This window comes from Rhinoderma darwinii, chromosome 8 (assembly GCF_050947455.1).
Source record: "Rhinoderma darwinii isolate aRhiDar2 chromosome 8, aRhiDar2.hap1, whole genome shotgun sequence".
NCBI classification, from domain to species: Eukaryota; Metazoa; Chordata; class Amphibia; order Anura; family Rhinodermatidae; genus Rhinoderma; species Rhinoderma darwinii.
This window is the reverse complement of record NC_134694.1, coordinates 13,893,159-13,965,247: the sequence shown is the minus strand read 5'-3', so window position 1 is coordinate 13,965,247 and position 72,089 is coordinate 13,893,159. Positions and strand designations below refer to the sequence as shown.

The window sequence follows — 72,089 nt, the reverse complement described above, 5'->3', positions numbered from 1 at the left end:
AGGACTTTGGACCACTGAGCAGCAGACCCGTCCTTTTTCTCCTTAGCCCCGGTAAGACGCTTCTGACCTTGTCTCTGGGTCATGAGTGCCTTGACACAAGGAATGCGACAGTTGTAGCCCTTGTCCTGGATACATTTGTGTCTGGTGGCTCTTGAAGCACTGACTCCAGCCGCAGTCCACTCCTTGTGAATCTCCCCCAGATTCTTGAATGGCCTTTTCTTGACAATCCTTTCAAGGCTGCGGTTATGCCTGTTGCTTGTGCACCTTTTTCTACCACACTTTTTCCTTTCTCTCCACTCTTCATTAATCTGTTTGGATACAGCACTCTGTGAACAGTAGCTTCTTTAGCAATGTCCTTTTGTGGCTTCCCCTCCTTGTGGACGTGTCAATGACTCTTCTGGACAACTGAAAAGTCAGCAGTCTTCCCCATGATTGTGTAGCCTAATGAACCAGACTGCTGGACCATTTAAAGGCTTAGGAAACTTTTGGAGGTGTTTTGTGTTGATTCGCTGGTTAGAGTGTCACACCATGAGTCTACAATCTTCAAACTTTACCCAATGTTCACATTTTCTGAGAGACTACATTTTGGGTTTTCAGTAACTGTTCCCATCATCTTCAACATTAAAAGAAAAAAATGCTGGAAATAAATCACTCTGTGTGTAATGGATCTATAGAATGTGCGAGTTTCACTTTTTGAATTGAATTACTGAAATAAATTAACTTTTTGATGATATTCTAATTCATTGAGAAGGACTAGTGTATGTATGTATGTGTGTGTGTGTGTGTGTGTGTGTGTGTGTGTGTGTGTGTGTGTGTGTATGTGTGTGTATGTGTGTGTATATATATATATATATATATATATATATTATTTAGTTCATAATGTTCTAATATTTATAGGAATACCAGATATTATTTTATACCTATTCACGGTCCATTGTGTGGTGTCCAGATGAGTTGTCTCTTCCTTTTTCCCATGTGAAATGGCATTATAGTCTGGGGCCATCAAAAAAAGATGAATTTAAAGGGGTTTTATAACTAATTGGGACCCTACAAATCATGAGAATGTGTGTGTGTGTGGGGGGGGGGGGGGTCTGGTTCTTTCTTCCTAATGGAGAAGTGGTCTCACATGAGCATTCACTCACCATTGAAGTTTATAGGAAGACATAAAAACAACAAGGCATGCTGAATCGTGGCATATGCAACCACAAGAAATAGGGGAGTGGGCAGCCCTATTCTCAAGATCAGTGGGGATCCCAGTGATCGGACCCCACATCATACGTTTCTTTAGTGGGGGGAATAAAAAATATTGTAGATATTCCTGATAGGACGCATTTCATGGTGAAGGTTCTGGATAATGTGTGAAGAAATGAAGGTACTTCAGCCAAGCCGTGGTTTTGTTCTCGTGATAGAGGTGAAGCTTGATTTCCAGAGAGTGCGCTCATCTGCATTCTAATTCTAGACCGGCTCAGCAGACTATAGCAGTGATCATAGTGCATGGAAGAGATGTACAGGATCCATTCCCCATGAAGCCTTCTGAAAGCCTGCTGGCAGCTGTCCAGCCTTTAGATATGGAAATGCACTATTCCCGGAAAGTGGCTCTGCATTTTGTCTTACTCTCTATTATAACCGGCTCTGAATGCAGAGAACAGAGGAGCACTGGCTACATTACACTGAGAACAGAGGTGTAACTTAAAGCTCTGGGCCCCAATGCAAAATCTGTAACAGGGCCTCCACCTACCATGTGCCACACATAATACTGGTGTCTTCATATGTGGCAGGTAGGACTCTGGACCCCCTTAGGCACCTAGGTCCCAAGTGCGACTGCAGAACCCCCTATAGCTATGCCCCTGACTGAGAGAGACTATTCAGACCCCTATAGCCCATCCCATTGATTGTTGCTAGAGATGTGGCTCATATATTGACTGCAATGAGGTTCTGGCTCCAATTATGATTACCCGGCCCTAAGGGTGATATAATGTTCCTAACGTAAAACTGGATTATAACGTTTAACGTGGTAAGCATGGAATATTGGTGGTAAAATGTAGATTAGGTCTATCCATTGACGTATGCAGATTTATTTGTCTGCTTTGGACAATACACTTTTGTTAGAAGGGCTCTCCAACAAAAAGATGATCTCAGGGTGTCCTACTGCTGGGATCCCAGTGATCAGCTGTAATCTCTGGAGGAATCTAGCAGCAAATGTTCAATTTAGCAACAGCGCCACCACAGGGGAAATTAAGCATTACGTCATTTCCATTGAAATTAATAGACTCAAATGCATGGACTTATTGTGTCCTCCAAAGCGAGAGATGCTCTTTGTAGCTGCTCTTCGCTCTAGATAATGGGGAGTGTCCAGAATGAGGGACCCCCTATATTAAGTTAAAATTCCCTAGTAGAGTATTGGAAGATGGGTTTTCCAAACCAGACAACCCCTTGAAATCTGATTAATATCACAGGTTAAGATGGGTAAAGCTGATGTTATGCTTTGACTATTGTCAGCACAAAGCAGCTACGTATGAGCTAAAGTGGTGAGCCATTTTAGACAGTCTGGTTGCTAGGGACACACTGCCTAAGGCTCTGTTTTTACTAGTGTCATGTATTTCATTTCCAATGACCGCCATGCTGCTGTCACAAATTGGTAGTAGAAGAGATTCAAACGTGACCGAGGGACTCCATTGACTTATAATGGCTTCCGTTGACGTTTTGTCAAGGTGTCCATAATTTATGTAGTACAATACTTACCATCAAAAGTGACGGAAACCAAGACAACCCCCAACGGACGCCGTCAACGAGGAACAGAACATAATAGGTACAGAAGGGTTGTTAGGCAGCACTTTCATAGCAACCAGTCTGTCTTAGATTACTAAGGTCTAAAATTCAGACACGGCACTGAGGAAAGAGAAGGGAGAAAGGAGGATTGGCAATGCTAAAGCTGCAACAACAGCAAGATCTATGACTTAACTATTTGTAGCCACCTCCAAATTACTACTAATGGTTTAGATAATAAAGTGGCTACTTTTCTGGGGTTCTCAATTCTCAATTCTAACAAGAAGGCTACTTGTACTTATTTTCTCTATTATCTGCCACTAGACATTTTAGATTTTATTTCTTGCAGGCGATTTACAGCCGGTAGGGGGCAGGGTCTATGCATTTTTATGAAGCTTGGGGGACTCTGTGACTTAATGATTGTTCCATAGTTGATAAAAAATGTCTGTAACTAAACTTCTTTCTGAACCCGGAAAAGGCCTCAGCACAGTTGCTTTGATTTTTTTAGTGTAGATTTATGCACTGACCTGCCTCATACAGAACTGGTCCTACTGGTTTCTAGGGACTTGACTCGCTAAAATAAAAAATATATATTTTACCAATAAAATGTACACACATTGGATGTATATGAGACTGGCACATTGTTTAGTTATGAACTTCTTCACCTCCTGGTATATGCCAGCTATATGCCTACCAAAGCATTTGTCTGCTTTGGACAATCCTGTTTTGTTAGAAGGATCCCAAAATGATAGAATGATCACAGGATATCCTGCTTCTGGGAACACGGTGATCAGCTTTAATCCCTGGGGGAATCAGGTAGAAAGTATTCAATTTCGCTACAGCGCCACCACAGGGGAGAATAAGCATTACACTGTTCCCATTGAAATCAATGGGCTGTAATGCATGGATTTGTTAAGTTCTTTAGATCGAGAGTAAAATATATACATCCGATGTGTATAAGAGACTGGTACACATTGTTTGCTTTGCTGTATAAGTTTGGTTATTGACTTCATCACCTCCTGGAGTATGTCATCAATAGGGCAGCATGGTGGCTCAGTGGTTAGCACTATTGCCTTCCAGCGCTGGGGCCCTGGATTCAAATCCATCCAAGGACAACATCTGCATGGAGTTTGTATGTTCTCCCTGTGTTTGCATGGCTTTCCTCCCACACCATACTAATAGGGAATTTATATTGTGAGCCCCAATGGGGACAGTAAAAAAGAGGACCCCTGTACAGCACTGCGTAATATGTTGGCGCTATATAAGTAACTGAGATAATAATACTATATGCATTGAGGTTTGTAGCAATCATGTAGGGATCAGATGGTTATTTCTATCTTATTAAAGAACACCACAATCAGCCTCACCCTCACCTGAAATGGCTGATAACAGGGAGCGATAGATCAATGGAGATAAGATGGTATTTAGATTTAGTGCCCTTTTAAATGCACTATAAAAGGTTTGACAAAATAATGATGTAAGCTTTACTGTTTGCAGTATCCTCATATACCTTTGTGTCTTTCTGTATGGTGCAATCGCTAGTGATAAGTGTTCCCATGAGTTACTTCATGAGTCATAGAGAATGGCTCTCAGCTGATGTCACTAATCCTGCAGGGGAAGTTCAGACCTGACACCAGGAGACCAGAATGTGTTGTATGTCCAATATTGTTTTTTAGAAAGTCTCTGCCTTTTGACACCATTTCATTTTACGGCACAAAATTGTGTGCTAATTAATTTCATAATATATCTTCATAGTGGTCAGAGCTTAATTTTTCTAATACAGAGCTTCAAATCCTCTTTTTGGCTGCCGAAAGACACAGGAGGGAATTTAAGAACGGCTTTACTCCAGTATTATGGCGTTAAAAAGTCGCAAATTATGGCGCATGCCATTTTCGCACAATAATTTGCAACTTTTTCCCATTTTCTGCCACTCTTGGCACTTTTTAAAGAAAGCAGGAGGGATGGGCCACTCGTTGCTTGAAGGACTTACTATAATTTACGCCAGTAACATTGTCTGAAATGTACTCCAGCTCATAGCTGGGGTAGATTTCACATTGTCACTTTGTGGCGCACGGCCAACCCAAGATGTAACAAATTTATTATAAGGAGTGCGTCTCCTAATAAATTATTCGCATCATACTCCTGCAGGCCTCAGACTAAGACTGGCGTATAAAAACGTTAGTCTTTGTAAATCTACCCCATAGCATTAAATTCTAAAATTCTAGATGCCTTCAACCACCACTAGGGAGAGCAGAAGGAGCTTACTGAAGACAGATTTATTATTGAGTTCAATGCTCTGCCGGGCAAAGTTCTCATGTCAGGCATTAACCTATACGTGCCTTCTCCTATGGACTGCACAGCATGCAAATGAGGGCCCCATGCAGACCGCTGTTCTCTAGTTGTATATCACTGCTGTAGGGTGGTGACATTGTTTACATATACCTGTTAAATAAGGCTTCTGCATGGATGGTATATATACATAGAGTATTCCAAGTCCAGAGCAGCTTATATGGATGAAGCTATGGAAACAAACTACCCCCTCAGCATCCATATTCCCCAAGATTACTGCGGTAGAGCACGTCTACTGCTCTGCAATCTTAGGCTACGTTCACACTGACGTTAAAGTCCATTCCGTCCAGTTACTGTTGCCCTCTAACGGCTAGAATAACGTAATCTGCTGTGCTATTCTCTCCAGCAGAAAAAATACCCAATTCTGAAGAACCCATTATAAGTCAATGGGATGAGTCAGGATCCATTACATAACCGGTCTGTCATGGATTTTTATCTTATACCGTTTGAATAGAGGCTTAACCTTATTTACTAAAAATGTCTAAAAACCCTTCAATTTACCCATTCTTAACAACTAACATTAAAGGGGCTTTTTGGTTTACAAAACCCATATTTATGCATCCTAGTATGGAATTTTGAGCTGGCCCCTATTTAGGACCCTCATTTATTATCCAGATTAAAGAGCAAAAACAAAGAGCGTCTTCCTCTCTGGAGGACCCGGCGTTTGTGTATTACACTGGCAGCCCATTGATTTAAATGGAAATTGTGTAATACTCCATTCTTTCTGTGGTGACGCTGCAGGGAAATTTAACAGATGCTGCCAAGTTCCCTCTTAGATTACAGTTGATCGTTGGGGCTCCCAGCAGTGGAACACTTTGTGATCAGACAATTGTTGGAGGTTCTTTCTAACAAAAACAAATAGTCTAAAATGGACAACCCCTTTAAAAGTCTATACTTAGCATGACTCGCACTATGAAAAGTAAAAACCAAATAACAATTAGCTGAGTGAACAGAGAAGTCTCTATGGTTCCTTGTTCCATGCTTGTAGAGGAGATGAGTAAAACGTTGAAGACTCACTTCATCAGTGTTCATGGAATTTCTCTCATATAAGACAATGGAGGATAAATTTACAGATCCATGTTTCCCCGTTGTCTTGTACGAGCGAATTATGGCTCTGAAAAATAGCAAATTTTGCCACCCAGCAAAAAAAAAATCACAAATTTGATCATCCGTTATGTACCTGTTTTTGTCTTCAGAATGTTGAAAATGAGGAACATATACAATCCATAGAGCTGCCTGTATGGAGACTCAAAATGCACCAAAAAACTGGCATGCATGCCGGGCTCCAAATTTATTATGTATTTTCGATACTTTTTGAACCTCCCGAGACAGTTTTGGAAACTGTCTAGAAAAAAAGTTGTGGTGAGGTCAGACTCCCACCGATCATAAAGTGATGGTATATCTGAGAGAACACTTTATAAGATGGGAATAACTCTTTAACATAATCGAGTTCCCTGCCGGTCTGGAGTTGAGGCATCAGTTCTCGGCATTTGGAATATATTAACATTCCAGGGTATTTTTGGAAGCAGACGGAGCTTTTAGTCATGTAGGAACCTCTTTGTTTGGACCACAGTGTATCTGCACCAGCAATGGGCCTCAGCCCTGAATACAGCATTGATGTCCACCTGATGGGCCAAGGGGTATGCTCCACCAAAATGTCTTATTCAGCTGGACCCAGGTGCAGTGTACAAACCCCCCCCCCCCCCTCAACTCTGGTCATGAGATTGTAACAGCGCACACTAGTTTAACCCTATATGATGTTTTTTGATTCACAATCATCTCCCCACACACCTCCAGAACTCCAATATACCCAACCATGCTTCTCAAATCTATACTATTATTTTCATGCTGCGTTGATCCAGAAGAAGACAAAAGCAAAAAGAATGTCACATTTTGGCAAATTGGGGGAGATTTATTAATACTGTGTCTTAAAGTTAGTGAAAAAACTATATCAGACAGGCAAACTTATCCCAGTGGCACGCGTTATATGATAAATTTGGCGCATCTTTCTAGACATTTTAGATACTTTTTTTTTCTTCTTATGTCACCACATGGCTGGCGTATTTTTATCAATATTTTGTGCCCAAAAAATGGTGCACGCCATTAATAAATCTTTGTCTAGACACTTTTCAAAACTTTTTTACTCAAAAAGTGTCTAAAATACATTATAAATTTGATCTACGCCATTCTTTTTAGTACGTTTTGTGAGCATTTTGCTTCGTATCCCATTATATTTACTGCCAGCAGATAATTGTTTTCATACAAGCAGCTTTATAGACCAGATACGTTCCTCATATTCAACATTGTGAAATAAAAAAACTGGTACATAATGTACGAGCGAATCCTCCACGACCACGGAACAAGGAACCGTTGAAAGTTCTCTGTTCACCTGGCAAATTGTATCTTGGTTTATGCTTTCTATAGTGCAAGCCATAGTGTCCATATAATAGTGCCTGCAATAGTGCCCTTGTTAATGTGCCTGTTAGAGTGCCCATATAATAATCCCCGCTATTATGCACATGTAATAGTGCCATATATAGTGTCACTATAATGATGCCTGCCATTGTTCGCATATAACAGTGCCACTCATAGCGCCCATATAATACTTCTTCTCCTAGTGCTTATAAAATAGTATCATTTACAAAGTACTATCATGTTTTGTCCACATAACATTGCAATACCATTTCCCTAATAATAGTGCCATAAGGTTTCCAAATAATACTGCCATAAAGTGCAGTAATAATACCGCCAAGTAATGCCTAAATAAATACTGCCGTACAGTACCCACATAACAATACCACATGATAGTGCAAGCCAAAGTGGGCATAAAATAGTACAAGCATTGTGCCCAGATTATATAATAATGCCAGACATAATGCCTGCCTGGCCTGCCCACGTACCCATTGCGGGTATCAAGCACAGGGATGGTGATCGGGTCTTTAATTAAAGTGGGGAGGATCTGCAGGGCGGACTCCATTGAGTGGACTTTCCCACTATCCCTATCAACCCTGTAAGACCTGGGAAAGTCCAATAGGACTCATCTGAGCCCGCCCTGCAAAGCCCCTCCAATTTCATTAAAAACCTGATCACTCTCCCTGAAGAAGCAACAGGTAAACGTTCCTCGCTAGACCCCTTACACGCAAAATGGAAATATTGTGTTCTCAAAGTCTCTGACACATCCGATAATATAGAACTGATAAGGAAATCAATTTACGTCATTAATCATAGTAACTCCATACAGGTGCCAGGATTTAATACTTTCTATGTCCATTCTATAGGTCCAACAAGACATGAAGAAATATTGCTTATAGGAAGGTGAGAAAAAGTTGTTCTGGCCAAAAAGACTAATATAGGAAATACAACAGTGCCACCATGTGCTATACATAGGAATTGGACGTGTATTCTTTGCATCTTATGCCTTCAAAAACCTATTTACTTTAAGAATAAGTGAGAGAAATAACAAAACTTTAAGTAGAAACGTTGGTAGAAAACTCCAATGTGTGATGTAAATTGGGAGGTTTTAGGAATGAGTAGAAGGAATAGCAGCACAGGATTATTGGTACTAACGGCTACTAATAGTTGTATTCTTCCCATGTAGCCTGGGATTCGTACAATGTCTTTGTTCTCTTATAGCCATAAATGAATGTAAAAAAACCAGTTGTGGATAATGATATGAATTACAGGGGTGGTAACAGACTGTAATGTACCATAACGGATCCCACACCAACCCCATGGGAACTTTGGAAGAAGTGTTTTGGTTTTTCTAGATTCTTGTAAAGCAAGGTTCTTGCTGTTCTTTAATTCAAGTCATATGTGGTCTTTGCTCTGTGTAGTAATATAAAGTCTCTTTTGGTAATCAGGTGTGTTGAGTTGGGACCCATGGCGGTCCTCCCAGGTAATCGGTATGTGCACTTTCTGCTTTCCATTCAAAGAGACATTTTGGTTTTGATTTTGCAGGATTATGTAAGGACACTAAAGTACAGTGTTCACTTTAATAAAGTCTATATTTTATTAAGAATGCATAGGAGGTGTCACAGATGAAATTTTTTTACTGAAAGACATCGGTCATAAGACATTTGCTTTAAAGAGGATTTCAATTCGCTTAATCGTTGTATAATATAAAGTTCTGCACCTTTCTAATATGATTTGTTTTTCAATTCCTCACCATTCTCATTATCTCTGTTTGCAGCGGATATACCCATAGGGGGCAGTATAACAGTGATCTGTGCTGGTAAAGATATTACATTTGTCAAGAAAATAGCTAAATTGACTTGAATGGTAAAAGCCAGGAATGTGCTTAGGGCAATTGTCAATTCCCTTCGCCCTCTTTGCTTGGCAGCTTACGCCACGACGAGCTAGTGGCTGTTATGTACTCACCCCACTGCGGTCCAGTGCCGTCTCCCCCAGCTGCCGATGCAATGAGTCTCTGGTAAGGGTTGGCTGGGATGTCAGGGAAAGACCACCCGAGCATTCAGATCGTTAGGCGCTTTATTCAAATCTACACGCTGGCCTCAGGGCCTGTTATGTGTTTTTTCCCTAACCTCAATTTACTATCTTGAAATTGAACTTCAGCCTAAACTTTGTGGTTGTGATCTTTTTCTGTCCCTGACTAATCTCTTGGATTATCTGATATACAGCATACTCCGCTCTGCTACATCACCAGCATACCCTAACCCTGGATTGCCAGACTACCCTCCTGACTACTGCTCAGTACCATGCACCCAGCTCTGCTACATTGCCCTACCCTCACCCTGGATTGCCTAACTACCCTCCTGACTACTGCTCCCTACCACGTAATTAACACTGCTACATTGCTGTTCCGAACCCTGGATTGCCTGACTACCGTCCCAAACTCCGGAGCTGTATCACGTACGCAACGCTGCTGCATCCCCTTTTACTGATTACATGAGATCTTCTCATTCCTGGAATTTATTAGACTTTTGTGGCTGTTTCCCTTACCCAATTATTTGTCTGATTCCCATTCTGCTGACGTTATCCGGAGTCTTAACCTATAGGGCTAGCTAGAAGCACCGAAATTCTGGAACCAGCCGAGTATGTTAGTTGGTTGTCCAAGGGGTTCTATGTGGGCAGATATTGCCCATGTTTACCATCTTTAAAAAACAGCTTGACAATCGGCACTCGTTTGCTCCATTCAAACGGAGCAATGACTGTTAAGGGGGTTTTACACTGGGCGATTTTCGGGCAGACGAGCCTTTATAGAATGCTCGTTGCCGATAATTGCCCTGCGTAAACAAGGCAGCGATCAGCAGATGAATGAGCGATCGTATCGTTTTAAAAAAGTTAAATATTTGCTCATGCATCGGCTGATCTTTGCCCTATATACACCCAATCATTGGCCCACGTAAAAGGGCCTTTATCTAGTATTATAAGTAGAGACCACATAATCTATGGCCATGTAGTATGTCATATCCACAGCGATCTTGCACACTCCTCATATAGACGCTCCACTATTAGCATCTCGCTACCGACAACGATCGCAGGTAATGAATCTGATACATACAATGAAAGAGTATTGACAAACTCATTACACAATGTCTCTTAACAAGGCCTCTATTTAGCGGAAGTCCCTGGAGGTAATTCATTGTCCAGCACAGCAGTTTATCTTGGTTCACCAGACACTCAAAGTCAAAACCTCTATCCGAGAGCTTTATAACTTCTCATGGCCCATACCTGTCTGGCCAATCTTAATGGCAAAGTATCTTTTCTGAAAACCGAGGTTTCTCTGTGATAGACATGGCTAAAGACCCCTTTAAAAGAGTGTACCTTTAGGACAACACAATAAGTTGGTGGGTGGAATGGCACTCACGAAACAGCGCCCAGACTAGCACTGGTCCGGTCCCAAATAAAGCATGTTTCATGATAATGAGGAGCAATGACCTCAGTGAGACTTTCGGGTCAAGAAGTCCCACGTGATACCCTAACTCATGTCTATGGTGACCAGAGATTGGAGAGGTCGGGTTTTAAAAAAATAAACTAAAAACTTGCCTGATCCTCCTAAGATAAACAGCACAAGAGTTGTCCAGGAGCCACTTGTCCTACTCTCACCATAGAAAAACATGCCCAATCAAATGGACATCGGAGGTAGATAGGTGTCAGACCGCAGTAACCTTATGTCTGTGACCAACTTTAGACTTGTTAGGAGCACTTCTTGCTCTAAGGAGTAGTGATAAAAGAGCGTATGTGTAATGACGGGGGGTAGGGAAACGGACAAGTGAGCCCTAGTCTACCCGCCACTCTGTCCCTGCCTACTTGCAACGACCCGCCCTAGGCGACGGGGTACAACTGGGCGGCGGTCACTGCGCTCAGTAAGTGCACGACAAACACGACAAACATACAAGCAAGGGAAAGGGGCAGTTGCCCACGGCAACACCGTGAGAAACCAGAGTGGTGAACGAGCCGAGTCAAGCCAGGAGTGTGCGAGGTACCAAACGAAGAGCAGAAGAGTAGTCAGTAAGCCAGGGTCTGTATGGAGCAGGATCAAAATAGAAGGAGCTGAGCTGGGCCAGGAAACCACACAAAAAGAATCACAAGCACCGAGGGACAGGAAGGGCAGGCTTAAATAGACCGAGGGCGGGAGCTAGCTGAGTCTGGCCAGGTTGCGATAGGCTCTCCCACTCCTAAGCCTGCTACCTGAGTGGTGGAAGCTGGAGTCAGTCTCAGGGATGTAGATTCAGGTGCTGACTGATTAATTATGGGAGTTAACCCCGAAGCTGTGCCTGGCAGATCCTTTACAGTATGGTTCTTACTGGCCAAGAAGACTTGCTAAATGGCAAGAGCCAGGTATAGAGCTTGAGTAGGCCAATGGATGCCCTGGGACTTGACATTACAATCCTTGTCATCCAGGCTCTAGGCCTCAGTGATGTAATTTCATGATGAAGACAATGTGAATTTGGCCTAGTCAACACATGGGGCTGAAGGAAACCAACAGGTTCTGGGATTTTTTTAAGAACCCCCAAAGCCCGAGAACCCCTTTAAGGATTGCAATATTTTTTTTAAGGATTCTTAAAACTATAATTAGGCTATAATTAGACTTTTCACTATACCCCAAAAAAAGCACCTGGGGGGGGGGGGGGTTGGTAGGACTTGCAAGTCCTACCAAAACATTTATTGTCGAATTGTGTTATTCAACTAAAGCCAACCATAGATAAAGGTAACTGATCCAATAACCAGTTACCCCATAAATAAAACAACGAATCCTCCGTTTGAGCAGTGAGCGGTTACAAAGAGCGTCTCCCGCTCTGGAGGACTCAGCATGTCCACTCATTTGAATGGGAACTGTGTAATGCTTTATTTCCCCTGTGGTGGCGCTGCAGTGAAATAGAACACTTACTGCTGGATTGCCTCACAGGTTACAGCTGATCGATGGGACTCCCAGCAGCACAACACCCTATAATCAGAGCCCTTTTAATACGTGACCCACAGGATGAATATACAATAACAAACTACAATCAATCAAAAATATGTCTGTTAAATTTTTTTTGCATTTTGGCCATTTCCTTTTGATGGTTCTGGTCATTACAATAGTTCCTGTAGTCCCCTATAATGGTATCTTCCCATGTAATAACCTCTTATTCACTACTGTAATATCAATAATGGTGATTGGGTCGGACTATTCATGCAGGTAACATGATAAATCCAGCCACAATGAGATCCAACTTTTGCAAACGTTGCGAATGCCGGAAAGGTTTAACCCTTCCTTTTGATGGTGCACTCAGTAAAAACGTCAACTAGTGTCAGTGTTCAACTTTATAGTAATGTCCTTCGATGCCACTTTCCGTGATCCCTGTTTCACTGCTGTTGCTAAGCAATTAGTAGGCTACCACAATAACTGCAGAATGTGCTTCAGTGCCAAGGGGGGAACGTGATCTGTTCAGACCGATGATGAGGGGGTGTAAGGGGTAACATGCATAGTTTCCACTTGTGTCCATGGCTGATGATATATAATTAACACTTGTGATGCTAGAGGTCTGTGACAAGTTGTATCTCAAGTAGTCGGACTAGTTTTTGCTCTGTACAGATGGAGCTTTTTTTGGTTTCCATAGAATAATTTAAAGAGAACCTGTCACCTCTCATGACATGTCTGTTTTAGTGAATACTTGCATTTCCTATAAAGTAACTATTCGGTAGCACCTATTCTTAGATCTTTGCGTTCTGCTGTTCCTCTGTTATTCCTCCTAGAACTGTATGAATAAATTTACAACTGGGTGTTACCAGTAGGGGGTGTGTCCCTACACAGTCTAACATTGTCCAATCAGTGCTGACAGAGTGAGACTGTCTGGGGACACGCCCCTTTAGGGGAATGGTAATGCCCAGTTGCCAATTTGTTCATACATTTCTAGGAGGAATAAAAGAGGAACGGCACAGTGAAGAGAAAAAAAGGTGCTCTAGAATGTTTATTTTATGGAGAATACAAGTATTTACTAAATGCTACTCAAGATGGGTTCTAGAAAATCTGGTCCATGGAATATGCTCTGGGCTTCAGTAGTAGACTGTAGTGGAAAAAATAGGTTTACCCTAAAACATTTTTAGGTCTGGGGCAATTTTGCAACATTGTAGGTAACTTTTAGTGGAACCGCATTAGGGACCCTCCAGAAGACAGCTGTATGGTGACCCATCACCTGCAAGCTTAGGTGAATTTTCATGCATTAGTGTATGAAATCTGGGTGACAAAGAGGAACTGTAATGGCAGCCATATTTGTAGCCACTCCGCTATCCCTGAAATAGGTAGATCTAAGAAACTGGAATTCCAGCATTGTTATCATAGGGATTCTGTACGGATCCAAATCACCATCCGCATCAATATCCATGCATAACTGCCACTAATCTAGCCAGATGTAGACATCGATGTGGATGGTGAATTGGATTCTCACAATGTTTCAATAGAATAGGGGGCAGGAAATAGCGTGTTATCATAAAAGACCTCCCAATTCTCCATCAATTGTGACTTTAACCCATATTATACCATAGATGTCACACAATATCTCAGTAAGATGAATTTCTATTCCAATATCCAGACTGACTTTGACTAAATATGGATCCAGTTCTGGTGATTGGTCCAGAATGTGGGAATGATATGCGAGTGTCCACTCACCTGAGTATCCATTTTGGTTCTTCTTAGTCAAATACAATCCACTGAACCCCATTCTTGGACGCTCTAGTTCCACCAGACGGCTAGAGTCAGATTGTATGGCTAGGACTCTTCCAGATTCTCGTCCAGGGATATGCTCTCTTCTGTATCTACTGGAGTATTCGTTGGAGGCTGTAGGCTGTCTGGATTGTGGTGGCCTGAAGGTAATAATGTGCATATTCTGTCAGATCTCACATTTACAAGAGCCCTTAAAACAGAAACAGCGCCACTCTTATCCATGGGCTGTGTGTGGTACTGCAGCTTTAAGTGAATAGGGCTGAGCTGCAAGAAAGCTGCCATGTTTTTCTAATCTCATACAACTCCTATAAAATTAAACTGGACAACTACTAATGAAGTCCCGTCCTGAATGTAATCCTTTGGCCATACTTGCACAGGTATCTCACCTACACCTACAATCGGTAAGACATCTCTTACTTAAGAGATCCTTGTTAACCCTCTGGTGGCTCTAGCAGAACAAGAGAACAATATATTCATATGAGAAAATGAAAAAGAACAAAATCCCAAACTGACTAATGAGCATCAGGCCCCCCCTAATACTGATTATTAGCTAAGAAAGTTGAATAAGTCGGACCACTGGGGTCTTCCTAAATAATAGTAGGGCCGGGTGAACGCTGTGTTTTTTTTTAATGAAGTATATCAGTTATATTCAGATGCATTTATTGGTCATTTACCTGGATTCCAGTGGGGGTGGAGATGGTGCACGGACCAGGTAATCTTTGGCCCGTCCTTTTTTCAGTAATGACTGCATCATTCTCATCGGTGAATATGGCACCTGAATTGTAAATAATCCATCACACTAAAGTTAAAAAAAGTAATTTGACATTTTTAAGGTAAAACTATAATTAACAATGGCGCTTGATGTCAAGAGGTGGCCGTATTTTACGCTGCGAGAACCTCTCTCTGGGGAGCAAAGGTGTCCATATTGTAGGGTAGACCATGTATCTGCTATGGGACCTATAAAATGGGGTAGCTGATCTCAGGCTTTGCCGTATCCCCAGGGTTGGACTGGTCCATCAGATTAGTAGACGATCTTTGGGTAAGGTCAAGGTTTGACACAATAATGGGCTTCAATGGTCTAGCAGAGGACAACCCTATTTGGAGATAACTTTGGGGCCAATCACTTGCCACTAGGGTCTATTTCCTATGGGATGACTCCGTAATAACCTATTAGACATTATAGATGATCTGTCCTACAATGATGGCAATAAAGATTATGTAACAATTAAAAGTAGACATGTACATGTTCTGTATAGATGGCGAGTGGACCTACAGGATCATCTCCTTTGGTGGGTTCAATGTACCCCAGCATGTCTCTCTATTTAAATTGAGCAATGATCGCACGTAAAGGGATGAACGATCGTTAATACGATTATTTGTTCCCATACATTTTGCATCGTGTCGGTACACAGGGAGATGTGCTTCCGACAAGTGACCATTTTTATGGCCGCATAAAAGATGTGATTAGTTGGCGAACGAGTGCTTGATCATTCATCGGCTGATCGCTGGCCTGTTTATACACGGAAATGATCAGGAACGAGTGTTCATATGAATGATTGTTTGCCTGATTATTGGCCAGTGTAAATGGGCCGTTCACAAACCAGTTTGGGGCAGATGACTACATGCCAATGCCGTCGTCCTCCCCTTCAAGGGATAAGAGGTGATGGGCACTACTGTCTGAGGATGGTGTGGTGCATGATGATATGCAACAGCAGGGGGCGCTATTCTGTTAATTGCTTCTTCTGCTCTATGTACACCCCTAATGTTTAGGGTTAGACTCATATCCGTTGTGAGTTTCCTATATGTATTAAAGGGGTTGTCCAGGATTACAAAAACATGGATGATTTCTTCCAAAAACTGTACCACACAAGTCCATGGGTTTTGTCTGGTATTGAATGGGGCTGAGCTGCAATACCAAACACAACCTGAGGACAGGTGTGGCGCTGCTTTTGAATAAAAGCAGCCATGTCTTTCAACTCCTGGACAATTGGTGGATCTAGCCTCTGGGAGTCTAATGTGTGGGTGTTTTAGAAATCTGTTCCCTATCACTACACAGTCACCTTTACTGGATAGGGTCTTTCAGTTTCCTGTGTATCCTCCATAATGTCCTTCTTCATCCTATTCATGCCGACACCACTGGGTATCCTGTCATTTGCTGCAGTCTGGTTGGGTAGTCTGCAAATTGCGGCACCATGAGGACTAGATTTTCCATGGACCTTCTCTCCTCTGAAAGGAAATAGGAGACATGAGATGAATCTCTGATGCTGAATTTACGTGCGGAAACAGTACGAGGATCAGCCAAATCCCTCTGTATCATGAATCATATTATGAGGATATATTCTACTGCGGAGAACGCCACTGACACAATGTATCTGTTTTCTGCGGGAGCTGATTAAACCCTTCACATTGAGCTTATTAGCCCTCTCTGGCGCTAAGGAAGAATTTGGTTAACTTCAGATAATCTCATTTTTAAAGCCTCTTAAAGCTCGGAATTGAGGGAGGGGAGAAAGATTCAACCTCAAATATGTCTCTTATATGAGGTCATGGAATACAGACTGCAGTTTTCTGCAAATAACATCCTTCATGGTACAATATGTACTACTAGCTTGTAGCATCAGGGAGTACATAAAAATAGGGGGTACAGAGGTTACATTTGTACCCATGCCCTGGTTCCAGAGGAGACCCAATGGTCCTGCCACATTAGAGGACACCAGTATTATAAATGTCGAATGGTTGGAGGTCTGGCTAGAGATTTTGCATCCCGTGTCTTAAAGTTACTTAGTAGTAGTAATAGTATAGTAAGACATCAATGGGATCTGACAAGTATTATGAACTTTTGGACAGGAATAGAGAAGTATATAAAAAATAATTTACAGTTTCCTCAGGACAATGTATAATGTTTGTGGTTGTGTTCAGATGGCACTCGTTTCTTTTGGGTGCTCGAGGGTAGGGTCCCAACCCGGGTATAGGTTCAGTGCCCGACGAAGGTCTTATCGACCGAAACGTCGACGTCGCACATGTAGCCTCTGGCATCCATCCAATAAAGATATATTTTTGTAACACAAGCAAGGTGTGCCGACTACAAATTCTTAATGTATAATGTTTGGCGCCTTTAATATTGCGGAAATACCAATCTGAGTGGCAGAAGATATTTGAAACGTGAGTTGATTGGTCAATACTCTGTCACATCGATCCATTGGTTGGTAGTCTTTAAAACACCCAATGGTTCAAACAACCAGGGCTTCAAAATCCCAATGCCAAGAGCATTCAGCTAACAGCTCTTCGGGACTTTCTTTGGCAAAGCATCAAAGCTGGGGTGAAAGTCTTGTTTCAATGGATTCCTGGAAGATATTATATCTCTTTATGTCACAAGGGACTCTAGAATGACACTGTTAACCTCTTTCAAGATACCCAAGATACTTGGAGGCATGCCATAAGCCTTAGATGACTGGGTAATGGTCTTTAATCCATGCTCATCCAATTGATAATTGCATAATTTACACTTGAGTTACAACATTTTTAGGATCTAACCAACGAAGAAGACTTGATCTTACCCGTCACTCTGTATTGATGTATAGGAGCTCTGGTCTAGTTCTAGATCCTTGGAAGTCTTTGGAATGAAGTCTGAATGGCGACTTAAGATGGCGGGTTCAGGACTTTGCTTCTTCTTCAAACGAAGACTCCTTCTCAATTTACTGTAGAAGGAGATTTCTGCACCTTGGGAAACAGAAGCAAAATCTTAAAAGGGATTCATTATGTGGTATTATGAACGAAAGAAAGAAAGAAAGAAAGAGAAAAAGAAAGAAAGAAAGAAAAAAGCAAAGCAGCGGGGTAAGAGAGGTTGGGCAGAGAGTTATTCTAGAATGATAGTCACGGGTAGAGAATATATAAAAAATAAATAAATCTAGTGTCGTGCTAATATCTACTAACTTAATAGGGTCCTACAGCCCGTCCTAGTGACCCAAGTATGCGTCTCCAATCCAAACGTGAGGCTTATGGGGTAATGGGAGTATTTGTGGGGTGGTTTTCTGTCTAATCAGGATATGCTCTTCCGTGTGTAGAAGTGCCTGTCCTATAGAATAGACATGTCTAGGGCTAGGGTATGCTCTTACACTATTCAACCTTCTAGAGCTGGGGATGGGACTTCCTTCTTCTTGATTGGCTGTAAAGGATCTGCCAGGCACAGCTTCGGGGTTAACTCCCATAGGTAATCAGTCTGCACCTGAATCTACGTCTCTGAGACTGACTCCATCTTCCACCACTCAGGATGGCAGGCTTAGGAGTGGGAGTGCCTATCGCAGCCTGGCCAGACGGAGCTAGCTCCCGCCCTCTGTCTATTTATACCTGCCTTTCCTGTTCCTCCTTTGCTTGTGATTCTTCTCGTGTGGTTTCCTGGCCCAGCTACAGCTCCTAACTATTTGATCCTGCTCCATACTGACCCTGGCTTACTGACTACTCTCCTGCTCTGCGTTTGGTACCTCGTGCTCTCCTGGTTTGACTTGGCTCGTTCACCTCTCTGGTTGCTCACGGTGTTGCCGTGGGCAACTGCCCCTTTCCCTTTGCTTTGTATTCCCTTGTATGTTTGTCTCGTGCACTTACTGAGCGTAGGGACCGCCGCCCAGTTGTACCCCGTTGCCTAGGGCGGGTCGTTGCAAGTAGGCAGGGACAGAGTGGCAGGGAGATTAGGGCTCACTTGTTCGTTTCCCTACCCCTGTCGTTACATTGGCACTTTGTGGTTGCAATCGTGCCCACTAGTTTTGCAGAGACAGGGTCATGTTTCTGTTTTACTGTTCATAGAATTCATGCGAGTCATAAAGTCTTAGGCCAACTAGTTTTGTAATTCCCTTCTTACAGCTTCCAGTTCTTTAAGTATGGAGGCCACAGTCTCATTTTTATAAATCACCTTATTCTTTATTTCTCTTGTGTCATACCATCCAATGGAGAGGAGATGGACGGCTTTGGGTTTGGACGTGGGTACTTCCCAAAAGTACATTTTGTTGTAAACCCAATGGATTATTACCTTTATTCTGTTTTGTATGGTCCAGATTGAGGTCATGGTTTTGAGATGAGGATCTTGACTGATTTCCACTTCCCATAGAGGAACTTGAATCTCTCCAGACTTCAGAAGAAACTGGGAAACAGAATTTTATTGTTGATTTTGTGCTAAAATTTATAACATTGAATTCATATTAAAAAAAAACATGTTCTGGGTAGATCAGAGAGTCCACCTGCTCTAAGGCAATGAGCACATCAGTAATGGAGGCTGTAGGACCCTTTAAAGGTGTCTTCATAGTTAAAAAAAATGAGCACTATTTCTGGGACCGGGCTATCACCAATGCGTTAGACCTCCAATTTGGAAGGGAGAGAGCAGAACAGAATAGAATCATGTCAGACTGGATTTCTTTGGAACCCCCAGAGGTGATGATTCTGAGGACCTTTGTTATCATTGTACACACAGGACATATCATCAATAAGGCCTAATAGGCTATTTGTGAATCATTCCATAAGAAAAGCCCTACTGGCTAGTGATTGGCTACAAAGTCAGCTCCAACTGGATCTTCGAACCTATTATTATATCAGAGCCTGGTCCCACTGAAGGATCCTCTGGTACTCTAGTGGATCAGTCCAACCCTGAATAGAATAGAAAAAGATTGCCGAATGTTCTAAAATGTCGAAATTTAGCAAAAATGTACAATGGAAGGTAAAAAAAATGCACAGGCCCCATACAATCATAAAAAACACTCACATAAAGCTATATATAAAAAACATTTCTGACTCTTGTCGTGCAGATTTTATGTAGAAGGAATCTCCTATCAGATGGTAGTAATATAAATAGGCCATTAGCAGGATTATCTCTATCCTTTAATATACTGTTTGCTTTCTGCAAGCACCTCTGCTAATACATTCTATAAAGATCACGGAGTTAACATCCCACCACTCTCCCTCTGCCTTCCTAACTTCTCGACTCCGTCATTGTTACAGAACCAAACCAAACAGTCATCCCGTAAGTCATCCCACTTTTTATTGCATCTTGGTAAAAGTTCATCAAAACTTTCATTAAAAAACCTTAAAATAAATATATAGATATATAAATACAGTATATATTGCACAACTTAAAGGGGTTGTCTGGGCACGGACAACTGATGACCTATCCACAAACACTATAGCTGCTTCTGGCTCCGAACTCCCCATATACTGCATAACATCCGACACTCGGAGGCGGTTGGAGCAGCTGATCGGTGCGGGGTCCGGGTGTCGGACCCCCACGATCATATACCGATGACGTATATATCATGTGGATAGGTAATCAGTTGTCTGTGCCCGGACAACCCCTTTAAGACAAATCATAGTTCAATATGACGATTCCCTGCTATTAGACCGACCACGGTCATGTCATCCACATATTGTCGGATTCTGTTACCAGGAAACTTTGCTGTACACTCAGCAGCCCTGAGGGGCCCCCATATTAGCCAAACAAAACAGAGGAGGTCAACTTACCTTCCCGAAATTGGGGTCATTCATTTTAGTATCCACCCAAAAAGCTTCTAGAGGTCCTAACGCCATATGCGTTGCCAAGGCTAACCATGTCCTCAGTGGGGTAACTGAGACCAATATTGCCAAAAAAAGAAAAAGCTTCTAGAGTCTGGAGAAGGAGGCCAATATCAGTGTTGCCCAAGAGTTCGAGGTAGGACGAGCCAAGCAAAGTAAAGACACTGCCCCATACCCATCGAGTTGGAACTTATGATTTCTATAAAAATGGCAAAAGTAGATTTTATGGGGCCAGGCTATTGGTGCAATGGGAAACATCTTACCAGAATGGGAGGTAGAAGGTAAGGCCAATAAAGCCAACATAAGACATGAGGTGTCCAAAATCTGAAGAAGGCCCTGATGGCAAATCAATAAGTACCAACTTATCATTGACTCACGATGTACATTTAGAGAACATCACTAGAACAATAGTAAATCTCATAAGTGCAATTAATACAGAAGAACATTGTAAGGTTGTGTGTCATCAGGTGCTTTAATGATGTTGGTTGTCGGTAACTATATATATATATATTACCTTCTGTGGTTCCACTTTCTAGGGTTTCCAGAGATGAGAGGAGACTATTGTGGCCTCTTTCGTCCTCTCTGGTTGACTTGATACTTTGGCTTTGCTCCCCCCATTCGTGGTTGGGGCTTGTGAAGCTCATTGTGATTCCATCAATAGAGGTCACATTTCGAGGAGAAAACTGTTTGTTATAGCTGTTCCTCATTACAGGGGGTATCCTAATCTGAGCTACACGCCTGCTGGGAAGACCACCTCTCGGGATATCAATTAACACTTTCTTTGCTACACTTGGTGGAAATGGTTGACGTCTATGTGGAAGTGTCATCATTTGTTTATCTGTTCTTGTTGGCTTTTCACTTTCATTCAATGGTGTAGAAGACTTCTCAGTAGTTTCAGACTTCGTATTTCTTTCCATATACTTTATCTGGAGTCCTGATGAGATATTTGTACTCAATTCAGTTGTCTGTGTTCTCTCCAGAAGACATCTTTCCTGGTATCGAAACTCTGCATCTTCTTCTAATTCATCCTGAAAATGCACTCGAGACCTTGGTGGGCTTTGTGGTAACTTCTCATTGAAGTTGATAGAGCTCTTTTTTGAGTACCTTGTTACGGGGTCTTCTTTTTTCTTGACAATCTGTGTTCTGCCAAGTAACACAATATTAATGTAACTAGAAGTAGCATGTGTTATATTGCGGTGGACTGACAAGACTCTGGGCCCGTGGGCGAGTATTAGTTCCGTCACTACACAAGCACAGTTACATCAGTTAATGTGAGGGAAGGAGTTGGTCAACCAGCTGAAGGCCACAGTGTCACAGGGAGAAATTTTCTCCACTGACTGGCACATATGGGCATCCACCACAGGCCAACTCATCTGCGTGGCTTGAAGGGGTCACTTGCCAACCACTTAATCTACTATGTATTATAAACTTTCACAATGTAGTTATATTATATGCTTTATAAATTTATATAATATTACATAATAATTTACATAATAAAATATATGATTTTCCATGAAAGAACTTACACATTCTCCTGCACTAAAGAGTGGTCACCCTTCAGTGGCTCAGAAGTTCTTTGGGGCTTGGCGGAGAATTTTTTTCTAATGTCACGTGAAGCTGGAGGAGCTTGTGGACTCCTGATTTTTGGCCTTTCAAATATAAGAAAAAAAAACAATGTTAGCCTTGTCACCATCATATGATGTTCATCTCTTATACTCTACAGGTGGGAAGCAGAGTGACATGCTAAAGGAATTGTAAGATGGTGCCTCTTCTGGACTCCGACTGCTCTGCACTAGGACTCATGATGTCATCGCACCTGGAGCAGTGATGTCACTTAGAGGCGGGACTACCACTAGGCTTTACTGTGTGGGGCGGAAAGAGGATCACTCTATCTGAACCTGTTTGAAGCTTTGCTCAATATAAGTTGTATGTTTAAAAATGGAGTTATACTAATTTTCAAGTGGCCACATGCGACATTTCAGAAGACAACATGTTGTATCATAGAGGTATACCGTTATATGGCTGGTCCAATTTTAAGGATAATTCTGTATGATGGGGACACTGATTTGGACAATTTTGGTTTGATGTTATTACTGTTAGGTCTATGCACTCAAGGAGCAAAGTATTGTCTTGAGATTACAACCAGAGTTAGCTTTAGAGTCATGGTAATAAAGGGTTGGGTTAAAGACAGTGTAATATTGAGGTATTTTGGGACCACCATAGGAATTTATTTAGCATTCCCACCCTCAAAATCACTTCGCCACCACCCAACTGTACAGAACAAGTGCAGGACATGGCGTTTTTATCATTTCGAATAATGTCCATCAATGAACATTCCCTGGTGGGCCAGTCCAACCCTAGCTAAGGAGGGGGGTAAAATTTACTGCCATTATTGCGGTTCCTCAACGGCAGCTAGCCATTATTTTGGCTCCCAGTAAGCAGGCCACCTCTGTATTATAAGTTGGTACTACTTTCTCTAAAGCAATGATGAAAAGGTCACCGAGAAGTCTGTAAATTATATAAAGGGCTGTGATGGGCCGCGATCTTAGGCTTCAGTTTTTATGTATATTCAGGCTATGAATAATCGTAACTTTCACATATGAAATGTCTTCCTAGAATTTCCACTCCAGTGTATACATTCATCATAAGATAATTGCATCGGTCACATCTAAATTACTTTTTTTTTAATAACGTGGTGCAAATATTATTGCAAAGAATGAGACATTTGGTGTCATTTATGAACTGTACAGACATCTACCGAGTCAGCACATTTTTAATGCACATCGAGCATTTCCTTGCAATGTCCATACATTAGCGCAAACCCTCATTCCACTTCTTATTATTCGTCTTGCTATGGTTCTGTGCAATATTATGCAAATTTTAAGGATGTGCCTGAAATGTAGACACGGGTGATGTAAAGACTTTGAACTTGTGATATAGCTGTAGAGGTGATGTATAGGAAGAACAAACCCGCGGTCTACTCATAGAATCTCGGGCACTATCTTAAGGAGGTTGCCACAGTAAATACAATGATGGTATATTGCTAGAGTAAACCAACTTTTTGACCTCTCCATATTGCTAGAATTAAGTGGCAGTGGCGCCAGTAAAGCGCCATGCTACTTAGTCTTCTGACAACTCTGCTCTGCTTTTCTGGGCAGCTACATGGTCGGCCATTGACTATAATGGCCGACCATCCTGCCGCCCGGACAAAGCTGAGGGCAGCCAACAGAAAACATTCGGCTGTGCTCACAGCGATTTGACATTTACCAATCGGACGGCAATGTCTGTGATAGGTCATCTCCAAACTTGCCTGGTCTTGCCTTTATGTAAATTTAGCTTACAGCATCCTGATATCATAGAGGGGGTCCCCTGCTTAGGATCTCCCTTTATTAGCCAAGGCTGAAAAAAGCGTCTTACGTTCTGGTGGACTCGGCACTACCACGTATTTCATTGACACACATTCGATTGGTAATGCATGGCTGCCTGTGACCCCTGGTGATATTAGCTGATAGTAGGGGGTTTGAGCTGCAGAACAACCCCTTTAATGAATAAAGGAAACCACTGGGTACTGCGACGAAGCCAATGATCGGACCATACCAAGCTAGCTATTGAATGATCAGATGGATGCGATATTTCTCCACAGGTCAGAATAACTTTTTATAATGTGATCAACAACAGGGATGGTGTTTTTTGGCCACAGATACTAGTTGGATCATTTAGTATTTGAGTCAAGGAAAACCAAGAAAGCCAAGTGTCACATTTGGGATTTATTGAATTTATTTCTCCAATGTTCAATTTTACTCCAGTAGATTACTACTGAAAAGCATGTCCACCATATGTGGAAAATGTCCCCTTTAGGGGAAACCGCATAACTTAGCAGACAGATAACAATGGGAGATACATTTTATAGAACAATGAAGATACTTTATGCCATCTGGAAAAGATTTTACAAACTTGTCTGCTGGTTAAGTGTAAATTCTGAGGAAAGGAAGACGTCTACATCTGTGGTCCTGAGCGTGGCCTTCAAAGACCTTTTTGTGGTCTTCACCATCTCCAACAACGTTGCTATAAGTCAAAGCACTAACAAATCTCTAAATCCTGGTTGTACATGGCCAGTTTAAACTTTTCGATCTGAGAGCTAAGCTCCATAACTAGAACTGACCACATGGATCATACATGGCCCATATCTGTGGTTGGAAGGCAACCACCTACACCGCCTGATACGTGCTTTTGATGGTCATCTTCCCATGGCACTTAATGATGTGTTCAGTATTGATCCTCTTCACTATAAGGGTATGTTCACACGGCAACGCAAAATACGTCTGAAATTACGGAGCTGTTTTCAGGCGAAAACAGCTCCTGAATTTCAGACGTTTTTACAAGTGCACAAGTTTTTTGCGGCGTCCATTACGGACGTAATTGGAGCTGTTTTTCAATGGAGTCAATGAAGAATAGCTCCAATTACACTCCAAAAAGTGTCCTGCACTTCTTTGACGTCGGCGTGTCCTGCACAGAACATCGTAAGACCCATTGCAAGCAATGGGCAGGTGTTTGCCGACGTATTGGAGCCGTCTTTTCAGGCGTAATTCGAGGCGTAAAACGCCTCCATTACGTCTGAAAATAGGTCGTCTGCACATACCCTAAGACACAAGTGCTTGTAGCCTTTTTGCTGGAGAAGCCGGAAGGTGAAATGGAGATGGGACTCTAAAATGCGTTTTGGAAATGGATCATGGAAGACAAGGTGGATCGAGAGGAGGTTGCACAGAGATACTTATTACCCGTTTTCATAGGGTTCATGAGGTCTTATATCCAACCTGCTCTGTAATATGATGGCTCACTATTCGTTGAGCACAGTATTATGATGCCCATCGTCTTTGCTTTGTAGCACCATTTTCTTGAGCTTCAGATTTCTTACATATATCTACAAATTTTGTAACATTTTAACAATTAATTTACCTGAATAATTTCATGGGTGAGCACACAGAGACTCCAGAGTCACTGTCTGAAATGAAGCCACCTGGAAGAAGGAAGAGAGCAGAATGTGTAAGAAACTTGGGTGGTCCATCTGGTAATGAAATTCCCCTTAGGGTTTACTCTAGGATTTATGTTGATGTCTTCTCAATAAGGTTTATCATGATTTTTTTCTATGTATTAATATTAACTCCTACAAAGAAAATTATATGCAAGTCAGTCTGTCTGTAGCCTTCACTAGTTGTAGGCCATCACAACACAGCATCATTGAAATGAATGGTGCTTTCCAAGGTAAAGAAACCAGGGACCAGTGCCAAGAGGGTTCAGGCACATGGTCCTTCATGATGTCATCTTTTAACATGTCTTGATCAAAATTTCCTTCAAGCTTGGCCAATAAGGGCTACTACAATAATTTGTGGTACAGTTGGATATCTATAATGACATATGGAAATTACATATTGCTTCTCCAAAAAAAACCTTTTATCCAAAGCATCCAATCCACCAGCTTTATTCCAGCATCATGGGAATGTAGTAAGTGACTCTCACACTTGTATTATCTCTCGGAAGGTACTGATTCTCCTTATGGAGATCTAGCTGGGAGGGAGTCTTTAGGCCAATGCTCCCCGGGAGAAAGTACCTATAGGTGGCTACCCTTTAAGGCAATGTCTGACTCTTTACTTATAATGTTGAGTAATTCAAGGGATAAAAAGTGATTAAAGGGGTAAAAAAGCATCATGACTGAAAAACCTCAAAAGTGACATCACTTGACCAATTTGACCAGACCATATAAGAGCACATCAATAAAATAATATAAACGCTTACCATTAATGGACAGTCGATTGGTGGTTATAGGCAGATCTTTCATTAATTGACTAGGCTTGTTGGGCAACAGTTCTTTCATGATGGTTCCTAATGTATCTGACTTCGCTCCAGAAACATTTGTTCGTAATGAAGAACTATCTCCACTGGTGGTGTAATGCTTCATAGTCTTTGTGGTGGTGTAAGCATTGGGGGTCTTTATGGTGGTGTAATCTCTGGTAGTATTTGAGGTGGAGTAATTATTGGTGATCTTTGTGGTGGTATAATCTCTGATAGGGTAATCATTGGTGGTCCTTGTGTTGCTGTAATATCTGGTAGGGTAATCATTGATGGTATGTGTATTGGTGTAATCTTTGGTAGGGTAATCATCACTTGTCTTTGTGATGGAGTAATTTATGTTAGTGTGATCATTGGTGGTCTTTGTGGTGGTGAAATTTCTGGTAGGGTAATCATTGGTGGTCCTTGTGTTGCTGTAATCTCTGGTAGGGTACTCATTGATGGTATGTGTGTTGGTGTAATCTTTGGTAGGGTAATCATCACTTGTCTTTGTGATGGAGTCATTTATGTTAGTGTGATCATTGGTGGTCTTTGTGGTGGTGAAATTTCTGGTAGGGTAATCATTGGTGGTCGTTGTGTTGCTGTAATCTCTGGTAGGGTAATCATTGATGGTATTTTTGTTGGTGTAATCTTTGGTAGGGTAATCATCACTTGTCTTTGTGATAGAGTAATTTATATTAGTTTGATCTTTGGTGGTCTTTGTGGTGGTGACATTTCTGATAGGGTAATCATTGATGGTCTTTATATTGGTGTAATCTCTGGGAGGGTAATCATTGGTGGTCTTTGTAGGGGTGTCATATCTGGTACGGTAATCATTGGTGGTCTTAATGCTGGTGTTATCTCTGGTAGGGTACTTATTGGTGGTCTTTGTGGTGGTGTAATCTCTGTAAGTGTAATCATTGGTGGTCTTTGTGATGGTGTAATCATTTGTGGTCTTTGTGGTGGTGTAATCTTTGGAGGTCTTTGCTTGAACATCATTGTTTGTCTGAAGTGTGGAACTATCATTGGTCTTTGATTCAACATCAGTCTTTTTAGGTGGGTTAAATCTGTTCTTCAGTTCAACTTTGTTTTGTTCAATCTGAGTGCGTAGAGTTGGAAGATGGAATGAAGCTCCATTTTGAGCTTCTAGATAATCTTTCCTGGTCCAGGTGGGTATGGGAATGGCTTGATCCTTAATGATCACAGCATTTCCACTTTGCTGAGATCTTTCTACTTCTTTCCTTTGCTCATTATGTGTTTTCTGATATTTCACCTTTGAAAGGAAACTATCTGGGGACCATCTTTGAGGAGAAGCCATAATCGGAGGGTTTGGTGGGATTCCAAGGACTGGGGATGGTGTCTTCTCCAGACATGGTAATTTCTGTAGTGATCCATTTCTTCTGCCAAGATCAGTAGCAAGGGTGAAGGCATCTGGATATTTCCGGCGGAGTTCATTGTAAAATCCATCTAACGTTTTGTTATTATTGCTAGGAACATCCATCAACATCTCTTTCTTGATGTGTCTCCTTAACCCAGTTCACAGTGTTGTGGCTGCATGATACCACAAGACTTTACCTTCACGAGCAAGGAGAAATGTTCTGTTACTCACGTTATAGAAAGTTATTGGGTTACGCATAAAATAATCCAAGTTGTTTATGGGATTAAATTGTCCTTTTTACCTACAGGCAACATTTATTGACCAGTACATCAGCTCCTGTAGGTTTTACTATATAGAGGTCTTATGGTGCCAGTTTTAATATGATCTCCAAGGACGCTTTCCTAATAAGCTGTTGTATGTATTTGAGATACTAATTTATAACTATACAGTTCAACCTTCATAGTTATTAAAGCGCACCTGTCACTTTAAAAACTGACATCTGTAAGACTATGCATTGTTGAGAGACCGCCAAGAGCTGGAAACAAAGCGTACCTTACACTGCGCCCCAGCTGGTTTGTGGAAGCATCGTACTGGACTTAATACTGGATCACCATACATTATATAGATCCCTATAGTTTTATTGCGTCCGTAGATCAGCCTATATTGAAATTCATATGTCAACAACCAATACATCCTCATAGCTGTCACTTCTCATATTCAAGGGTATGCATACCATAGAGGCAGGGCGGCCCACGCGGCTGCTTTGGGTCATCGTAGAGAGGCAACCAGCCTAGGTTAGCTTCATCCCTTACTTCAATGGGTGGCTAGATGGATCCCCTCTCTGCAGGCCATGCAATATTAGCAATATATGGGGAGTTAACCCAAGAAGCATGAAAAGTAGATGTGGGGCAAACAAGCACTAAGTCCTCCTGTCCCAGGAGGTTTGGCGGCATGGCGATACCAATCTGTCTATCGAAGAATGAATCCATTTGCATACATACCTGGATAAGGTGTCCCCTTTAAGTGACGGCAGCAGCCAATAGATTATCATGGGGACTTGCATTTTCTATATGGGGCTATTATTCAGTCTTTGTACAATCTCGTAACTTACTGTCCTGGTTTATATTTGGCTCAGGTGCATTCTCTGCCTGTGGGTGTGATTTAGTCAGTTACGGGGTGTGATTGTTTTACCCTGCTGTCATGGTTGCAGCTCTTGGACAATGACCAGGTATATGAAGACTCTCCTCACTGTGTAGTATTAGCTGTGGCCGATTAGTAGAGTTAAAGTTATGACAAATATGAGCCTATAGGTCCTCGCTAAAATTATGTAGGATCATGTTCAGTGCACTTGTACTAATGGATTGTGGAATGGCATAAATAGCAATTGCTGCGTACATACGTATTATCAGAATGGCTCCATTTACATGCAGTGAACTGATAATAAGCTGGCAGGGTTCCCCTATGTGGACAGAAGACCCTCGCAATGTATGAGCAGCCTAAAAAGCTCTTCGGTCTGTACAGTAGCCTTCAAATGCAGCAAAGGGGTCTCTGGATCCTCCTCAAGCACCAACCTCTGCACTCCTACAGCCGCACTATAGTTGCAGCCCCTCTTAATGCTGGTGCCCTAGGCTGGTGCCAAGTGACTGGTCTATTCTGTAACCTTCTAATTTGTAAAAAGCTATCTAAAGTAAAAAGAAGTTTATTCATGCTGCGGTGATAGAAAACCATTATATGTCAGCATCAAAAGGGTTAACCCCAGTACAGTATTAGTGGCTTCTGGTTCAGGTTACACCATTCTGCAACTTCTCTCACTAGGTGGCTGCATATACTTGTCTATAGATCAGTAATGCTCACAATGTAATTCCCTACTGTCTTCATCTCCCCCAGTGTTTACTGATAAGGGCTCCCCCATTTTTTTTGTAGGGGGTCCTGTTTAGTCTTGTTGTTAAAGGGGCATGCACTGATAACTGCAATAATCAGAATGATAAGGGCTGCATGTGATAATGCTCCAAAAATGTGTGCCCTCAGGCAAACTTTATTTATATTAGCACTGTACAGTTGGGTGACCCCAAAGATGGCAGCACTCTGCACGATGTGCCGGGGGAAAACCTGCCACTGCATCTACCCACTCAGTCAGACTGTCTGACTTAGTTACACACCAGAGGAATCAGTGGTGCCCAGCGCACCTTTACAGTCTTCCCCTGGGAGTCCAGCCATTGGTCAACCCAGACCATCCTTCATGACTGCCCGGGCACATCTGATAGGGTCCCCCACACTGAAGACCAACCCTGCGGTTTACTCGCCATGTTCCGGAAATGCCAACTTCATGTGTGCCCAGTGCCACAATCCCGCCTTACAGCAAATCAAATACAGAACAAGGGCTGGGTAGATTGGGGTGGGACTTCACCCTGTGTCCCTAGATTGGGGGGGCGGGACTTCACCCTGTGTCCCTAGATTTGGGGGGGCGGGACTTCACCCTGTGTCCCAGGATTGGGGGGGGGGGCGGGACTTCACCCTGTGTCCCTAGATGGGGGGGCGGGACTTCACCCTGTGTCCCTAGATTGGGGGGGGTGGGACTTCACCCTGTGTCCCTAGATTTGGGGGGGCGGGACTTCACCCTGTGTCCCAGGATTGGGGGTGGGGCGGGACTTCACCCTGTGTCCCTGCATGGGGGGGGCGGGACTTCACCCTGTGTCCCTAGATTGGGGGGGCGGGACTTCACCCTGTGTCCCTAGATTGGGGGGGCGGGACTTCACCCTGTGTCCCTATGCTGCCCTTTAAAAAACCCCTTGGCCCTGTCCTACCCTACTCCCCCCACCAATCCTAACACTTTATCTTCCTGCCGTTACACCTGCTTTTAGACACTGGTGCCACCAGCCAAGCCATGTTCATCTCTTTACCTCTCCCTTCCAAACCATGACCAGCGGGCGCCCCATCTGGCTCATTGCGGGCATCTTTAGCTCACTCTTCACACTTTCTGCCTGTAGAAAATGTCACGATCAATGTAAATATATATAATTTATACACATTGCGGCAACTATATTTTGTAATGCGATGACTAATAAACGGTCTTAACTAAGTGGTAAAGGGACCATAATCATTACAGATTGTCTTTAAGGTGGGCTCATAAACTTTTCTCAATGAGTGCGGGGCCACTAATAATACTATTACATTCTAAACGTGCACTGTGACTATTATTATATTATTACAGGAATCACTTAGAATCTCTAATGTCAGGACTCACCACGTCAGTGACACATAATAGATTATCTGTCATTTAGTTGCCGGCAGTATTATGATTGGATAGCTGAGCTGTCAATTTAGTAGGATCGCGTCGCTGACTGGTTAGTCAGTGTGTGAGCTTTTGAGCACTGATTGGCTGACTACGCTATGCACGAGTTTGATTGGTTAGCATGCTGTCAGGCCGGAAGAGTGCTGGACTTGTCCACATGCGCCCTCTAGCATTGAGCGGTGGCTGGAGTCGGCGGGTGGCGGCGAGGTGTCCGGGTGGGAAGTGTCAGTGAGTATCGGGGATTGTGTCACATGTCGTGTGTGCTGCGGACGCCGTTATGGAACCGGTTCTGGGATGTTATATGTGAACAGGGAAACCGCATCTGTATCTGTACACTCAACGTCATTTCCAGGTCCATCCAGTCCGATCATAACTACAGAGACAGGGGTTCATAGAGAAGACCTGACCCAATACTCCTTGTGATTATTCCTGCCCCAGTACTACACATCTACCCCCTGATTACAACTGCCCCAGTACTACACATTTACCCCCCCTGATTATACCTGCCCCAGTACTACACATCTACCCCCATGATTATGCCTGCCCCAGTACTACACATCTACCCCCTGATTATACCTGCCCCAGTACTAAACATCTACCCCCCCTGATTACAACTGCCCCAGTACTACACATTTACCCCCGATTATACCTGCCCCAGTACTACACATCTACCCCCTGATTATACCTGCCCCAGTACTAAACATCTACCCCCTGATTATACCTGCCCCAGTACTACACATTTACCCCCATGATTATGCCTGCCCCAATACTACACATCAACCCCCTGATTATACCTGCCCCAGTACTACACATCTACCCCCTGATTATACCTGTCCCAGTACTAAACATCTACCCCCCCTGATTACAACTGCCCCAGTACTACACATTTACCCCCGATTATACCTGCCCCAGTACTACACATCTACCCCCTGATTATACCTGCCCCAGTACTGCACATCTACCCCCCCTTATTACAACTGCCCCAGTACTACACATCTACCCCCTGATTATACCTGCCCCCGTACTACACATCTACCCCCCCTGATTACAACTGCCCCAGTACTACACATCTGCCCCCTGATTACAACTGCCCCAGTACTAAACATCTACCCCCCTGATTATACCTGCCCCAGTACTACACATCTACCCGCTTGATTATACCTGCCCCAATACTACACATCTACCCCCCCTGATTATACCTGCCCCAGTACTACACATCTACCCCCTGAATATACCTGCCCCAGTACTACACATCTACCCCCCCTGATTACAACTGCCCCAGTACTGCACATCTACCCCCTGATTATACCTGCCCCAATACTACACATCTACCCCCTGATTATGCCTGCCCCAGTACTAAACATCTACCCCCCTGATTATACCTGCCCCAGTACTACACATCTACCCCCCTGATTATACCTGCCCCAGTACTAAACATCTACCCCCCCTGATTATACCTGCCCCAGTACTACACATCTACCCCCCTGATTATACCTGCCCCAGTACTAAACATCTACCCCCCTGATTATACCTGCCCCAGTACTAAACATCTACCCGATTGATTATACCTGCCCCAGTACTAAACATCTACCCCCTGATTATACCTGCCCCAGTACTACACATCAACCCCCTGATTATACCTGCCCCAGTACTACACATCTACCCCCTGATTATACCTGCCCCAGTACTACACATCTACCCCCTGATTATACCTGCCCCAGTATTACACATCTACCCCCCTGATTATACCTGCCCCAGTACTACACATCTACCCCCCTGATTATACCTGCCCCAGTACTGCACATCTACCCCCTGATTACAACTGCCCCAATACTACACATCTACCCCCTGATTATGCCTGCCCCAGTACTAAACATCTACCCCCCTGATTATACCTGCCCCAGTACTACACATCTACCCCCCTGATTATACCTGCCCCAGTACTAAACATCTACCCCCCCTGATTATACCTGCCCCAGTACTACACATCTACCCCCCTGATTATACCTGCCCCAGTACTACACATCTACCCCCCTGATTATACCTGCCCCAGTACTACACATCTACCCCCCTGATTATACCTGCCCCAGTACTAAACATCTACCCCCCTGATTATACCTGCCCCAGTACTAAACATCTACCCGCTTGATTATACCTGCCCCAGTACTACACATCTACCCCCCCTGATTATACCTGCCCCAGTACTAAACATCTACCCCCTGATTATACCTGCCCCAGTACTACACATCAACCCCCTGATTATACCTGCCCCAGTACTACACATCTACCCCCTGATTATACCTGCCCCAGTATTACACATCTACCCCCCTGATTATACCTGCCCCAGTACTACACATCTACCCTCCTGATTATACCTGCCCCAGTATTACACATCAACCCCCTGATTATACCTGTCCCAGTACTACACATCTACCCCCCCTGATTACAACTGTCCCAGTACTACACATCTACCCCCATGATTATGCCTGCCCCAGTACTAAACATCTACCCCCTGATTATACCTGCCCCAGTACTACACATCTACCCCCTGATTATACCTGCCCCAATACTACACATCTACCCCCTGATTATGCCTGCCCCAGTACTACACATCTACCCCCTGATTACAACTGCCCCAGTACTAAACATCTACCCCCCTGATTATACCTGCCCCAGTACTACACATCAACCCCCTGATTATACCTGCCCCAGTACTACACATCAACCCCCTGATTATACCTGCCCCAATACTACACATCTACCCCCTGATTATGCCTGCCCCAGTACTAAACATCTACCCCCTGATTATACCTGCCCCAATACTACACATCTACCCCCTGATTACAACTGCCCCAGTACTAAACATCTACCCCCCTGATTATACCTGCCCCAGTACTGCACATCTACCCCCCCTGATTACAACTGCCCCAGTACTACACATCTACCCCCCCCTGATTACAACTTCCCCAGTGCTGCACATCTACCCCCCTGATTATACCTGCCCCAGTACTAAACATCTACCCCCCTGATTATACCTGCCCCAGTACTAAACATCTACCCCCCTGATTATACCTGCCCCAGTACTACACATCTACCCCCCCCCCTGATTACAACTTCCCCAATACTAAGCATCTACCCCCCTGATTACAACTGCCCCAGTACTACACATCTACCCCCCTGATTACAACTGCCCCAGTACTACACATCTACCCCCTGATTACAACTGCCCCAGTACTACACATTTACCCCCGATTATACCTGCCCCAGTACTACACATCTACCCCCTGATTATACCTGCCCCAATACTACACATCTACCCCCTGATTATGCCTGCCCCAGTACTACACATCTACCCCCTGATTACAACTGCCCCAGTACTAAACATCTACCCCCCTGATTATACCTGCCCCAGTACTACACATCTACCCCCCTGATTATACCTGCCCCAGTACTAAACATCTACCCCCCTGATTATACCTGCCCCAGTACTACACATCAACCCCCTGATTATACCTGCCCCAGTACTAAACATCTACCCCCCTGATTATACCTGCCCCAGTACTAAACATCTACCCCCCTGATTACAACTGCCCCAGTACTACACATCTACCCCCCTGATTACAACTGCCCCAGTACTACACATCTACCCCCTGATTATACCTGCCCCAGTACTAAACATCTACCCCCCTGATTATACCTGCCCCAGTACTACACATCTACCCCCCCCTGATTACAACTGCCCCAGTACTACACATCTACCCCCCTGATTACAACTGCCCCAGTACTACACATCTACCCCCCTGATTACAACTGCCCCAGTACTACACATCTACCCCCCTGATTACAACTGCCCCAGTACTACACATCTACCCCCTGATTACAACTGCCCCAGTACTACACATTTACCTCCGATTATACCTGCCCCAGTACTACACATCTACCCCCCCCCCCGATTATACCTGCCCCAGTACTACACATTTACCCCCGATTATACCTGCCCCAGTACTACACATCTACCCCCCCCCCCCGATTATACCTGCCCCAGTACTACACATCTACCCCCCCTGATTATACCTGCCCCAGTACTACACATCTACCCCCTGATTACAACTGCCCCAGTACTACACATTTACCTCCGATTATACCTGCCCCAGTACTACACATCTACCCCCCTGATTACAACTTTCCCAGTACTACACATCTACCCCTCTGATTATACCTGCCCCAGTTCTACAAATCTGCCCCACTACTGGCATTTCTCCCTGGACCATTAGAGTGAGAAGATTAGACATTCGTACTTGGCGTCTCTCGCCCGTTGTGTTTAGGGTTCCTCTTCCTGTTCATTCCTTTTCTATATACTGGTGTAGAAAGAGGAAACATCAGCGTTCGTCTGTGTTCACATTTACGTTGGAGCCTCTGTCTGCAATCTTGTCAGATTTGATGTCAGGAATGGTGCTTCATTTTTCTTGCCATCAGAACATTGATAAGTCAGTGAGGTCTGTGTGGCGCCGTTCACACCTGTCACAGAGTTGTAACTTCTAGTATGAACGGAACCAAATGCATATGTGAAAAGAGCCTTACCTGTCCAGACGTCTTAATTCTGTTTTAAAAACTCTTGGCAAAGCTGACCTACTGGGGGGAGAAATATTATTACTGGTGCACGGTATGAACATTGCGCCAGTCTCTCCCTAGTGCAGTGGGTGCCAGTCATTAGGGGGGTGCAGGCACCGGCTTCTTTATCTGTCGGGCGCGGCTGAACTACATGGATTCCAGCAGATGACTCCCTGCGATCAGATCGTCTAGGGGGGGGGGGGGGGGTATGCAGTATGAGATGGGCTCTCCTCATGGGTCACCCCCTTTAATACACAATGTGATGTAGACCTAGGTATATGTAGGTGCTTCAGGGCTTTCTATAGGCGACCAGGAATCACACGATCAGTGCTGAGTTCGGATAGTTTGAAAGCTCCGAGGTATGAAATGCCCCTGAAGTGTTGATCCAGTGGGTATCATATAATCACTTGAGGGTAATCTACCCACTTGAATAGTATGGCACACTGCACACGTACGTCGTCTAATTTAAACACTCCCCTCCACATTAGCCCAGTCCCTCAAGATAAGCTTTACCTTTTCCACTTGTCACGAGGATTGTAGGGTACGGCGCCCCTATGAGACGCTTATCACAATTGGTTAATGGAGTCTTCGCAGTTCATAAAAAATGTGGCCAATAAAGCAAAAAGTGGCACTAGTCACCTGACAGATCCACCGGATTTCCAGCCTAGCCGCTCTGGTCCTCCCCGCCGCTGTTTGTTGACATGGCTGCAGCGATGACGTGCCCATATACCCATGTCACCAAACCGCAGCGGGGAGAAGCGGCTGCGCTGGAACACTGGGGTATTTGTCGGGTGAGTAATAACTTTTTTTATTTTTTTTATCGCTTTCCCCGCCTTGGCCACATTTTTTGTTTATAAACCTGGAAAACCCCTTTTACGTCTTTTAGGTTCCTTACCCCACTGCAAACCCCTGACTTCCAGTTCTGGGGGTGACACCCAGTCCAGAGTACCAGGAGATGCTCGCAAGCACACGAGATGCCCCTCTAACCTTTGACACTTGTGGGGTCTTTTGGCCCTGGAGGGTTGGTAGGTCCTTCTTCTTCTGGATGGGGCTTATGATAGACCACACCCTTGTGTATTTTTGCACTTGGTCTCATACATGGTCTCTTCCATACAGGACGCTAGAAATTCCTCCGCTCCCCTCAGGTTATTATTGGAACATTCCTTCGGCTCAATGACGTGTTTATAATATCAGCATTTAATTATGGTATTCCCCGCTGCGGACTACAGACAACACTGTATCTGTAGTCCGCTGACACATGGTTTTTTGGGGAAAAAAATGGGACCTTATTTTTTCCCCCAGGAGCCACCTGGAGTCTTTTTCTTATTAAGAATTGTTATCTGAGCGATTTCTTAATATTTTTTCTTTTTCTATAGGATGAGCTGCACTTTGTTTGTCAGGCTGCACAATCTATTTTCAGTCCAGAGATTCTTTTCCGTTTTTTTCCTGGCAGACACCCGCTGTTATTCTTGGACATGTAACGTGGGCGGTATGTGTGAATGCGAGGGGATCACTATTTTTAGTGAGCCGTCAAGATGAACAGATGGGGCCGCAGGGTCGGACTACCCCCGATAAGGCCATGGCTCATTCATACCCGTGTTCATGTGACACATTTTTATTTTTTTTGACGACTTTCTATATAACTGATTCATTCACCTGTCTAGGAGCAAATGGGTTAAACTGGCAAATCTTAAAAATAGAGGCGCTGTTCCCTGGCAAAGCCGATGCCCTCCATAAGAAGCTGTCACCGTTAATTCTCTGCATTGCAGGCGTAGGATTCTCCGGGCAGTGAAACATAATCCATGATAAAGTTTGGTGTGGAAAGTTGCACAGAGGTCGGAAAAAGCCAAATACATTGATCCCGACCATGCCCAGTCGCAAATAAAACTGCAGCCGTCAACCAAGTCACTCGGTATTTAAAGACGCTACGCTAGCTGAACGACCGAGAGAGAACTTCATACAGATGACTTCAATTTTTATTTTATTTTACATGCTTGTAAATTAAGGTTTCTCTCCAATATTTTAGATTTTTTTATGTTTATAATTTTTTTTTTCCTTTTTTAATTGTATATTTTTTTTATTTTAGTTTTCCCTTATTTGTCATGTTTTAAACGTTTAATACTTTTTATTTTTTATGTGTATTTATTGGTTTTTATTTTATAGTTTGTTGTTTTATTAAAATTTTTCTTTTATTTTTAACTTCATTTATTTTTTATTTCATTTTTTTTTAATGTTTTTTTTTTGTATTATTAATAATAATTGTTTCTCATTCTTTTAGCGATTTTTCCATCATGTCAACCGGCCTGGTAGAAGATGAATCCCAATTTTACTGTAAAGCCAAGAAATACTGGAAAAATGTCCCCCCCACAGTGGATGGCATGCTGGGAGGATACGGTCATATATCCAGTATCGATATCAATGGCTCCAAAAAGTTCCTGCAGAAATTCCTGCGAGTGAGTAAACCTAGAGATGCTGATAAATCTTGTCACCCCTGCGCTATAATTAGACTTGTAAGTCCGCTGCGTGCGCGGCTGGGAAATCCGGATGAGCTGTACGAGTGCTGGCAGAGAGGAGCGACACGAGGACTCGGGGTTACATTTAGTTTCTCCGATTTTTACAGTTGCAAAAACGATTACCAGCAAGTGGGAGGCATAAGTGAAACTGGGCTATACTATCATGTTAGTGATTTTAGAGTATTTCATTTATTTATAGTGGCGACTTGTTCTGCAGCGTCGTATACAATGGAGAGCAATGCGTTAACGCCAATCTTGGTAAATGTACATTTATCCAAACTAGTAAGGAAGAAATGGGAAACTTCCTCGTAGCAACCAATCAGGATTCTGTTTTTATATTCCAAAAGGCCTTAGAAAAATGGGAGCTGGAATCTGATTGGTTGCTATGGGAAACATGTCCACTTTTCCTTTTATACTCATTTTGATAAATCTTCTGTTGTGCCTCATATATAAGAAGCAGTGAGTGCGACAAAAGTCGAAATGGAGTTATTGCCCATAACAACCAATCAGATTTCAGCTGTTATTTTGTAATCTGCACTGAAAAAATGAAAGCTGGAATCTGATTGGTTGTTTTGGGCAGTGACTCCATTTTTGTTTCTCTGCAGCGGTTCTTGCGTATGAGGTTCTGACACGTCTCAAATCCAGCCTACCGTGCTCTTCAGGACCCCAATTAATGAAGCCTTTATAGCGGATACCTTGGGGATCTGTGTAATCTTCTGGCCAGGGCCCGATGCTCATAGGAGCTGTAGACCATAAGGCATCTGTCCCCTACTACTTGTTATCCTACCAAATGTAAGTGACCAAGAAGTAAGGGGCAAACTGCAGGATCAGACTACACAGGGTTTGTTTGTAGTCTGTATCCATGGAGACACATAGGTCTGCATAGGAGCTGTAGAAATAAAATGCTAGGAGATTTTGAATCAAGCCCTATCGAAAGTTTTCATTTTTATTATCTTAGATGCATTGGATCAAAAAAATTAAAATTGACTGCAAAGATAAAGCCCCCCCCCCCCCCCCCCCCCGCACATTAGGCAGAACGGAGATCCACAGCATGTGCTCCCCTCTGGATGAGCCTCCTTATCTCAGGATTATCTTTCTTCTGTTTCACAGGACGGGCCCCACAAAACCGGCACCTCGTGTGCTTTAGACTGTGGAGCTGGTATTGGCCGGATCACCAAACGCCTCTTGTTGCCGGTCTTCAAAACAGTAGACATGGTTGATGTCACCGACGAGTTTCTAAGCAAAGCGAAAGGTTATCTGGGGGATGACGGGAAGAGGATCGGTGACTACTATTGCTGCGGATTACAAGAATTTGTCCCGGAGCCCAATCACTATGACGTTATTTGGATCCAGTGGGTGATAGGTGAGGTCGATTGCTTACCTGTAGCTTCACATCATTTCATACCCTGTGACCGATTTACAGTGAAATTCATAAAATCCCTGGATCAACCCATCTCCATAAATCTAGTAATATTATTACACTCAATAAAGGCATTTTCCCGTTTAGTATGTAATGGTGGTGACATGGATTTTCCATTCCCAAATTCATAGCCTTACATTTATGTGTTAAACTTCATTTACCACTTCTCTGCCCAATCCTCCGTCTTATCCAGATCCATTTATAAAAAAATACCGTCCTCCTTTATGTTAATTACTTTCCACAATTAAGTATCATCTGCAAAAATTGAAATCTTACTGTGCAATCCCGCTACAGGGTCATAAAGAAATATGTTAAACCGCATAGCACCCAATACTGCCCCCTATGGTACCCTACTTGTAAGTGACCCAATCTGAGTATGTACCAATAATAACCACCCTCTGTTTTCTATCACTGAGCTACTTACGCACATTATCTCCCAGTCCCAGCAGTCTCCTTTTATGTACCAATGTTTTACGCAGCTAGAAGATATATGGCATCCAAGGACTCCCCCGGTCCAGGCTAGAGCTAGAAGCTGATAGGTTCGTTTGACAGAACCGATCCCTCATAGACCCATGCCGATATGTCTTTACAGCGTTATTCTCATTGAGACATTCCAGGATTGCATCACTTAGAAAACCTTAAACATTTTACCCACAAGAGGTTAAATTTACAGGCCTATAGTTTCCGGGCTCGCTTTGTGACCCTGAATGAAATATTGGAACCACATTTGCAATGCGCCAGTCCTGTGGAACAGAACCTGCCGTGATAGAAGTAAGGGTCTGTCACTCTACTTAATTCCCGCAGGACTCGGGGGGTGTCCCCGGTGATTTGTCCATATTCATCTTTTTAAGGCAGCTCTGTACGTCTTCCTGGGTTAGGACAGGTGACCTTTTACGTCGAGTTTACTTTATTCCTCATCAATTTCACCCGTTATTTCTTTCCTCTTTGAACACAGTAGAGAAAAAAAAATGTTTCATAAATGTATATTTCTCCTCATCGCCCTCCACAATTCCTCCCTCATTAGTTTTTAAAGGGCCAACACTTCCAGTTTTAACCTTTTTTATTAATTCTGTCATTTGCGGCTTAGTTTTACTCTTTTGGTAATGAGTCTCTGTCTCCGGTTTTGCTGCCTTTATCTGTTCTTCACGTATTTTTTTTTCCCCCCGTAGCATTTTAGCGCTTCTTCGCTGCCTTCCTGGTTTAGTAGTTTACATGCTTTCTTTTTATCGTTTATTGCCCCTTTATATTTATCCACATTGGGTTTCTCCTTTTTCTAACCCTTTTAATGCCATAAGGTTACACATATTATAAATATCGGATTTAGTATCCATACTCTTATTTCTGAGGACATCGTCACGGTTAATGAGGTTAAGGGCATCTCTAAGATGATTGAACTTCGCCTTCCCGAATCTTCAGTATTTTTGAGATTTCTAAACATCCTATTAAAATAAGTTAATTCTATTACGGTCAATATTTCCTAGGTGCCCCCCAATCCCACACCTCTGTATTCTCTAGATGGGTCCTGCACCAGTTGGGAAATGTAATTATCTTTAGTTCTCGGCAGGAACTGGTTTCCTTTATAAGGTTTCAGCTTCCCAATTTATATCTGGGTAGTTGAAGTCCCCCCATGATAACGACCTCATTATGATTTGCTGCCCCCTCTATTTCCCTTAGTAATAGATTTTCTGTGGATTTTGTTATTTGTGCCTTATAGCAAATCCCTAACAGTATTTTAGGGCTTTTCCCCCCCATGTATTTCTACCTATAGACTCCACATGATCATTTCCCTCACATAGATCGTCCTGTGGTGAGGGTTTTACATAAGGTGAACCCCTCCCCCTTTACGGTTTTTACGATCTTTTCTGAACAGATTGTAACCCAGTAAGTAGCCGCCCAGTCATCGCTGTCATCCAGCCGTGTCTCCATTATCCCCACTGTCATACGTTTCCTCTGACGTTATTAATTCCGCTTCTAGCGGTGGCTAGCGTACAATGTAGCGTTTTTTTTTGTTTTTTTTAGGTCCTTCTTAACTTTTCTAAAGAAAAAAATAAATAAATCTAACATCTCCCTCTATTCCACCCCCAGTTCTCTATTTACACTATATTGCGCTCTACGTTTTCCGCCCCCCCCCCCCAATCCTAGATGAAACACTCCTCCAATCTCCTCGCCATGTCCCCAAGCTCCGTGGCACCCTCCCCATTTAGGTGCAGCCCATCCCCACCAGAGAGCCTGTAACCAACAGAGAAGTCAGCCCAGTTCTCCAAGAACCCTTCCTTCCTACACCAGTTCTTGAGCCACTAGTTCTCCTCGACGGTGTGACACGCGGTGCCGGTAATAGTTCAGAAAATACTACATTTGAGGTCCTTGCACTAAACTTACGGTCTAAATCCCTGAAATAATTAAGGACCTTCCACCTACCTCTAACTTTGTCATTGGTGCCAATGTGGTCCATGACAGCGGTGTCCTTACCAGCCCCTCCCCCCCATGTAATATATCAACCCGATCCGCAATATGTCCAACGCGAGCACCAGGTAGACAACACACTGTTTGACTAATCCGGTCTTTGTGACAGATTGCCCCATATTTCCCCCCCACCTGCACCTATATGGCCTGCCCTTACCCGACCCCTGAACTGACATTACCCCAACTTGGCAAAATGTATTGGGGTGTGCCAGATCAGGACTAGCCTCCCTGACACTCTTCCTTCTACCCCTGAATCTAAAGTCACAATCTCCGGTCAAAACAAACTTTTCCCACTGATCAGCAGTAGACGCCGTGAGGGATTCCTCTGGTTGCCCATTTTTTATGACACTAGAACAGACCAAATAGTGGCACCCTGCCGAGTGTCGTCTTTGTGAGTCGTGTTAATTAATCTGATTAATAAAGCAGTGGGAGAAGGGAAATGGTATGATTGGCTGCTGTCAACACAGTGCCAATGTCTTGCTTGACAGTCTGGTTGCTAGGAATAAATTGCCTAGCAACCACAGTGTTTTCCTTGTGGTCATCAGGCGGCTCATCCCTAACATTGTCTCTCAGGTCACGCAATTCTTGACGTGTCCCTTTCTTCTGTGGCAGGACATTTAACCGACAGTCACTTAGTGGATTTCCTGAAAAGGTGTAAAGCCGGCCTGAGACCGAACGGCATCATAGTCATCAAGGACAACATGGCCCATGAAGGAGTCATCATGGATGAGGTGGACAGCAGCATCTGCAGGGACATGGACCTGGTACGTCGCCTCATCAGACAAGCCGGCCTTGCGGTCCTGGCCCAGGAGAGGCAGGAGAACTTTCCTGAGGAAATCTACCATGTTTTTTCCATCGCCATGAGATAACTTCCACCACCGATGTCTGTGTCTGACCTCTGCACTGTTCTATGTTGCCAAAAGAATAAGCCCGATCTTGTTAGCTGCTTGATCAGTGCGCTGGAACGCCGCTAAAAGAGGTAACAGAAATTAGGACTAGATCTGGTCAAGGCTGCCCGTTACCCACATGCTGCGGCGTTGGCCAATTTGTGGGCATCGTCAACTTTCAAGAGAATATACCAAGACAATGCCAGAAAATAGCAGCCAAGGCGAGGTGGTCAGAGGACTAAGGATTTGCTATTACCATAACCAGGTATAGACCGTTTGCTGTGTTGTAGAATGAGCATTTCTCCGTCCCAGGGTCAGATGAGTGACCACCAATATGTCTGCTATTATTTTTTCCCACAGGTTGCTGCACCCAGCTTTCCAAGACTCCTGAATGACCAATCTGAATAGTGATGTGGCACTACATCCCCCTCTCACGTACTCATACTTAGAGGGGTTGTCCCAAGATTAAATGTTATACCCTAACCACAGGATAGGTGATAACATGCCAATCAGTTGGGGGGGGGGGGGGGGGGGAGTGTCCACTGGGACCCCCACTGATCATGAGAACAGGGGTTCCATTCCTCTGTATGAATGGAGCGACAGGTCATAGATGCGCCCTGATGCTGCATCCATTCTCTATGTCACTGCCAGAGATAGTGGAGCTCTGTGTAGCCCCGTGATTGGTGGGGGTCCCAGCAGTCAGACGCCCACCCATCAGCATGTTATGACCTATCCTGTATATAGGGGATAATATTTAATCTTGGGACAACCTCTTTAACAAGACAATGTTTCAACTTGGGGGTCGTGGAAAGATGGATGACAATCCCTCTGGAACCTGTAAAGGCAGCCACAGTGGGAGAAATGTTTTTTTAACCCTTTCAGGTAGTCCCATAGCACAATTAATGCACTCAGCGGTATGAGAACTAAGACTATTTAAGTGAACGCTCGTGGATCGTGTTTGCCAAAAAAAAAGGACGCGTGCTGTTGTGGGGTTAAGAAATTTAGTGAACCGGTCGCTGACATCCTGGAGGCAGCTATTTTGTTGTTGGGACTATTCACATTACCAATACAGTTTAAGAACTTGTACGAGATTAAAAAAATAATTCCAGAAACAGCGCCACTCTTGTCCGTGGGCTGTGTGTGGTATTGCAGAATTCAAGTAAATGGGGCTAAGCTGCAATACCACACCCAGCCTATAAACAAGAGTGGCACTGTTTCCTGTCGAAAGCCACCATGTCTTTCTAATCTCATGCCACCCCTTTAGTATAGGAACTGTTGGCGTTTTACATTGCACGTCTTCAGATACTGAGAATATACAAGGATCTGGGCTTAGTGTGAATTGAGTGAGACATATTTTGAATATAATAAATTATTTTTTTGGTAAATCTTGTTTTCTTTTCCCTGCGGTACTTTCTCAACTATATCCTACTGGTTGTCACCCAACTTTCCTAAACTCCTGATTGGCAAATCTACCAACTTGCAACATTTCATCCCTTCCATAATAATGCATAGCTAAGCAGATCTGCCATTCAAGAGTCTAGGAAAGCTGGATCCAAGTGAGAGCTGTTAAAGAGGGGGGTGCTAAACAGCCCCCAACATCCATATGCCACATGGGACCTTGCCTTTGATTTCAGAGGACAGATCAGATATTTAAAAGGTAACTAAACTTTAAAAAAAAAAAAAAAAAACTAGTGACATGTCAGAAGTTTGGATTGGTGGGGGTCCGAGCACTGAGACCCCACTTCCGGAAAAAGCCAGTGTACGGACTCAATAGAAAATCTATGAGCCCGTACTCTGATACATCAGCTGTCCGGAAAGACACGAAACGGCCTCCGTGCTCGGCCCCCATCAATCCAAACTTCTGACATGTCAGAAGTTTGTCAAACGTTTAGCTGCGCTTTCAATTTAAAAAAACACTTTTTTACATTAAAATAAGTCTCCATACATAAATTACACATTCTTTATCGTCACGAACATAATACATTTATAGCGTCATTTGAGGTTTACGCGTTTCTAAAATTTTAAAAAAAACTGCTTTCTTTCACTTATTAGGGTATGTTCACACATGCACGTCCGTTACGGCTGAAATTACAGAGCTGTTTTCAGGAGAAAACAGCTCCTGAATTTCAGACGTAATTGCTCGTACTTGCGTTTTTCGAGGCGGCAATTACGGACGTAATTGGCTCCATTGAAGAACGGCTTCAATTACGTCTCAAGAAGTGACATGCACTTCTTTGACGCGGGCGTCTTTTTACACGCCGTCTTTTGACAGCGGCGCGTAAATAAAACAGCCGGTGTGCACAGAACATCGTAAGACCCATTGCTTTCAATGGGCAGATGTTTGCCGGCGCTTTGGAGCCGTATTTTCGGACGTAATTTGAGGCGTAAAAAGCCCGAATTACGTCCGTAAATAGGGCGTGTGAACATACCCTTATTGTGAGGCACGAGGTATTATGAATTTTGAACCTCCATGTGCCTTATGTTAATAGTAATTAACCCCCATCCTGTTCCTCACACTAACCCAATGTTGTCCATTATGACTGAGGAACACGATGGGGTTAATTACTATTAACGTGAGCAACATGGAGGTTCAATCAGATAACGGAAGAACTTTATTTTTTATTGTTGGCAAAACTATCGTTCTGGTATAGAGTATCGCAATACTACATGAAGTATCGGTATCGAAGTCCAAATTCTGGTATCGTGACAACCCTACAATGCAATACAAGCGGCAGGATGCCGTTCAGTGCGGAGTCAGTCAGCCTAATCTCTCTGTGAGTGAGATTTTTTTTTTTTTTTCCAGTTGGTCTAACAGACTGAGCGGTGAATGGCATCCAGCAGCTTGTGTTGCATCGTAGAACATACAAGCTGCAGAAGACAAAAAGGTGCAAAATTTTCAACTAAACCAAATTGTAAATATGTTTCAATATATAAAAGGTCTACAGAAGGTGAACATGTTACCAGCAAAGTGTGAAACTAAAAAAAGCTATTGTATAGAATACAAAAAACAAAAACAAAACAGGCAATCAAGGTTTTTATTCTGACCTTTTGTACTTTACCTATGGATTTTAATAGAAGTGCCTCGTCATTGAAACGTTGCCTTTTGAGGTCTATAAGAAATTGGTTAATAAACGCTTTATTAACTACTTATTCTATACTATATTGTATATTCGTTTCACACATTGCCGGTAACACATTTTATTCCGGATTCAGATGAGCGTTCCGGTATATTATGGCCACAACTCTGCAGGATTAGAGCTCGGGTCTAATGACCTGAACTAAAAGCATGGGTTGGGATGTGCAGCATTAAATAGGTTTTCCCATCTTGGACAGGTGCGGGTCCCTGCTCTATCCCTACAACGTGCAGGCTGTCTGGGAGTTTCCACAACAGATGCGATCCGCAGATTGTAGACTACTGCCTTAAAGCCTCCCTACCTTACACTGGATCTCCACCAGTAGAATCAGTACATTTCCTAAAGCTTTTACATTGAAACTGGGGAAAAAAAATAAAAATATTCAGTTTAATGGCATCACATATTGACTCAAGATAAATTTACTTCCGATACCATAACCCAAATCATTACCGGTCCAGAACCCTGATCTTGTGAAAAATCCACTATCTGTTCTGCACAAACATAGCGGTTTATTAGAATAAATACCCGGTTCTCCCCATGAGGTCTGGAGGAGAGGCATTCATGTAGAAATGGTTTTCGGAATAATGGGTCAATCCCTGATGAAACAGATCGGCGTTCGATTACTACACCCTGCTAGATCACAAGAGAAACGTCCATGAGAAGGGGGATGGGATCCTCTGCGCTGCAGAAGCTCGGATTTGTATATGGAGTCGAAACTTTAGGACATCACAGTTGGGTAAATTCTCCTCCACTATAAATCGTCTTCACAGGAGGCAGCAGGGTGGATAAGGAGGTACAGTTTCAGCCGGTCTGGAAGGGGCAAGGATTTTACTTTGACATCCACGGGCCAAGGCCTGAGCCTCTGGCGGATGTAGACCCTACACAAATGCTTCAGGTTAGGGGGCGACTGCTCCAGCTGTTTCAGGAACTGGTGTAGGACGTTCACTTGGTCTGCATGGTCCCTGCAGCTCGACGTGTTTATGTCAAAGTTCCTGGGCAGGGTGATCCTGGGAGATTGGGCCACCATCAGTTCCAGAACGCCCTCTGCTTTGTTCAGCAAATCCACAGAATCGCAGTCCTCACTGTTGCCCAGGTAAGTGCATAGTCTGTCAAAGACTATGTGAAAGCCGGACCAGCAGGACGGGCCATGCTGGGAGCAGTTGTACGAGGCGCCGGATTCTAGGAGGAAACGCAGCAGAGGAAAGTGGAGCTTGAAGCTCTTGAGGCACGTGTAAGTGAGGGACTCGTGGGACGGGCACTCGCTGGGGTCCGCCCCGTGGGTCATCAATAGCTGGCTGACCCGGAAGCAGAAGTGGTTAATCAGCTTTGCCTCCTCTTTATCAGATCCCACAGTTTCTCCCAATAGGAAGATGATGCTTGAAAATACAGTGTCACAATCGTTGGTTGTGGCCTTTACGTCGGCACCTAGAAGATAGAATTGTGGGTAAGTAGTGGTCGCACTCACAGCTGAAGATCTGCATATATAGCAATTCCCTAAAAAACTTCTATTATCACAATCAATCCCTTTAAATGGGTTGTCCACTTGACAAGTCCTTTTTATCAGAAGGTTCCCCTGACTATGAGCAGCAGCAGGTGTTTAATTCCCCTGCAGCGCCACCACAGGAGAAAGGAAGTATTACACCTTTCCCTTTGAAATCAATCAGCTGTCTAGGAGGTACATGGACTTGCTGGGTCCTCCAGAGCAAATGAGGGTTGTTGTGGGTCCTGACTGTTTGCTTGAGAGTTGTTGAGAATTGGCTTTCTAAACAAGGCAACCCCTTTAAAATTAAGGGGGCCAGTTGATAATAGAGCAGGGAAATGGTCACCCTGGGGCTGCTGATTGGACAGGAAAAACGGTTTGCCCACAGTTGTCCTTGATTAAGAACTGGAACAATCTGATAAAGGGAACGATTCAAAATAAATAGAAATATATTAGTGAATTGCTACGGATTCAATTGTTTTGCTGCAGCCAATGATTGGCTGCCAAGGTCTCGTGGGCGACTTGCAATGATAAAGGTGGGGGACCCATTTTACATAAAGCTTATTTACTGTAGGTTTCTGATATACTTGGTGTATCAATTCCCCAGTTTAAGATTTGTTTGCGGTCAGTGAATGGAAACTTTACTGCTTGCATCCAGGAGGCTGAAGACCTATCCGGACAATTTACCAATGCTAGTTCTCTTGTAAAAAGAGTTCTGCACATGATCAGGACAGGGTTTTAGCCTATGGATGTAATCAGTCATGTTTCCATTCACTGACAACAAGCAAAGTTGCAGATATTTTCATGATTAAATGAATAAAATGTATTTATAAAAAAACAAAAACAGAAATCCCCCTCTTAGATTTTAGTTTTAGGCAGAATAAAAAAAAAATTTGATTTTTTTAGTTCTCCCAGTAAAATACTTTTTGTCCAGTCCATTATGGGGACACAGACCGTGCGTATATGCTGTTGCCACTAGGAGGCGTGACACTAAAAATAAAAAATAAAGGGTCGGCTCCTCCTACAGGCACGGAGTTGGTCAGCGGGTAATAGAACAATAATATCCGAAACATAGAAGAAAATCAAGCCTGTTGGAAAACCTTATGAACTTCATAACGAAAAACGGTGGGAGCGGTGTTCCCCAATGGACTGGACGAGGAAAAGATTTTATGGTGAGTTCTCAAAAAAAGACTAAATTTCTCATTCGTCTCATTGGGGGAAACAGACCATGGGATGTCCCAAAGCAGTTCTAAGGGAGGAAAAGGACATGGTCACCTACTCCAGATGCCTGCAACACCTTGCGTCCATGGGAAGCATCTACGAACACAAATGTATGCACCCTGTAAAATTTGGTGCATGCGTGCAAAAACGACCAGGTAGCCGCCTTGCAGAGCTAAAGAGCCAAAGCCCGATGTGCGGAAAACATCCACATAATGGAGAGCGTTCCTTAGGCTGTATTGAAGATGTGCAGAAGGACAGCAACGGATATCCCTGTTAAGGTGGAAGAAGGAGATCACCTTGGGCAAATAAGAGGGCACTGTGCGGAGCACCACCTTATGTCGATGGAGAGTCAAATATGGAGGATGACAAGAAAGGGCCCGTCAACTCAAAACCTCCGGATGGAGGTCACCGCTACAAGGACCACCACCCACACCTTCCAGGTGAGCAGGCGCAACGAAATCTCACGAAGAGATTCAAAAGAGGCGACTGCATTGCAGAGAGAACGAGTCAGATCCCACTACGGAGTCGGGGGGGGGGGGGGGGCGGGGAGACAACACAACGGGTGCTTCTTACTGCAAACACAGTCCGGACACCAAATTTGGATGCTAGAAATAGAATGCCAGACCCTTAAAAGATATAAAGGAGGAAATATAGGGGAAAGCTAAGAGGAAGATGCCGATCCGCACATCACTGCGGAAGTCTTCAAAGAACGGTGATAAACACGAGCGGAAGAAGGCTTTCATTCGTTTAACATGGTTTGCATCACCTGCTGCGATACACCCCAAGCTTTCAGCCCTGTGGCTTCAACAGGCACGCCATTGAACAGAACGACTGTAAACTTGGGTGAAAGAGGCCCCGGAGCAGAGCAGATCGTGCTGAAGAGGTAAACAGAGAGCCAGCCTGGAGCGGCGGAATCCCCTTGGCTTTGATCCTCTGCGGTGCTTGGGCAGAAGAGGCAACAGGGGAAACATGTAAATCCGATTTAAGTGATCCAATGGAGCCACCATAGGGGAGTCGACGCGTATGTCTCGGGATGTTGAGACCTGGAGACTAAGAGAAATGGAGTCGAGGCACCAGCAAGTACATGTCCGGCAGGCCCCACTTGCCACAGATTTGTTTGAACAACTAGTGATAAAGGGCCCACTACCATGGTTTGAACCGTTCGACAGATGATTCACGATCAAATTGTTGACTCCGGGATTGTGGACTGCCGAGAGAGCAGGAACATGAAGCTTGGATGCTTCCGCCATTGCCACCAAACTCTGTGTCCCGCACTGGTGATTGAGGTAGGTGACTGCCGTGACATTGTCTGTATGGACCCAGACTAGACTGCTGGCCAGAAGAGTCGTCCAGTGACTGAGACGGAGGAAAATGACCCTCAGTTCCAGAATGTTGATGGGTAGAATGGCTTCCTGGTTGGACCAGATGCCCTGGGCTGCAAGATTAAAAAAGCCACCACCCCAAGCCCAGACTGGTGTCCATGCAGAGAACCTGCCAACGCAGTAGGAGAAAGGGGAGTCGAGCCACCAGAGAAAAGACCGGGAAACGGTCAAGGGAGGAAGAATTCAGCGGCCTAGGAATCAGGTGATCGTTCCACCGGGAGAGAATCGCCACCTCGAGCAGACAAGTGTGAAACTGGGAAAATGGAATGGCCTCGATAGAAGCCACCATGGTGCCCAGAACTTACATACAAAAACGGAGAGAGGTGGAAGTGCCCCGCCACATTTCCAGGAAAGCGAGTCAGACAGGGAGTCAGGCAGGATTTTGATTGATTGACATTCCCTCTAAAACATGTCAGGGTGTCCAGCGTAATTTGTGGGCTCCCGAGACAGGGGCTTGAAAAGGATATGGTCCAGATAGTAGACTGAAAACCTGCGGAGCCATCGACCGGCTAGGTAGGCAGGTACACACCTCTGATGTCTGCTGAGGAGAGGAAGTCCCCTGTTCCATGGAGGAGATTACGGACCAGAGGAAATTAAGGATCTTAAAGGCTTCAACCGTTTTAGGCCCAGAATGAGAGAAAATGAACAGTCCTTTTTGGGGAATACAAAAAGATTAAAGGGGTTGTCCGCGATTTTTTTTTTAAGTACAGTTAGAAATACATTACACATATTAAAAATTGCATAATATACTTACCTGTGCAATCTTGCTTCTGTTCTCCGCTCTGGCTGCTTCTTCCTTCTGGTCACTTGAGCTCTGACGTCACCTTTTCAGCCGCCTCCACTGTCGTGTCGTATCCCGATCACATGGTCTCGCACCAGCGAGACCTCGGATGGTACACGACACGTCACTTGTCACGTGGTGTAGATCGGCTTCTTCTGCTTCACATGCAGTAACGCACATGCGCTGTCACTGCTGTTCTCGCAGTCCCTGCTGTTCTCGAGATAACAGCAGGGGCCGCGCATGCGCGTTACAACAGAACAAGCCGATACACACCACGTCACAAGTGACGTGTCGTGTACCCGGCAAGAATTCAAGATCAACAACGCAGCAGAGCCGGAGCAGAGAGAGACGTCAACAATCGAGTTCCCGACGGCAGGATCTGGAAACGGGGCCACTTTGGAAAACGTAAGTATATTACAAATGTATTTATTTTTTTAACTTAAATGATTTAATGGTGTTATTAAAAATATTCTGTTATCTCGGACAACCCCTTTAAGGAAAAACACTCAAAATTCTTGGCCTGCAGAAACTGTCTTGAGTCAAGGAGTCATTGTGCCTAAGTCTATTGCTTGAATAATGGCGATGGCCCTGGCAGGTGACTGAGGGGTTGTGGCCTGGAAGAACCTGTCGGGCGCAAGGCGTACAAATCCGATCTTATACCAAGGAGACTACTTCCCGCACACAGGCATTCTAAATGCGAGAGAGCCAGACGTACTCAAGACTCGAGTGGGGGCGCACCTTTAGGTGGAACTCTATTTACTTACTGCAGCCTTAGCGGCCTGAGGTCAGGAGCGCCAGAAGAAATTGGGCTTTAATTAGGGACTGTTTTAGAGTCCTGGTGGGACTGCTGTCTGAATGCCCATGGAGTGAGGAATCTACGAAAAAGAGAGAAGAATGAGATCCCGGTTTCCTGGGATTAGGAGAACAAAATATTCGTTTGAGGCAGGTGAGCTCTTTTCCCACCTGTTGCTTCAGAGATTATTTAGTCTTAGCGGGCTCCAAAAGAGACCAACATTTCAGCCATGCCATCAGGCACACTGGAAGAGGCGGCGTGAGCCACAAGGCTACTCGCGTCCAGGGAGGTTTCGCACCGATATTTGGTAGCGACGGACAGCTTGTGAAAGATCTTCGGTGGGCGCCCCTGTAAGAAGAACATGACGAAGTTGGCGAGCCCATTCAGTAGAGGATCTGCTGACCCATGCGGAAGCAAAGATTGGCCGCAAGGCCGAGCCAGCAGCCTCAAAGGGAGTGGTCAAAAGCATTGTGGAATGAGGCAGAGAGTCTGCCATAGGAAGAGTAGTGGCCATGGCCAGGTAAGGGACCGGAGGATCCACAGCCAGAGACTGCACCCATTTCGAGAGGGCAAATTTCTTAGCAGGATGTTTCTATTCCTTTTGAGACTCCCTTTCCAAACACTGAGTTGAATGGGGAAAGGAATAGCCTGGGGCGAAAGAAGCTGCCAAGTGGTTCACATCTGTAAGATGTAAGGAGTCTCTTAGTGATAAGACTGCCCACCGTAGAGGCCAAATTGGAGGATTGTTAATCATTCTGCTCCGAATAGTAATCTCGGGGTTCACCCTCGGACAAGGTTTCCAAGGGAAAGAAGCGACAGATAGGTCCCCTGGGAGAGGAGGGGAGACTGATGAGGTAGGTGGTATTGAGGGCAGGTGAAGCCACGCAGATCTTACCCGTTTAGGAGGCCTGCCAAGGAAAGAATTCGTGGACAGAGTCCTCAGAAGGTTGCTCGACAAACCGCAGAGGCCGGCATGCATCGCGTAGAGAAGGTTGACCTGACCACAAGAGTTTTTGACCACATGTGGAACAAGCAAAGTGACAATAGTTACCGGTCGGGAGGATTCTCCTCTGGTGTCTGACATGACACTATAGGGGTCACCACATTCCTTCGTTGCAACCGGGAAAAAACTAGTGACTATTAATCCATTGAATATACTGCAATAGGCAGGGCTGTGACTCCTTTAGAAGGGTGTTATGACCCCCTGAGGTTACCGAGAGAGTGTTCTCCCTTACTGTAATCTAATGGTTCAGTGTCTGAAAGAGTTTAGGGATGGAGGGGAGTGCCAAAGGCAGATCCTACCAATATGGAGAATGAACAACGCGGTCCCGAGACCAGCAGCCCTGGAGAAGCCCTGTAATACCGTGTCCACGCTCATCCATTCGAAGAAGAGCGGGAAATGACAACCTGCCCCCACTCTATGCCGCATCTGGTTGTCATCGGTCATGTGATGTTGCGCACCAATCACTAGCAAGGAGCAGGGCCGCAAGTTATGCACCCTTAAGAGCCGAAAAGATGGCGGCCCGCATATAAGAATGGGATGCAGGATGTAGGAGACCATGTTCCCACCTAAGGTGCCTCCAGGGATGGAGCTCGCAGCCCATGTCCTGCCTGTAGCAGCGTCGTGAGCAAGGAGCCACCCACTGCAGAAGTGCCGAGAAGAGGAGTGCGCCCGAGCGCAAGAGAAAAGTGCACCAAGAATGCGCCGGGCGCACAAATAGAGAAGGGGGGGGGGGGGTAATACTTACCTGTCCTAAAGTTCATCTCCTGAATGTAAGACCAGCAGGGAAGTCCCTTGTGTGTGCCAGCTGTGGTCGGGTGGGACACTGGTGGGGAGCCAAAGGGGGTTGTGACCCTTAGGCTGGTGGTTGACAGTGTGCTCGTCTTCAGCATGACAGAGACAACAGTGCTTTGAATCAACAAGCACTTCCCAGAATTTAAAGGGGGGACAGAATCGCCCCTGTTACCCCGCTGGAAGGTAAAAATAAAACATAAAAATGCAAAGAGCTGCTGTACCAGCAGGGGTGTCTGCCTCCTACGTCTAACTAGCCTAGTGCCTGTAGGAGGCTCCAACACTTTCACATTCTTAGCATCATGCATCCTGGTGGCAACAGCACATACTCATGGTCGGTCCCCCAATGAGACGAACGAGAAATTAAAGTTCTTTGGGGCCTCTTATTAGCCAATCACATTACGATCAAGTGGCCAATGATAGTCAGACATCCAAAAAGATATTGAGGGTCAGGAGTGTTCTATATAGGAGACACAACTTCATTGTTTTTGGAACGTTTTGGGTTTTCAAGATCCCGAGCTCCTACCGATGCGATCTTTTGAGCCTTGCAGATCTTGGGGGGTCACTTACCTCCTTCCAACAGCAACCGGATATTTTCAGTGTTGTGAATCTGGACGCCGTCACTACTGGCCAGAGCATGTAACAGCGCCGTCTTACCTGCCAAGATTAGGAGAGTGGTTTAAGAATCAAGGAAAACAAATGGGCAAATTTAAAGGAATTGTCCACTTCCACAGATTGTAATACTTAATAGTGAAGCTCAAGGTCTGAGACAGCCCTACTGTTCCTCAAAATGTCCAACTTCGCACCACATTAGGGTAATAACATATCTGTGAGAACTCTACCTGTGCCGGTCACTGACCATTTTTGTCTGCTGCGTTCACATCTGCTCCGAGTTCAAGAAGTCGCTGTAAACATGGCAGTCTTTCAGACTCCTCACTGGCCAGGTCCAGAGGACTACTTTCATGAATCTGAACCAAAAAAGAGAGAGTTTACAGTCAGAGCGAGTAGAAAGATAGAGATCCACATCTTACAAATACAAAGGGAACTGCGAGTAATCACGGAACACCGTTCTCCAACACCCATATCAGCCCTGTGAAAAACAAAAAAGGTATTGCCCCCTTAAACTTGATAAGTGGGTTACATTATCCTTAGCGCAGTAACTACAGCCAAACATTTCCGATCATTTTTAAAAACAAAGTTAGAAAAAGATCCACTCCTGGTCAAGACGCTCCTGTGCCGGCGGAGCTTGTGGAGTAAGAACAGCCCCACAGATACAGAATAAATATTTATCCTTTTAAAATTTTGTATGTTGTTTTAAAGAATACATTTTTATTCCGTATCTGTGGAGCGGTTCTTACACAACGAGCTCCTCCGGCACAGGAGCGCCTTGACAAGGAGTGAATCTTTTTCTAACTTCAATTGGAACCAATTTCCCTCCGGGAAGTACTGGTTTACAACGGCATCCGGTGCCCACTCCGACTGTAAACCGCCCGAGTCAATGTACTCAACAGGTTTCCAAACGGAGTTGTGCCGACGATCATGCTCAACTGCAGAAGTGGAGTGAATATAGAATCTCCTATCTGTACACTCATCTTTCTGTGAATCTATATACCCTTACGTTATTTACCTTAGAGGAGCGCCTGGGTCTCCCCCACCCCCATTCTTTCAAAGACGCTCACTATCCTTTTATACAGTCGAGTCCCATTATTATAACCACCTCCTACTTTCGACGTCGGTAGCGCGTAGCCCATGAAGGAAGTGATGTGTCGTGCGCTGGCTCGGTGGGTACATAAAGTATGCGATAGTCTCTCTGATAAATCGCCTGTTTTACATGAGGCAATAACGAGTGATATGTGATCAGAGGTACAAAAAGGGATAATTATTGGCTTGCGGGCCAAGGGTGGCGGTATTTCTCACACAGCGCAGTTTAACTGTTCGCGTGCTGCTGTGGTTAAAGTGTATCGTGAGTGGACAAATGGCACCATTGGGAATAACCAGCGTGGAAGCTACGAAGCACCACATGCCATTGATGTGAGAGGTGAACGTCGGGTACGAAGGTGCGCGAGAGCCTTACGACACGCTAGAGTGGAGCAGCTCACCGTGAAAATCAACCAGAGGGCTACCAGATGTGCGCCTAAAACAGTTCAGCGAACCCTACTGCGTATGGGGCTCCGAAGCAGACGCTCCAGTGCTAACAAAGGTTCATTGGAAAAAAAAAAGGCTTCAATTTGCACGGCAGAATCAGAATTGGACCACCGATGATTGGCAGAGGGTTGTCTCCTCCAATGAGTCAAGTTTTCTGCTTCATGGAATGGATGTTGGCGCGTCAGGCGAGAAACAGAGAACAAACACCCGGCAACCATTGCTGGAAGAACACAAGCCGGTGGCGGCAGCGTTATGGTCTGGGGAATGGTCATCAGTAATTATGACCATGGGTGACTAGCGGGGGATTTGTCTCACCCTGTCCCTCTTGTTAATATCCGTACCACTCTGCACCAGCAGCTCCACCATGTCAGGCCGGTTCCGGAGAACTGCGATGTGAACAGGTGTGTAGTACGTCACAGGATCTGGGAAGACATTAAGAAGAACTATAGTCAATATCTGTAACGTCACTTTAAGAATGGATTTAGAGGGGTTGTCTAGTTTTCAAACACCCAATAAGGGAATTGTGAGAAATAGAAGAGGGACCTCCGTTCAGTCATTATCCAGAGCAGGGCGCCACTATAAAGAACGTCTCTCACTCTGGAGGACCGGCACATCCATGCATTACACATACAGATCATTGATTTTTAATGGCAGCTGTCTAATGCTACATTTAACCTGTGGTGGCGCTGCAGGGAAACGAATCACTTGGTGCCGGGTTCCCCCACAGATTAGTAGGGAGTAAGCAGCAGGACACCATGGGATCAACTTATTGTCAGAGGACCCTCCTAACAAAGCAAAAACGTAGGATTGTCTAAAGTGGACAACCCCTCTAATCCGGTTCTCTTATTTATAGCCTGAAGTGGCTATTAGTTATTACCCAGCTTTCTTCGAATCATGAACAGATAATTGCCTAATTATATGGTGACATCTCTTCCAGCACACATTGCTGCATAAACAGGCAGCTTTGTCATTCAGGAGTCTGGGAAAGCAGGGTGACAACCCCAATAGCAGCCACACCAGTGGTCACCCAGCTTTCTCAGAGACAGATATAAGAAAGAGCTGAAATAAAGGAAAGCAGATCTTGTAGATTTACCCTCAAAGCTGAGGTCTGCCCCGTACTGGAGGAGAATCTCAGCCGCAGGAACCAGCCCCAGCTCGGCCACCTTCAGGAGGGCGTAACTGATCCCCTCTCGGTAGAACGCAGACTGGGAATGTCTTTCCAGAAGTTCATTCAAAGCAAGGAACTTGTCATTGTGAGCGGTCAGGTAGCTGCGGACAAGCAGGACAGGAAGTGAAGTGCACCGGAAATATCTCTCCCCTCAGCCCGTGTATCCCCAATAACAGCCAATCATCATAAACCACTTTAGGTTATGGGATTTCTACTAGTCTAAGGCCTCATGCACACTTCCATCACCGTTTTCACGGCCGTTTTTCACGGATCCGTGTGTCCGTGATTGGAACCGTGTGCTTCCCGTGTGTACTCCGTGTACACTTCCGTGTTTCAGTTTCCGAGAGGAAATTTAAACCCGTTCACACTATGTACACGATATTGTGAGCGCCGCACATGCTATTCCCTGTCCAGCGGTAGTCACTGCCCAGGGTGCTGAAAGAGTTACTGCCGATCAGTGCAGCCCTTTAACTCTTTCAGCACCCTGGACAGAGACTACCGCTGGACAGAGAATACCATGTGCGGCGCTCACAATATAGATTAATTGTTCATTAAAAAAACCTGCAACAAAAAAAAAAAAAAGTTACTACTTACCCAGAACTCCCTGTTTCTTCCTAAAGTCCGGTCTCCTGAGATGACGTTTCAGACCATGTGACCGCTGCAGTGGTCAAATGGACTGCCGTGTCATCCAGGGAGGTCGGACTGGATGTCAGAAGAGGGACGCGTCACCAAGACAATGGCCGGGGTACGTATGAACTTATTTTTCTTAATATCGCTGCGTTCCAGCACTGATCAGCAGCCTCTTCTCTCTATCAGTGCTGACAGGGAGAAGGGGCTGCCGATTAGTGCGATATCTGTCTCTATGTGTACCTCTGCCGCTCGGCCGTTGCTAGGCAACGGCTCCGTCACACACGGACGGCACACTGATGCCTTCCGTGTGCCTTCAGTTTTTTTGACGGCCCCATTGACTTGTATGGGCCACACGGTCACGGAATCTCGGACCAAAGTAGGACATGCTCTACTTTGATCGGAACGGAGCAACGGACTGTCAAAAAAACTGAAGTGTGCATGGCCCCATTGAAATGAATGGGTCAGGGTGCTAGCCGTCAGAAAAACGGCTAGCACCCTGAAGGAAAAGACTGAAGTAGGCATGAAGCCTAAGGCCCAGTTCACACTGAGTATCTTGACGCTGATTTTGACGCGGAATCCACAGCAGAATCAGCGCCAAAAAACGTCCGAGATCTCCTCCCATTGATTTCAAAGGGAGGCTGAGGCCTTTTCTTTTCCAGGATGGCTTTTAGCCGCCCGCAGGAAGAACAGAAGTGACATGTCCTTTCTTGTCGCGGTTCCACGTCTGACCTCACATTGAAATCAATGGGAGGCAGAGAAAGCAAAAAAAGCGACAAAAAAAGCGCAGGCAGGTCAAAGTCTGCCTCAAAATTCCTGAAGGAATTTTGAGGCAGATTTTTCTGCCTGCAAATTACTGTGTGAACTAGGCCTTACATGTCCTGGTCATTGCACTGAGCGTTTTAATTAATCACACTTCTCAACATCTGTTTATTGTCAATGAATGGGAACATTCTTGGTTTTAAGTAAAAAAACCTAATACTTGTGACAACCGGGGGGTTGTTATAATGTATCCAAACTAGACAAATCCTTTATGATCCGCAGCGCAATTCGCTCTCCTGTTCTGATCATTTGTTACACTGTATCAGAGTAGATAAAATGTTTAGCTCACAGAGGATTAGCTAGACTGAATACAATTGTAACAAACCCTCAGCTGTTGGGATGTATTCATCTATCAGGGAATGGAATTATTCACCAGACAGCAAGCAGATATCTTGAAAAGATACCGTTTTATTGACATAATACTGGAAAAGCTCTGGCAGTATTATTACTTCTTACCTGCCAGTGGTCTGTGGCACATCAGTTTCCTCTGGGTCATGTATGCCCACCGCTCCCAGGATCTCATCTACCAGAGGTTGGTATTCAAAGATTATCCTCCGAAAGCCATGGAGGAAAGGCATGCTGGGAGATTAATGGCCGCAATCTGATGGGAGGCAACGGACAAGTTATTCAAGGTCGGCTTCTCTGCGGATCGTGAATGATGTCATCGACAAGGACAACATGGCGGCAAACCACATGACAGTATTGCGCCAAACCCATTTCCAGTATGCGATGTGACTGCTTGGCTGAGGCTCCCTGCAATATTGTAGCATGGACAAGACTAATGACTGTAACCTGCGGCTCTCCAGCTATTGTGAAACTACAACTCCCAGCATGCCCGGTCTAGTCACGCTGTGAGTTGTGAAACTACAACTCCCAGCATGCCCGGTCTAGTCACGCTGTGAGTTGTGGTTTGGAATGCCCCGGCTGCAGACTACTGCCCTAATGAATCATTTTTGGCAGCTCTATGATGTCTTGGCCGCATTCAAATAGGTTCAAGCTGTTGCCAGGCAACAGACACTACTGCTGGCGAGTGACAACGTCATCCCTCCGGGCTGCTACGTAGACCCAGCGGTGTCACTCACCATGGAGCAGCAGGGTGGAGGTCTGTAGAAGAGACTTCTGAGGACCAATCACACAGCGGAGACAATTTTTTGATGGCGGGAACACCCAAGGTGACTTCGTATTAGGGCGGGGAAGGGGGTGTGGCTTAAAAACGCCACTGCGCAACATATTCAACAACGTCAGAAGGAAGGAGCACGGTTTTAGTTCCAATTAAAACGTTCATACAAAAACAGCAATACACAACGAGGACATTTGGTCTGGACGTGCTGCCGACTGCAGACATGTGCTGGGATAATAAAATAGAATGACACCGTTAAGATGTAGCAGAGCTAAACTGGTTATCTAATGGGGTCTCTGTGCACAGTGAAGTCAGAGATGCCATTATTGTGCCAATGACAAACTCAGCACTGCTACATCTATGTCAATAACATTCTATAGTATATAAGAGAGCACACATATGATGCAGGAGATTGGGATCAGCAGAATATACACATGCAACTTGAACAAACCACAGTGACAAAGAAACAGCCATTGTGGTTGTGGTGATGACGTCATCGCACAGCGCATGACGTCAAACTCGAAGTCAATACGTATAGTATGACTTTGCCGCGGATTGTGTGGTCTCTTGCTTATTAACCAAACCGTTATGACATTTCCATGTATCAATTTGATTTAAAAAATTAAATATGCCCTAAAGCAATGATACAGATGGTACTACAAGTCTCACCTGCTGCACTCTGCTCCTGGAATCGAATACGGAAGCGGATGTTGCGACAAAACACGTCCCGGGAATGAAGGCGTAGCTGGGCTTTCAGCAGCCTTCATCATAGCGAGAAGCGCGGCAATAATCAACTCTGTCCACCAGGTGGCAGTGGAGATATCCATGAGAGTTATCACATTGCTCAGCAGAAAGTAGAAACGCCTTCTCCTCCAGCAGAGGGCAGTGCAGAGCTACTGGCGCATTAGAAGATCGTTGCAAAACTCTTTTTGCACCAGCAGAGGGCAGTTGTGAGGCGACAAATAAAATGCAGCATCTTCAAGACGATCAGGAGGATTCGAAATGTCGTGCAGTGAGCGGAAAGCAGCAATAGACACAAACACACAGATATTTGGCTACAGTTTGGGAAAACAACATCTATAGTCCATAGGGAAGCGTGGAGTCGCACATACATGAGATTTATAGGTGTGTTTAAAAAGTTGCACAACTAAAAGCAATATGAAAGTTACATGATATTTTTTTTAAAAAAATAATAATTTGCATGTAAAATAATAGAATAATATCACCATAATACCAGACAAACCCGGTCATAGCGACTACCTGCAGCACCACTAGGTGGAGCTCACTGCATACGGAGTTCTACAGTTACTGATGTGGTCAGTTAATGGTAGTATGAACACATCCGCAGTTAGCACCCTCTAGTGGTGGATGCATGCAGCCAGAATATAAATTTATAAAGTAAGCAAAACAAACTCCCCTACAACAGATAAATTATTAATACAAACTAATATTGCCCTAAAAAAACAAAAACCGGACATGAGGTGGGAGTTTTGCTATGGCGCACTAGGATTTGCAGATATACTCACACATTGTTTGAATTGCTCCCTTCGCAATTGAGATATTAGGTAATTGTAGGTTAGGGAATTGCCTATAATACAATTAGTAAAATAATCAAATCCTCAAACTCCTCTTTAGCGGAAAATAAATTATGTCACTACGGATAAAATGTCACCGCAGGGGATACCGTTTAGTGGGACTGGTGAGCAATATAATATTAGACGTCCAGCAATTTCTGGCAATAGGGGAGACAAGTCTCCCTCCAAGATTTCTGTCAGCTGCCACTAGGGGGCGGTAGCTGCATATCTATTTATATTACATCCATTGACTTCAATGGGAGCGATATAAATCTGTATGCAATGAGCTCCCCCTAGTGGCGGCTGCCAGCAGCTAGACTTTTATCAGTTCATTCTAGTGGCAGCTGGAAGCAGACAGAATTTATTGGGCTCACTATGCGGCCACTCCTAGCCGTATTGGTTATTGGATGTACGCTGCTAGCACTGTTTATGGGGGCACCCTGTTAGCAGTGTGGTTTATGAGGGGAAGTCTTCTGGCACTGTTCAGGGTATAGCTAGGAGGAGCGGTCACGTGGCGTGTGTCCTGGGTGCCAGGGGGGTACCAATAAGACACTCTGTCCTAGCCAGGGTATTTAGAGAAGGGCTGTGGCACCAAACGGAATTTTTGCCCCAGGTTATGGAAAGCCTAATTACGGCCCTGCACTTGTGATGGGGGCAATCTGACGCTCAATGGAGGCACTTTCGCGGTTATTATTGGGGAGTGGCCTGTATTTCGGGGTGGGTTTACTGTTAAAAAATGTTTTTGTGAAGCATAAGGCGTGCCACATCTCGAGGCTCCCTGGCATGGATTCTGAAATGTAGACAGGTATGGTTTATTCCCTGAAACCCCTTTAACCCAGGAGTTATAGCGGCTCTAGGTGGTGACGCTTTACTTTAAATTGCATTTTCATAAATGTTACCTTCACAAAACGACCACCTCCAGCGTGCGGGGGAGGGGCACGCTGTACCTGGCAAAACAAGGACCCTGCTTATAATGTAAATGGGTCGGGGAACAGGAAAACACAAAAATGTATTAATAGTGTTACTTATTCCAAATAAAATTGCTCTGCTCTACTCCTATGAAACTTTATGGAATCAAAAATAAAATAAAATTGTGTATTGGCCAGAATCCAACCCTCCACCAGTGACTCCAATAAAATGCACCACCAACAGGGCTGCGCTTAATACAGTATTTAGTGTAATAACTCCCATCTGGTAGGACGAGCCGCTGTGCAGCAGATGCTGGAAGGATGGTGTTAATAAAAGCAACATGGACGCCGGCCTATCTGTCCTACATGAGACGGAGAACAAATTACCCAATAAAGATACAGCACCGTCATGTCCATCTAGTAATGGTGGCGATCTTTGACCTTGTTCAGACAGCAAAAGCCTATTAGGGAATTGTTGGTTATGTAATTCTCCAATATATTCCGCTGTACCTCTGGGCAAAATTGAAAATTGTGTTTTGCCTAAATTGTTCCCCCACCCCTATAGGTATTCCACAATACCTGGCCCCTTGTTTGAGATCTTAAGGAGTCTGAAGCCTGTATTTGAGGGGACACCTCTCTCATTGCAGGGATATTCCCGTCAAGAAATAACAGATACCTAAGGGGGGGGGGTGGTACAAGCGCACATGACAGGCTCCTGACTATCTGATCGCTGTACCCATGTACTAAAATGCTACTTACCCAAAATATGGAGAGAGCTTATGGACTCGCAGTCCGGTCTCCTGTTTGCAGCGGCTTTTAGGGGGAGCTAGCTGCATCTGTATTTGTACTGCTACCACTGACTTCAATGAGAGTGGTATAAATTTGTATGTAATGAGCTCCCCCTAGTGGTGGCAGCAGGCAGCTAGACTTGTATCGTTTCATTCTTTGGCTGTGTTTGCACGGTCCACGAGTGGGCACTGTTCTGGCACGGTTTATGTAAGATACTTTAAGTAGTATTATTTATTGAAGGCACTTTGCTGGCACTGTTTTTGTGGGAAACTTTGCGGATAGTATTATTGTTTGGGGTCACTTTGCCGACAATATTGTTTATGAGGGGGCACTCTGCTGGCACTGTTTATGTGGGCACTTTGCTGGCGATATTGTTTATGAGGGGGCACTCTGCTAGCACTTTCTATGTAGGAAACTTTAATGGAAGCATTGTTTATTGGGGGCGCTGCTGGCACTGTTTTTGTCGGGCATTTTTCTGGCAATATTATTTATTGGGGGCACTCTGCTAACACTTGTTTATGTGGCACACTATGCTGTTAGTATTGTTTATTGGGGGCTTTTTGCTGGTACTGGTTTATGTGGGGCACTTCGCTGGGAGTATTATTTATTGGGGCACTCTGCTGACAATGTTTATGTGGGACACTTTTCTGGTAGTATAGTTTATTGGTGCACTCTGTGCACTGTTTATGTTGGGCACTTTGCCATTAGTGCCAGGAGAGTGCCCCCAAAAAACAAAACTAACGGCAAAGTGTCCCACATAAACCGTACTCTTTATTGGGGCATTCTGCTGGGACTGTTTATGTGGGGCACTTTGCTGGCAGTATTGTTGATTGGGGCACTCTGCTTGCACTGTTTATTAGAGGGAACTCTACTGGGATTACAATTGGGATCACTTTGATGTTGCGGTTAATAGAGGCACGTTGGTTATTATTATGGTCTAGTTATGAGCGGGGTTTATCTTTTAATACATTTTCTGCTTCTCTATAGCAATGGTTCTTAAAAGCCGACAAGTATAAGTGAAATTCTTATGAGCGATGGGTGGAGCTGGATGTGCAGTCGTGGTCGGAGTGTTACTTTAACTCTTCAGACTTTGACTGTCTCTACCTCTTGTAACGTGCGGCTGTCAGGTTCTCTAGCTGGTGATTTAGCTTGACATAAATCAAGTCATGGAAGGCGAGTAATCCGTGGACGTCTCATATTCATGCAAAGAGATGAAGCAGCCAAATTACAAATGTGAAGACGTATTGAATGAAATCCAAGCGGATTTCATTTCAGTGCTCTGTGATCGCAATCAGGAAAATGTACAAAATGTCAGAGCGACCAAACGGGTGAATAATGCAAAGTGGAACATTCTCATCATATCAGAGGATTTCCACGTCCCATTAGTCACACACAAAGCACTTTTACACGGGCCAATTACTGGGCAAACAAGCGCTCACAGAACGCTCGTTCCGGATCATTGCCGTGTGTAAACAGGGCGACAACCAGATGCTCGTTAATCGATGGATTGTATAGTTTATGCTGCAAGAATTATTATCGTTGTCGGCAGCGCATCTTGGTGTGTAAACAGGGAGACGCGCTGCCGACATGATAGAAATGTATGGGGACGTGGGATCGTAGTAATGAGCGCTCCTCCCCATACAGAGCTCCTTGTGAAAGGTGCGCCGATCAACGAGATGTCTCGTTGATCGGTACTCGATTTCGTGGCCCAAGTCAGACCGTGTAAGAGGACCCTTCGTTTATTTTCTGCTATTACATACAGAGCGGAGAAATCCCTCATCCAGGAGTTTGTCCAGCAAAAACAGTCATGGGTTTTGTTTTCCAGACAAAAAAAAACAAAACTTCTTCCGTCATATTGCAGATCTCCGACCAGCACTGGAAGAGTCACCTTCGTTGCCAGTAGAAAAGGAGAGCAGCGCAGGAAGGTAGAGCAGTTATGTTTTTCATTTTTAATTGTAATGTATATGGGGTTACGGTCTCTGTAATGAAAGCACTGCGGTGGTTACTATTGTGGGGGCACTGAGGCTGTCACGGTTTAATGTACACTGTGGATGTCACGGTTATGGGAACAATCCACCTATTATCTCAGTTATCCATCTCTCATATCCATCTACTTTTCCCATCAATGTCCTACATGTGCATTTTACTATTGAAACACAAAGGCGCATTTCTTTCTTAAATTCTGCAAGAAAATATAACCAGTGTTTCCAGTAATCATGAGATGGAGCCTTAATATACCGTTATTCCTGGTATATACACTGGGATTGCGAAGAAATTGGAAACTTGAGGTAATCCTAAATTACCCAAACGAAGGGTCTGGTCGCCAGAAATAAACGAGCGGCTGCTTGTCTGCTGACATGTCGTTACCTCCATAATATTTGTACCTTATCTGAAATCTAGACAGCAAGTCAGGTTATAGGAAAATTGAAATGACACACACCAGCCATAACAACAGACGTTACCCTGTAATAACAGATATACAATCAGAATTTTATTTTTAAAAAAAAAGTAACATTATATATATATATTTTTTTTTTTTACTTTTTCTGTTGCATCGCTTTAACCAAGAGACAGCAAAATAGGTTTCCAGTAACAGATGTTTTCCGATGGTGAATGCATTCAGTTGGCATCAGTTACTCTTTTGTGCCTTGTTACTCTATTTCATATCCTAAATCATATATAATCATCTATCATATAAATCTATCATATCGATTCGTCTAATCTTCTGTCTATAATCTGTTAAAAAAAACATTTAAAAAAAAATGCAAGGATTCAGTAATCCCTTTCTGTCACAAGGTGGAGATAAAGCAGCTCTGATAAGAAGTACAATTTCCTTTATCTGTATCAGTACAACTGAGCAAATTGGAAATGGGCTTGAAAAAAGGGGTACAAAACAATAAAAATAATAAAAAAAATAAAAAAAAAGAACGTAAAATACATTATTTTGGACTACAGGGATAAAAGCGAATATCTGATTGGTTGATGGCAACAATGGAAGAAACAAAATATATGATCGTATGGTATATGGTAAAATTAGGGGCAAATTTGCATTTAAAAAGGGGTTGTTTGGTTTCTGTAAATTGATGTTATTTTTTGTATAATTACTTATATAATTTATCAATATACTTTCTGTAATAATACCTCACGGTTTTCAAGATCTCTGCTTGTTGTTATTCAGTAGGGGAATAAAAAGGATAAAGTTCTGTCCATGGTCATGTGATGGACACACAGGTGCACGGCTCATGCAGCTGTGTGTCCGTCACGTGATCATGGACAGAATTGTATCCACTGGAAACACTGTATATTCCTACTGAACAAAAACAAGTCGAGATCGTAAAAACCGTGAGGAATGAATACAGAAATCATATTGGAAAATTATATAAGATTTAATTATACAAAAAAAGAATTTAATGAATTATGTCAAAACCGGACAACCCCATTAAAAAAGGGCAAGAGTCTTAAATGTAGCATTTTTTGTTTACATTTTTTTGTTTTTTTTATATTTATATTTTATTGTATTTAGATATGTAGCCTTAAAAAACAAAATAAAAAAAATAATATTTAATGGATTGGTGTATATGTCTGACCATAGTGATGAAGGATAAAAGGAAAGAGGACAAAACAATTTTTTTTCCAAATACATTTTTGAAATGGCTTTAATTTTTAACATTTTATATATTCAAATAAACAATTTGAAACTGAACCAAAAAGTAGGAAAGTTTACATTTTGTTTTGACGATTGTGTTTTCCATTTTTTGTAACCCATTTTTTTCCCTGCTACTTCACATGGTAATGGTTAGAAACGTGAAGAAATTGAATTATGATATATATAAAAAAATGTAATTACATTTTATGTGTTTTTTTATCATACAGAATTTGAGTCAATCAGGTAACTTTTTAATAAAAAAAAAAATTCTAGTAAATAAAAATGTGTTCATGAACAATAAAAGAGACAAAAAACAGATTAACAAATATAATTTTTTTAATATAATACAAGTTATAATCCGTATTTTAAAGAAAAAAAAAAAAAGGAAAAAAAAAAAAAAAAAAAAAAAAATCGAGGTACTTTGCGTTGTCTCTAGAATACTTCTAGATCTTGATTTAATACATTTATCACTTTGAGATAAAATTCTGCCAGATTCAGTTTATGTTTTATACATTTTTGTAATCTGTGGACATTTCCCCTGATAGGTCTCCAATAATTTTCAAAAGTTTACACGTCTGCGGCCTAGAATTTTTCTTATAAGTCATTCCGCTGCTCGCTGGGTAATAGATTGCAGACGACAATCCATTTCACAGAGTGGGCAAGCTTACACTATGCCCACGGGGCAAAACAGATTAGTAGAAAAATAGGTCACATAACTAAGCATGACCCGATGTCACCTTGTGTTTTGATTAACCTTTTAAAGTACAAGATGACAAGTTTAACTAAAATGATTAAATAATAGCCCGTTTGGTTGTGCGCGCTGAGGTAACACTAGATTAGCGTTGGCCAAAAGAGGTGAAGATCAAGCCCTCAGATGTTTTATTTCTTATGCTGTAGTTGACAATTGTAGTATAAGCCTGTGCCCAATTATAGGGGGGGGGGGGTAAACAAACAAGGGAAACTGCTAAAAAATATATTTATAGGTTAAAGTGTGTAATAATAGCTTGAAAACAAAATTAAAAACAGTCCCCCAAAAATTTGCAAGAAGCCACAGTGTTAAATAAAAAATAAAAAAAAATAAAAAAGACCTACATATGTAAACCACCCGCCACCAGTGGGAAAAAATGTGTTTATATAATAAGATATGTTTACTTCATATTGGACTGAAAGGGAAAAAAAAAACCAAAAAAACAGAGAGCTTATTTGGAATATAATACATGATGTACATGGTTTTCCTCTACAATTATTAATAACATTAACAAAATAGTTTATTTCTTTAAAAAATGTAGTGTACGTCATGGGTTGAATTTATTTTATGTAGATAAATACAGTCCCCCATTGGCACCAACTGAAATCGTTTGGAAGTACAAGTGCAAATTAGTCTGAGAAGTCTAATGTACAAAAATATGACCACTAAAAACAGCTGCCGGCGTGATACGTTTCTGAAATATTTTTGTACTTAAAATTTTTGGGAAAATAGATAGATGATAGGATAGATATAAGATAGATAGATATGAGATAGATATGAGATAGATAGATCCACCTGATCTAGTATTTGGTGCAAAATCATCACCAGACACCTGACTACTGTCCGCTAGTAATAGCAAAAAATCCAACTATGAGGCAGCACTCCGGTTATAGTGAAAAAGTTAAGGGTCCTTTTATTCAGAAATGGATCCTCAGTAATAGTCATTCACAAAAAAATTGTTAAAAATAAAATCAAATTGAAAAATGTGGGTAAGTTTATTTATTTTTTTCTGCCTAAAACAGGATTCATTAAAAGACCTCAATTAATTTGGCAAGATTTTTCATTGTTTTGTTCTACTATCAATGTGTTTTTTTTTTGTAGTTATACGAGAGATTCTATATCTATCTATCTATCCCATATCTTTCTATCTATCTATCTATCTATCTATCTATCTATCTATCTATCCCATATCTTTCTATCTATCTATCTATCTATCTATCTATCTATCTATCCCATATCTTTCTATCTATCTATCTATCCCATATCTACCTTTCTATCTATCTATCTATCTATTTATCTATCTATCTATCTATCTATCCCATATCTTTCTATCTATCTATCTATCCCATATCTTTCTATCTATCTATCTATCTATCTATTTATCTATCTATCTATCTATCTATCTATCTATCCCATATCTTTCTATCTATCTATCTATCCCATATCTACCTTTCTATCTATCTATCTATCTATCTATCTATCTATCCCATATCTACCTATCTATCTATCTATTTATCTATCTATCTATCTATCTCCTATCTATCTATCTATCTATCCCATATCTTTCTATCTATCTATCTATCCCATATCTACCTTTCTATCTATCTATCTATCTATCTATCTATCCCATATCTACCTATCTATCTATCTATCTATTTATCTATCTATCTATCTATCTATCTTAGGGCTAAAGGACACGGCAGAGCCCTTGAATACCCCTGTTTGAAGTCGGAGGCATACAGAAGTACAGTAAAGAGCTTTTGCACCTCTATGGCAGATTTATTATAACTGTAAAAAATGGAGCCATATTACGGCCGTGTGTTTGAGACCTTCTAATCACTGGAACGATAAATCCAATGGGTCTCAACTGTGTGACCTTTTTTCTCCAATCACTTTTTCCATTGGTTGCTCCAATGACTACATAAAGAAAAAAAAAGCAAGTACGAAAAAGGACAACCAATTTTTGATTCAGTCAGTTACTATTTTTCAAATCAACATATTTGGCATTGCTGTCCAGAGAATGAAATGCTTCATCTAAAATATATAGGTTTTACCTAAAAAAAATAAAACATGTCGAAATAAAAACAAAATATAATATGTATATACATATACACACACATACATACACACACTTTTTTTTTTGGGGGGGGGGGGGGGTTTAAGCATTGCCATGGAGCCCTCTGGCAGCTATCTACATGTGATTGTTTCAAGAAGGACTTTTCTATAACCGAGCTTGTATTTAGTCATAGGGTCCCCTTACACAACCCATCGTGGGCCGAGTAAACGAGTGCCGATCAATGAGACCGCTCATTGATCGGCGCTTGTTTGCTCCTTTCACAAGGAGCTACTATGGGGACGAGCGCACGTTACTCCGATCACTCGTCCCTATACATTTCCATCATGTCGGCAGCGCGTCTCGCTGTTTACACGTGTGCTGCAGACAACGATAATATTTTCTGCTGCAGAAACGATAAGATCAGCCGATGAACGAGCGTTTGCTTGTTCATTGACTGATCGTTGCCCTGTTTACATAGGGCAATAAGTGGGAACGAGCATTCTGTGAATGCTCGTTTGCCCTAAAATTGGCCCATGTATAAAAAGGGCCCATAGTGGCCTATTACTTGATTGCCTAATTGGGTAACTAGATTGAAACAGATGAGAGATAAGACAGCAGGGGTCTGTGCCCTCTTCAATTGCCGGGACCAATGCTTGTTTCGGTTAGGAGCATGCTCTTCCATTTAGACCCGAGCGGTTTTTAATAAAAGGCTTAATTTAAGTCATATTTGATCCTCTAAGTACAATGGACAGAATCATGTCCTCCCATTACCTGTAGGGGGCATCAGTGCTTAGCTGTGGTGGCCGTTTGCATGATAAACTTACCCATAGTTTTTTTTTTTCCTTGCGGCTGTTACACTACATTAACGATATTTTAAGGAAAAAGTCACATGATTACAATTTATGGTAATTAAATGCAGCATTACTAAGAAACATGCCAAGATGGCCTCCTGGGATTCGAGTGAAAGTTATTTTGGACGCAGTTTGTTTGTCTTTTTGTATAATTCATCCTGTGTTAGTGGTTGCATCTACTATGCTAATAACTTTCTTTTATGGTCATAATTCTGCTCATTTATTACCGCTGGTTAAGCAGACAGCATGGGGCAAGAATTGTGGGTCCTCCACCTATTGGCGACGTATCATAGCTTCCATTTACTAAGTATTTGTGGAGTGGCTGCCCATATTTTATTTTGCTATCACATGGGCAGGTTATTCCGTCACTCAGAGTGGTCTCATGATTGTCTTGCCAATTCAGAAGCCTGAATGGGCCCATAATTTACCAACGTGCGTCTCCGATTTTAGATGGTGGCATCCAAAAAAAAACAAAAAACTCCTTCTGGATTAAGTGGCATGGCAAGTTCCATCACACGCTATATGGGTTCAGATTATGGACCCATAGGGACTCTGTGTGCCACCATACAGAGTCCGTGCACATGGCTTTACCTGCTTACCTTGTGGTTGTGTCCTCACCATCTAGACAAGTGGTCTCCTACTTGTGGCTCTCCAGCAACTACTCGGAGCATATCGCCACAAAAATAGTGTGGTCGATCAACAAAATCCTGATGTCTGGCCAGTTTTGATGCACTCATCTGGATGACGAGGGTTGTAGTTTCGCAATGGCTAGAGAGCCAGAGGCTGGATACAACTCATCTAGATAAGGAGTGCTTCAAAGTTGGCCATAGACATCATTATTTTGTTGACAGGTCACAAAGTTTTTGTCCGTATCCGCCATTATGCCGGAATCTGCCAGGACATAATGGGAGTTGTTGTCTCGCAACAACTAGAGAGAGAGAGATTGGAGATCACTCTTCTAGATTATAAACTGGTCATGGATAATTTTTTTGTTGACAGGTCCCACTATTTTTGTGGGGATCTGCCCATAATGTAATGCTTATAGTCAGGCCAACAGGCATTTGTTCTTAGGTCGACAGATTATCCTTAGTGTTGGAGATTTTTTGGGTGATCCTCCATTGCTTTTCCCTCTGCTCAGCAGTACCAGAGACGGGTGGTTGACGCTCACTCCATAGAAACAAAATTGACATTTGCACTAGATGAAAATTGGGATAAAAGACAATGGTCCTCATGTATAAATACTCATACAACCAAGACGTTGGAGTATTGTCAATTAACTAATCCTGGGACCCCCAACTAATATGTATGTCCCCATAAGGCTAGTTTTACGAGTGTATGACTCTATAGGAGGCAGAATATGGATCTGCAATACCTCCATACAGTATCTGTAGGTCATCAGTATTGGATCGATATTATGGATTGGTCGTCTTTTGGGGATTACCTGGTAACACAAAAATATGGATGCAATACTTCGGACATAGGGGTGCACCCTTATTTTGGCGGTCGGTTTGTATCTGTAAAAATACATATGCACATATTTTATATGCCCATGTGAAAAGCCCCATAGATCAATATTGTAGAGTGGAACGCTCTGAAAACCCTTCCTGATCTAGTCCTGCTCACACAGCGGAGAGATGGTTAAAATCTATCAGCGTAAGGGCTTATTCAGACAAACGAGTGTTTTTCACATCCGAGTCGCACCGGTGCGGGACCGGTTTTCACGGATCCCTCATAGACTTAAGTCTATTGAGGGATCAGTGAAAAAGGACGAAAATAGGATATGTCCTATTTTTTCACGGGCCCTTCGGATGGTCCGTTAAAATAGCCGTGTG

The 72,089-nt window shown here is 43.5% G+C and overlaps 2 protein-coding genes across 4 annotated transcripts; one reads left to right on the top strand and one right to left on the bottom strand.

The window, feature by feature from the left end:
* Nucleotides 1-31,452: 31,452 nt before the first annotated feature.
* NTMT1 (N-terminal Xaa-Pro-Lys N-methyltransferase 1) lies at nucleotides 31,453-46,314 on the top strand. Of its 3 annotated transcripts, none has more exons than XR_012850292.1 (5): nucleotides 31,453-31,554; nucleotides 38,216-38,390; nucleotides 39,561-39,813; nucleotides 42,946-43,485; nucleotides 46,024-46,314. XR_012850292.1 is itself a non-coding variant. In XM_075835194.1 (4 exons), the coding sequence occupies exons 1-4, from the start codon at nucleotides 31,484-31,486 to the stop codon at nucleotides 43,200-43,202; spliced, it is 756 nt and encodes a 251-aa protein (XP_075691309.1). In that variant the 5' UTR covers nucleotides 31,453-31,483; the 3' UTR covers nucleotides 43,203-43,752. The 3 variants fall into 3 exon arrangements, 1 of the variants encoding a protein (XP_075691309.1); XR_012850291.1 differs by lacking the exon at nucleotides 46,024-46,314 and adding an exon at nucleotides 43,581-43,752; XM_075835194.1 differs by lacking the exon at nucleotides 46,024-46,314 and having other exon boundaries at nucleotides 42,946-43,752.
* Nucleotides 46,315-46,727: 413 nt separating this feature from the next.
* ASB6 (ankyrin repeat and SOCS box containing 6) lies at nucleotides 46,728-60,452 on the bottom strand. The gene is made up of 7 exons (XM_075835193.1): nucleotides 60,355-60,452; nucleotides 59,022-59,166; nucleotides 57,042-57,217; nucleotides 56,264-56,370; nucleotides 54,663-54,771; nucleotides 54,374-54,460; nucleotides 46,728-47,779 (listed from the first exon to the last, which is right to left on the bottom strand). Exons 2-7 carry the CDS (start codon nucleotides 59,141-59,143, stop codon nucleotides 47,106-47,108), a joined length of 1,275 nt encoding a protein of 424 aa, XP_075691308.1. The 5' UTR covers nucleotides 59,144-59,166; nucleotides 60,355-60,452; the 3' UTR covers nucleotides 46,728-47,105.
* Nucleotides 60,453-72,089: the final 11,637 nt, after the last annotated feature.

Coding starts and splice junctions, on each gene's coding strand:
- NTMT1 (XM_075835194.1), top strand. CDS start 31,484: ATGCGCCCTCTAGCATTGAGCGGTGGCTGGAGTCGGCGGGTGGCGGCG. Junction 38,391..39,560: donor TCCTGCAGAAATTCCTGCGA/GTGAGTAAACCT, acceptor TCTGTTTCACAG/GACGGGCCCCACAAAACCGG. Junction 39,814..42,945: donor TTGGATCCAGTGGGTGATAG/GTGAGGTCGATT, acceptor CTTCTGTGGCAG/GACATTTAACCGACAGTCAC.
- ASB6 (XM_075835193.1), bottom strand. CDS start 59,143: ATGCCTTTCCTCCATGGCTTTCGGAGGATAATCTTTGAATACCAACCT. Junction 56,371..57,041: donor GGCAGACCTCAGCTTTGAGG/GTAAATCTACAA, acceptor ATGTCTTCCCAG/ATCCTGTGACGTACTACACA. Junction 54,772..56,263: donor ATATTAACAAGAGGGACAGG/GTGAGACAAATC, acceptor TTTTTGGTTCAG/ATTCATGAAAGTAGTCCTCT.